Raw genomic sequence first — 56885 nt, 5'->3', positions numbered from 1 at the left:
GGCGGAGTAGCTAGGGCTATAGCAATGATGGGAGCTGGCGCGATGACGGGAGCTGGCGTGATGACAGCAGCAGGAGTAGCTGGAGTTACTGTAGTAGAAGAAGTGGAGGGAAAGGTAGCAGGAGTCACCATAATACTAGGAGTAGCTATAGAGGACAAGGGGGATATAGTCCTGCTAGATAATATAGTAGTAATAGTAGGAACTATAAGAGATATATTAGTAGTAATAGGGGTTACAGGTACTATAGTTAATATAGGTATAGAAGGGTTTACTATAGGAGCCTATAAATAGTTAGTATAATAGACCTGCACTGCTAGAATAAAGGCACCTATAGAAAAAGAAATAATAGTAGCTAAATAAGCTCTTTTCTATAGGGATGTGGCTAGTATAGTACCTAATAAAGGATACTTAGGAAGAGCTATAAGGTCTATAATATAATTAATTATTACTATAATACTTAAGTAATAATAACTTACCTAGAATAATATATTAACCTATTAGAAGAGATCTTTTAGAATATAGATTAGGCTAGAAGATATATATATAAAAGAGTATTCTCTTATAATATTTATATTATAATAATATTTTTACTTATTACTAGTATATCTAATAAACTACCTACTCCTATCTATTATCTTATTTAAAGTAAAATATAATATTATTTATATCCTATTTAATAAAGTATAATTAATAGAGATAGTATTATATATACTATTATTATTTCTAGTATTAAATAAAAAAATAGGTTATATTATACTAACTAGGACTAGCTCCTTCTTAGTAGGGTACTAAGCTAGATCAGGTATAGTATACATAGCATGCGGACGCGCTACTAAGGGAAGGAGAGGTAATTATTATAGTAATTATATAATATATAATTATATGCCAAACTATATACTAAATTACATGCCTAGTAATTAAGGGTAATTAGGAGAATAGTAATATTTGAGTTACTTATACTATACTAGTAACTTAACTAAGCAATATAAATAGTAATATAATAACCCCTAAAGTACTAAGAGGCAAGCACTTCATTTTATTACTTCTAATACCTTCCTACTATCCTTGTACTCCATGTAGCTTTGCTTCCTCTACCAACACTACCCATACCCAAGCGCCTCGCCAGCGAGACGCTTACACTAGAATAGAACCTTATCTAGCCCTAACTGTCAAAGCTTATCCTGTTGTGGTTGCTCTCACCAAATATATCTATATCTATATCTATATATATATACATATGGTTATAATGATCCATATATTGAAAGTCTTGGAGAATAAGTAAGACACTATATATATACCCTTGCTACCTGCAAGTTGACATTTGACCCATGTCTTGCCCCACAGATATAATATCCCGATGTTGGCAGTACACCAGATATACTCCGAATCCCGACAACTGATTTCCGAAGAGAGATCAGGATGCCTGGCTTGCCTTTGGAAAGCTAGTTTAAACTAGCTACCTGGCTAGGGATGCAATGGGTATACGCAAAAGCATACCCGCAACCAAAATGATGTCCCAGTATACTCTTCCACCCAGTCTGAGAAAGAACGCAGAAATCGACGGGGGCCGCCTCGCGAATGAATCTTCGGTTTTTGAACATATCGAACAGGGCTATCGCCGGAATCCACATAGTCTGGCGGTCATCAGCACCCATCAACCAGCAGGGCACCTCGCATCTGTCGTGCCGCGAGACGACAAGGTCGACGATCAGCACGTCACCCGTTACAGCTGCCTCGGATGGACGTATTCCCAGCTTCATCGCACCTCTCTACAGCTCCTCGGAGGCATGTTGGCAAACGGCACACAGCCCAACAGCACGATTCTCATGCTGATCCCCAACGGCGGAGAATACGCCCTGCTCCTCTGGACGTCGGTGCTGCTCCGTCTGACATACGCCTGCGTGGACCCGTCCCTGCTCGAGCCATCCAAGAACCAAGAGCTCCAAGCCATCCTGGACCTGGTGAACCCGTCGCTCGTCGTCGTGCGGGATTCCGCCGGCGCCCTCGCCCTCGACGCGCTCCTGGCAAAGACAACCCCCAACAACCAACGCCAGCATCCAGTCCTCCAGATCACGCTCGAGGAAACCGCGCGCCCCGGCTGGATATCCCTGTGCACGCTGGCGGCCTGTTCCGGATTATCGCCCGAACAGGCCGACGGCCATCTTGCCGCCGCGCGAGCCGACTCCCCGGCCCGCACCCATTCCATCCTCTTTACGTCTGGGACCTCCAGCAACCCCAAGGGCTGTCCGCTGCGCGTGTCGGGAATGTCGCACGCCCTGCAGTCGCAGTCCTGGCTTGTAAACGCCGAGAACGGTGCGCGGGCCTTGCAGCAGGGCCACAACTCCCGGGGCATCGCACCCGCGCAGACGCTGCAGACGTGGCGCGCAGGCGGCGCGGTTGTGATGACTGGGGGCGGGTTTGACGCGAGCGATCTCGTCGACGCCGTGGTGGACTACCGCGCGACGTTTATTGTTCTGACGCCGGCAATGGTCCGTGCCGTGGGCCAGGAGATCGAGTCGCGGGAGCGGCAGACGCAGGAACGGGTCGATGTGGATTCGGTGACGTCCGTGCAGGTTGGAGGCGACGCCGTTACCAAGGACGTGCTTGACAGATGCGGCCGGCTGTTTGTGCGCGCGAAGGTCTGTGTGAACCACGGCATGACGGAGGGAATGGGCGCGTTTTACTGGCCGTTTTCTGAGATGACGGTGCCGGACATTCCATTCTACGGGGAGATGGCCCCGATCGGGGCTGTGGCGCCCGGTACGGTTGTGAGAATCTGGGACAGCGAGGGCGAGAGTGTGGCCGGGCGAGGGGAGTTGGGAGAGTTGCATATGTCTTGCGGGGGCACAATCCCGGGGTATCTGGGTGGGGTCGCAGAGGACTCGTTTTACCATGACTCCAAGGGGATCCGATGGTTTAATACCGGAGATGTGGCGATGATTGATGGCGACGGAGTGGTTTTTATCCTCGGAAGGAAGAAGGATATGATTCGAAAAAGCGGGACGGTGATTATGCCTGCTGCGCTGGAGAGCTGCATCGAAAAGTTGACATCGAAGGAAGTACGTTTCTTTCTTTCTTTCTTTCTTCCTTTCTTTCTTTCTTCCTTTCTTTCTTTTCCCCCAAACTGATATCTGGCTAGGTCTGCGTGGTGTCAATCGCCCATCCCGAGTTAGGGCACGAGCCCTTCGCCGTCCTGGCGAGTCTCAACGGCAAAACAGAAGCCCAGATTAAACAGCATGTCATACGAAGCTTCGGTCAAAAGTACGCGTTAGGAGGCGTGTCGACGTTAGAGCAGCTTGGACTGCGCGAGTTCCCGGTAAATGCAACGCACAAGTTGATCAAGACGGATGTTCAAAGCGCAGTCGCAAAGTATTTTACTAGATAGTATGGTCTACGTTGGAGGGACTTGGAAAGATCCAAGCATACAGACGGCATAGATTGACGTAGGAATAAAAGAGATTGCAGCTACTGCTTGGGAACCGGCGCCCAAGCGTCATTCATACCAGCCATCACCACCCAACTGGTCTGCGGCGTCGTGTTTTGCGTACTGTCGTAGGCCATGCGAGCAATCTTCAGCCACATATCGCCCTGGACCATAAAATCGTCGTCGTCTTCAAACTCCCTGCACACCTCCTCTCCGTTTTTCAGGGCTCGGACGAATTTAGCGACATGTCCATCATCGTGTTGTTCATTGACCAAGGCGAAGAGCTCCATCCACCCGGCTGCTGCTCCGCTGGTCGTCCCCGTGTAGTTCTCAACGGCATGGATATCTAGCTCCGGCAGCCCACAGATTACATACCAGATCAAATCCAGTCTTCCCTTCCACTCCACCACGCGGGCTCTGTCTTCTAGACGGATCCAGTCCTGGCGCGTAAGCACACTGAGGAAGATGGAGCTGGTCACGCAATGCATGAAGAAAAAGTCGATCTTCCGCGCATATCCGGTCCGCTGTGCGGAACCCGCCATGTACGCACCCAGGTTGATCACTTCCGCGGTGCGCTTCTCCAGCGTCTCCGGTGTGACGCGAAACCGTGCCGCAATGTCGATGATATCCTCTCCGGCATCCGGGAGGACCGCACGCTTCATCTTCATAGTGCCAATAAGCCCCTGGGCACGGCCGACACTGACGAGGGAGGGCGTGTTTGAGATGTCATGGAGGAGCTCAGCTAGCGGCATACTACCGGTTTCGTGCACGGTGGCACGCTCTTCCGCCGACGAGAAGTAGTGGGCTGTGCCGAAGGAATCGTGGGCTGCGGCCTGGGCGAGAGCTTCCGCAATGATGCTGGGCTGCTCGAATTCAATACCGAGACCGAGGTGGATAATCGGGTGGTAGGCGCCTTCGTACATGAGTGCCAGCAGCGCTTCGGCGATCCGAGACCGGGAGAAGAGGTACTCATTTACCACGGCCTTCCAGCCTCTCCGGCTGATTTGCTTCTGGAAGAAGAAGAGGAAGTTGGTATAGTGGTTGATTTTGGAGATGCGTTCGTAAAAGTAGCTTTCATTCGAGAGCCTCTGCACGACCTCCTCGTCGAGTGGCGGCATAGCACGCTGTGTGGGCAGGTCATCGTCAAAGGCAACCTGGATCTGGGCCGGGGTGGCTCCAAGCACCAGGCGCGTCAACAGATTGTGCACGAGATGGTTATGGCCGTTCAGGTCGCGGAAGAAGATATGAAGCTCGTCGTGGTTTCTTTGTAGAAGACGATTCGTGAGCTCTATCGCTTCTTGTGGAGGATTGACGTAGAGATTTTCTCCTAGTTTGTCGCCCTGAAGGCGTATTTGCGAGGCGCCCATGATCGTTTCAGACATGGGGTCGATTCTAGCATATACCCCTGGGGAGTAGATTGATGCCGTTGGGATAGCAGATTTGCCAACGTCCTGTGCGGTTTATAAATCCCCAATCCTACTGCGCCCTGACTCGGTCTTCATCGAAGCCCGATTGGCGATTATTACCCCGAAGGTCTCGAGTAGTACAGACTCGGAGCTATTGAAGGCATTAAATTGTCTATGTATAAACACTCTTACAACGCTGTGTGATCATGCCGGTGTCAGCCCCGTCAACCAATTCGCAACCCCCCAGTCAGCACAAACAAAAGGCGAGTAAGCCAATCCAGATCATGAAGGCCCAGTCGAAGGCAAGTACCCATGTAGACGCGGAAAGAAGTGTCTCAAAAGCCCAACAATAATGCACTTGGGCGTCCCCGGGGGGAACTTGGCTGACCCTCCCGTATTGACCACCCCTACATTTTTCATATCGTACTTTCCATTCGGGTCATTTGCGGCCTCCAACATTGCCGCAGCCAGGTCCAAGTAGGAGATGAAAGACTCCTGCTCATCGAAATCCAGTTTATGTCCGCGCTGGATGTCCACAGAGAGCCCACCGGGCTTGATAAAGATGCTCTGGAGCCAGTCTTGCTGCTCACGCATCATGTTTTCCGCTTCAATCAGGTCGTTGTAGACGTTCGACGCGGCCATTTTCATAACCGGCTTGAACCATCCAGGCATCCGTCGGCTCAGGTGCAGGTCAATGGTGGCAGAGGAGAGTAATACGAGCTTTGGGATGGGGATGTCGGAGTCAGATTCATCACGGATCGTCTTCAAGGCGTCAATGACCGTCTGGACAGAGTCCTGCGAGATGCGACACCCGGGAACGTTATCGTTTGTAGTGGCCACCAGGAAGACCGCACGGGTTCCGCGAACACATTTGACCATGAGATCTAAGTCTGTAATGTTTCCTTCGAAGACATCGACGCTCTTGTTCTCCGCGATTTCCGGCACAAGTCGCAGGAGTTTGGCCTTGTTGCGGCAGTAGGCATGGACGCGGTTGGTAGGAACACGGAGAATGTTTTCAATCAAAGCAGTGCCCGTGTTCCCTGTAGATCCGAGAACGGCGTAGCTGGCCATTTCTGTTACTCTTTTCGCTTTTTGGATACAGTGGCCGTGTGGTTGAAGAAGGTCAGGGAAGTAAGGCAGGGCGTAAGAAGAAATTTGACCACGAGTGCAGAATTTGAGGCCTGAATGAATATTGGAGAGGCAACCCCTTTAGAATATTAGATTCCCAGGATATCTAATTGCACAGTGTGTAATTCCATGCGATGTGGTCTATAAATCTCCATTCTGGCCTAATTATCGATGTAAATACCCCTGCTGTCAGACTACTACATTCGGGCCCCGATAGATCGGGCGTTGAGGACACTGGCAGGACAGAATAAGTGTGAAAGAGAATCAGGATATTTAGTTTACCCAAATCTCATTTCTCAATGGTTATATGTGTGTGTTTGTTGTTCAAATACAGTTCACTATTGAGGATTCCCCTGGGATCCTACTTGATGCTCCAAGTTTGCCAAAGATGGGGATTCCCTGAGTGCAGCCTGAATAGACAATGCGCATTTATTGATAAATATTGGGAATATGGACTATGGCCAAACAATTTGAATTTCGTCTGGTATAAGTCCCGGTCAAGTCAGCACCGTCAGTCTGCCAACAAACATCGGGTCATTCTACACAAACCCGAGCCGATTTCAGGATTCCACATTAGTCGAGGAAAAAGAACATGGAAATAGCATAAAACTATATCCCAGGGGTTGCCTCATGAGCTGTAGACGATCAATGAATCCATCGCCTGGGTAGGAGAACCCGGCTTCACGATGGTATTCGGTACCCTCTATACCCATAGCGTACGAACATGCTCAGGTTGTTCCCCGATGAAATCCATTAACTGACGATCTTCTCAGCCAAATCCTCGGTCCGCCACAATCCTTGCCTTGGCCAAAGCTAATGGTCTTGAGCTGGATATTGTATATGCGGAGAAGAAAAACAACGACGGATATGAGCAGCTGTGCCGATACAACTCCTTAGGGCAGGTGCCCACCTTCGTGAGAGCCGATGGCTACATTCTTTCTGAATGCATTCCCCTCACTCTCTACTGTACATTGCCATATTCCCCGTCTTTTATTCAGTGCAGGAGACTAAGACAATCGTGAAATAGTCGCATCCAAAGACGAATCCAGCACTCTCCTCGGTTCGAGTACCCGTGACTACTACGATATTCTGAAATGGATGTCCTTTGCCAACTCCGACCTCTTCTTAGCGGTTGGAGGCGTTTTTCTTCCTCTCATTGGCCAGCGCCAGATCATTCGACAAGATGCCGATGACTCTCTCCGCTTCATGCTTCATCGCTGCCAACACTTGGAGCACCGTCTGCAGAGTTGGCAGTATCTGGTGGGGGAACGGATTACGGTAGCGGATTTTTTCACAGCAAGCATGCTTATGGGGGCATACGCAGCTTTCCGAGGCGAGATGGAGGAGAGATTTCCAGCTGTGACCCGGTGGTATGACGAAGTCTTTAGTGTGCCTTGGTTTAAGGAAGCTGTTGATGGACTTCCGAATCTAGGGTTGTCGTTACCAGACGTAGAAGCAAATGGAGAGTAGATGGGATCTGTGTACATATATGGAGTCCGGTTGTTCGTACATCCAAAGGGCTAGTTGAACTCAATGTGACAGCTCATCTCGGGCTACATTTTGTATAATTGTTGGAGTTGAAGTCGAAGTATTCTTGTAGGTAGTTAATACCACGCATTATTAATATTTCCACGACCATTTCCCGCCGATGCCGTGACATTAGGATGTGGCATTACGGTTCCAACCCGAAGCCACTCCAGTAGTAAAATAGATTCCAGTTTCTCGTTTCTCTCAATTTTAAGAGAATCAAAATACGAATCAATCCAGTTTCTCTTATTATATTCGAAGACATGAAAACTTTCCGTGCCGACAATGTTCTGGTCAGAATATGCGGTTCGACATTCTTCCGTTCCGAATCCTCACCACCTGAAAAAAGAATCGCAAAGAAAAAGCCCTACGAATGCGCCCTACCCCTAAGCCCTCATTTCTGCTCTTGGAAGTCATCATCATCCCAGCCATCGGGAATCGCCCCTACGATGGCCAGTACGCAAGACTCAGGCCCATTAATTGATGGTCTTGACTCGTCAGAACTCCCTGTGTCTCCCCTGCCAAAGGAAGAGGGTCACCATGGTTAGTTGCCTGCGTCGTGCCAGATCCTTCACTTACCTGTCCTTCACTCGACCGGCAGTAACACAGCCTCTCCCTTTTTTTTTTTCTTCCCATTTTTATCTCGATTCGCTCTGTTTACCGTCCCCTGGGATTAATATGCAGTTGCTGACCGAGTGAAACACTAGAATCTCCCAAACTATCGCACCCGCTCGAGCAGGCGGACGGTTCCGAGTCGCCCCGTGCATCCAAGAAGCGCCGCCTCGAGACCGAATCCGACGACTTGATCCATTCCCAGCCACTACATCAGCAGCAACAACCCATTCAGCACCCGCTAGAGCAAGGTGCTGGAGACCAGATTGAAGAAGAGCTGGTGTCGGCGCTGGGCGGAGGTGTTGTTGTGCACTCTGTGGAACATCCGGAGGAAAACAAGCATGGTCAGATCGAGGGTCCTGGAGACAGCGCGGTGGCATCCGAATCAAATCCTAACATTGACCCGGATGTGGCTACAGTGATCTCCAACATTATGAATCATTCCGAAAGAGTGGAGGAACAGGTCGTCATTGGTCAGCAGCAGTTGGCGGATACCTCGAGTCAAGACGCCCCCAAAGGCATGGTGTTTGTCAAGGCGAATTCGCATCTGAAGATTCAGAGTTTGCCGATTCTTGACAACTTGGTAGGCCGCGACCTCCCATTGGAATTAATCCGAGCTTGTGCTGACTGCACAGTCCACCCAAATCCTATCCTTGCTAGCCAAATCTACCTACCAAGACATCACTTCCTTCGTGTCTGAGCCAGATTCTGAGAACGGCCAGGCGTATGCCACGATGCGCTCGCTCTTTGATCACACAAAAAAGGTCTACTCGTCGAAAAAATCGTTTCTTTCTCCCATGGAACTGGAGCTCACGGAGCCATCTCAAGTCGATATTATTCGAAAGGCCAACCTTGCGTCGTTTGTGTCAAGTATCTTTGGCACCCAGGAGATTGGATTCTCCGAGTTAAACGAGAATTTGCTGGACGTGTTTGTTCCAGAGGGGGGGCGTCTCCTAAAGCAGCAAGGCGCCCTGTTCCTTGAGCTCAAGACCCAGGCGTTCATCGCATCGATGAACAATACCGAACGCACACGGACAGAGCTCCTGTACGACCTGTTCCCAGATACTCTAGAGCAGCAGCTACTGGATAGACGACCCGGCACTCGTCAGCTGGCTCCCAGTGAAACGGACTTTGTGAAGCGGGCCGGGTCGCGCCGTGACATCCTCCTTAGCGATGTCAATAACGAGGAGGCGATGAAGGCTTTACCAGATAAGTACCACTGGGAAGACTTTCTCCGCGACCTGAGCTCCTACATCACAAAGAACTTCGATACTATCAACAATCAACAGGTTAGACTAACCCTGGTTTCATATCTTGGATTATCCAGACTACTAATGCAGATTAGTCGAAGAAGATCACGAAAGGACGCCAGCCATCTTCATCCAATGGCGAATCTCAAGAACCCCCTAGTGCCCCTCTCCAAAGCCAGTTCCCTGTTGCGTCCCAAACGCCCGAAGTTCCTGTGGACAAGAACATGCATGGCGATCTGGTTGCTCGGGCAGCTCGTGCGGCGCAAATTGCTTTGCAAGGCCACGGACTGAGGCGCTCCCAGCAGCAGTCCCAGCAGCAGCAGCAGCAACAACAACAACAACAACAGCAGCAGCAACAACAACAACAACAACAACAACAACAGGCACAGCCGCAAATGCATCAAATGCAGCAAACGCAACCACAGCAACAGACTTCCCATCCGGGACAGCAGCATGGTGTGCAAATCCTTCAGGGATATACCCCCGCACAACCAAGTACCCAACCGCAACACCAACAGATCCCCCAACATCAACCGTATCAGCATAGCCCGGCTCCTTCGGGATACCAGCAGTCCCCCGGAACCTATACTTTCCAGCAAAGCCCCATGCAAGCCAATTTCCAGCAGTACACCCATGCCTCTCCCGTGCCTATGCCACCACGACCTGGCCCGGGCGCTTCCAACCATGGCTACATGCCTGGCATCCCCCACTATTCACAGTCCCAGCCGACCCAGGTTCTTTACGAGCGTGCGCGCATGGCAGCATCGGCCAAGTCATCTCCCAGCAGTCGTAAATCGGGTCTGCCTAGCCAGCGCCGACCCTGGACCACGGAGGAAGAGAATGCTCTGATGGCCGGTCTGGACCGGGTCAAGGGCCCTCACTGGAGCCAGATCCTCGCCATGTTTGGTCCTGGCGGGACTATCAGCGAGGCACTGAAGGATCGCAACCAAGTCCAATTAAAGGATAAGGCGCGAAACCTGAAGCTGTTCTTCCTCAAAAGCGGCATCGAAGTGCCCTACTACCTGAAATTTGTCACGGGAGAACTCAAAACGCGAGCCCCTGCTCAGGCTGCTAAGCGCGAAGCCCGGGAACGTCAAAAGAAACAGGGAGAAGAAGACAAGGCGCATGTGGAAGGCATCAAGGGAATGATGGCTTTGGCTGGGGCCCATGCTCCGCAGGTGGCCCACGGGCACGACAGCATGTCTGCATCACCGCTACCACCCGACCCGACGTTTGATCAGACAGCAGAGCAGAATCTGATGCAGACGCTTGGACAAGAGGTTCATGGAGACCAATTCGGACAGCATCATCATACGGACCCTTCAGCGATGCACCTGGGGCAGTAAAGACGATGGATCCTGTATAAGATTGTTCGGTGTAAAAAAAAAAAAAAAAAAAAACGAGAAGATTTGTAATATTAAGCTTCGACATGTATTTAATAAAACAGAGCATTTGCTATAGAAGAATATATCGACTCCGTCGTCGTCATTTGGAGAGCTCTGCCTCGGCAGCCACTGAAAGTTTTCTCTCCGCCTCTGAATCAAGAACTTCTTCTCCGTCACGGAACCTCCTTGGAAGCTTCCCCGTCGCCCCCTCCCCCATTTGTTCATCGTTCAGGGATTAATCAATGCATGTTCGCAGCTCCCTGGTTTCTTAGCTTCTAGGCCCCCCCCCCCCTGAGTGAATTATCCGATCAGCCACACCCCTCCGTCCACATCATCCCAGGCACATCTCTCTTTCCTCCCTCACCATGGCCGCCGAATCATCATCCTCTGTACCTCCCCCCTCATCGCAACAATCTCCCCCTGTCTCCCAGGATCCCCCGCCGTCGTCAATAGACAGGCAGCCGCCATCTGCCGCCGAAGCGACCGTGGTCCCGAAGCTCGAGCCCGAAAGCTCCCACTCCACCGCGCTGGACGCCTCCATCGAGCAGGACATCGACCTCAACCCAGCCAAAGCTCCAGCCATGTCAAATCACCCCGTCGCCACCAATCCCGCCAACAGCGGCGATCCAGAGATAGGCAATCCTGTGCAAGCCGTTGCGTTGGACTCGACAGCGCCGTCGAAGAAGGAGACCAGTCTCCGCGAGTTTCTTGGAAAGATGGATGAATTTGCTCCTATTGTACCTCTCCCTCCTCTTATAAGAATGGATTTTGCATTTTTGGATTCTACTACTAATGGCAATATATAGATCCCGGATGCCGTCACCGCACACTACCTCACCCTCGCCGGCCTCCCGCCTCCAGGAAACGGGCCCAACCAGACCCCTCCGCACCTTGCGCGCCTCCTCGCGCTGGCGACCCAAAAGTTCATCTCAGATATCGCAGCAGACTCGTACCAGTATGCGCGCATCCGGGCCTCCAATAGCTCCTCCGCCAGCAACCCCATGGGCAGTCTCAACGCCGCGTCCGGCTTGAATATGCCCACTGGCGCTGGTGGCGCTGGATCAGCCGGTGCGGCGACCGGCGCGGCGGGCGGTGACGCAGCGAAGGGAAAGGCAAATACACATTTGGGTATTCAGAGGCCCGGGTTTGGGGGCGGTGGGTCCGGCGGCTCAGGACAGGGACGAACAGTGCTGACCATGGAGGATTTGGGAATGGCCGTTTCAGAGTATGGGGTCAGCGTTAAGAGGGGGGAGTTTTACCGATGAGTTTTCTGCGCTTCTTTGCTAGCGGTTATTGGGAATAGTTGGGTTGGGTATGTCTCTAGGTATTCTGGCTTCGTGGTGGTGTGGGTGTGTGTATAAGAATGCACCACCCCGGCTTCGACAGATTCCCCTTCCCTCTCCACCCTTTTTTTTTTTTATCTGTCTATGGACTATGGCGTCTTTATTGGGAGAGAAGGGATATCCTGCGTTGGGCTATAAAATTATTACAGTGCTAGATTTGCAGTGGCGTTTAGGTGGTGAGATAAGTTAGTTAGGAAACATATTGGGGCTTTTGACTATGATTCCAATCCTTCGAGATATAACTATTTCTGCTTCTTTGGATGACGAGAGACGAAACCAATGTCCTCTATTCCAAAGAAGTAACGAGTGAACCTTAGTCTCCATTGCGTTTTGCTTTAGTCTGTCTATCAGCGCTAATCTATAAATATGTTGGGGCTCCGAGGCGAACACGCTACTATACAACTATCAATAGGTGCAAGAAGGAAAAACACCACCCTAATTTTACGAGGAGACGAGGCTCTTCGTTTGATATAAGCGCCAGGAATCAAGCACTTCCCTAGATAGCAGCGATGGTGTCTATAAATTGGCCGGTGTTCGCGAGCATAGTTGGAATCGAACATACATATTTACTTTCCTTCTCAGAGACAATATACCCTTACTTCGAACAATCTACCTACCTACCTACCTACCTACCTATATATATACCTTGGGATGATAGTAACTATGGCTGTGACACCCAGAACAAACTTCACCCGGGAACACTACACGATCGGATGGATCTGTATGTTAGAAGTCGAGTTCATAGCTGCCCTGAGCATGCTGGACGAACAACACGGGCCTTTACCAGTCAGCACCAATGACCGCACCGACTACGTTCCCGGCCGGATTGGCCCTCACAATGTCGTTATTGTGCCTTTGCAGGGTGCCGGAAATGCCCTCGCAGCCGGGGCCATGGCAAAGATGCGAATGACATTCCCGAACATTACGAGCGTGCTTTTAGTCGGAATTGGAGGCGGCGTGCCGGTCGAGACCGATGCTGGGATGATCAGGCTGGGCGACGTGGTTGTGGGCGAGCCGTCCGGGAGATATCCCGGCGTGGTCCAATACGATCATGGCAAGCTCGAAGCTGGAGAGTTCCAGCACACCGGGTTTCTGGCGCCGCCTCCGGAGAGGCTTCTTGTCGCGGCCAGGGAGCTGGATGCGAGACGAGCGACGATGCCAACCGACCCGATACTTGAACATCTCAGACGCATGGTGGACAGCACAGTCGACGGCCCGAGCATGTTGTCCAGGTACCCGGGCTTGGAAAAGGACCATCTGTATAGCCCGGGGTATGTCCACCAGGGAGCCAGGGTTCCCTGCGACCAGTCTGGGTGTAGTCCGTTGCAAAGGGTGCAGCGCCCGACAGATGCTGCAGGGGACCGCGAGCGATCTCCAGTTGTTCATCGAGGAAACATCGCCTCTGCTGAGAGAGTGATGAAAAGCGGGCTGAGGAGGGACCAGATCGCCGAGCAGTACGACATCATTTGCTTTGAAATGGAGGCCGCCGGCGTGTTGGCCGACTGGCCCTGTCTTGTTATTCGTGGCATCTCCGACTATTCCGATTCGCACAAGAACGACGACTGGCAGCCCTATGCTGCCGCCACAGCAGCTGCGTATGCGAGGCAACTTTGCTTCCATATCCCATCAACATATCCTGTTGTTGTTGAGCAACAAACAACAATACTGTATCAGGGCGAAATGGTTGTCTAGGCACCTTTTTAGCTGAACGGGTACAGTTGACATATCCTGTTGGAGTGCACTGAATCTTGTCATTGGAGTAATTTCCTTTTTATGTCGGGTCATTTCAGGAGAAGGGGTAGGGTGTCCGCAGTCAGAAAGATAGATGTGGGTGTTTTGTAGGTAGCTTGGTATATATCAATCACTCAAGATTCCCAACATTCTAACGGAACAAGTTCCTGTTGTCTCATGTAGATGCAGATGATATTGACATCTTCCAAGCGAACCTGAAACGGCAGCATCTATCAGGTTGTAGAACTGGCGCTGAATCCCAACCAAAGCCACCCATTCTGTATAATTATTAGGACGTTCGATAATTCCAATATTAGGGTCCGTCCGTCTTATCAAAATGCCGCGTTGGCGCGTTGCGGATTACTCCAGCTGTAATATAGACATCGCTGATAATGAAATCAACCATAATAACCAGGTGTATTGATACAAAAACGAACAAATAAATATACACACCCATGAGAGGCCAGAAAACGCTCAAAACCCCAGAACCAGATGAGAAATCCAGATCCCAATATGTCGATGTCCGCTGGGGGAACAAGAAGCAACACAACATCCACCAACCCCTACCCCTGAAAACCGCGCACGACTATTTGTTCTTCGACTGCTTGTACGTGAACCTCTTCCGAGTGCTATGCAAAACAAGTCAGCTTCCTTCCTCAACCCAGCACGCAAGGGGCAACGGGCAAGCGGAAAATCAAGACAACCACATACGGCACATATTCGCCCAGTTTCCTCCCGACCATTTCCTCTGTGATCAAGACATCCTGGTACGTCTTCCCGTTGTGCACTGAGAACCGCAGCCCGACGAAATTCGGGAGAATGGTAGCAGCGCGCTTCTGCGTGCGGATAGGCGGGGTATTCGGGGGAGGAGGTAATTGTCTCGGGAGTGGAAGACTAAACACGGAAACAAGGAGAGTTAATGAGGAATTCCATTCGGTGGCTTTTTTTTTGTTTTCCCTGGGTGTTCTTGGGTGGTTCTTTTCGGGGTTGCGGAATCAAGGTTAGCTAGGTAGGTAGGGACGTACGGGACAATGTTGGGGCCTGTGGTTCGAGTTAGTTAGTAGGCTGGACGTGATGAGAATCAAGTAGCTTACCCTTCCACACTGAGCGCTTGAATAGCACACGCGTGAGTTGCATTTTGACTGGGGTGGTGCAGGTGTTTTATCGGACTTGGTTTTGGGATGCGATAAAAAAGTTGCGGAGTTGCGGATTATGTAATCTTTACGGTGCTGCCTTGGGTTTGAGGCAGTACATAAGTATGTTGGAGATTATGAGATGAGATGAAAAGTGAGCTTCTACACAGGACCAAACGAATACGCAACTTAAATGATGTAGTCATGTCATGTCATCTCTAATGTTATTGATCATTCTAATGCATAGGTGATAATAAATCGGCCAAAACCAAGCACCTAGCCAGTCTTCTGGAGCTTTACTTTCCAGGCTGCTGGAGTTACTGCGGAAGGAGATCCATCTTCTGATGTGATATCAAAAACAAAGAATGGCAGGGCAATATTGTTGTAAGTTACCGAGTCGAGTAGAACCCACTGGTTTATGCTGTAGAAATCAGCAAACAGGCCCGAAACCTGGGCGTTCTCATGGACCGAATTCTGAGGGACCATAGCAGCTCGGAACGCGATCTGGCCAGTTTCCCCGGGGGTGGCGATGGTAGGACGAAGCCGGTAGTTTTCGCTCTGCATGATTACGGGCACCAAAGGCATAAGATCGGTCCCGTTGCTGACCCACGAGGTCACTTTCAGGCCGGGTGGCCCGTGTTTGCTGGCACTGAAAGTGATGGAGGAGTTCAATCCGTCCGCTGGAGCCGCGTAAGTTCCAGCGTAGTTTTGCTCCAGCTCAGCCGCGGCTTGATCGAACAGTGCTGGCACGATGGTGTCCACAATTTGTTCGATGAGGTTGAGAGCCAGGATGCTGCGTGAGTCTTGGGAGCTAGCTTCCAGGACGGTGAACCCGGCGTTAAATTCAGGAAGAAAGGCCATGATACTCCCGTAATAGCCGGAGTCGCCAAGTTTCGTGTAGATATCGGTGACAACACCAGTGGCTGGGTGGGTATAGCGGTATATTTCCCATGGTCGGCCGACAGAGTAATGCAAATCCGAGGTGTGGGTAACAGGCTTCATCCACTTCCGGGTCTCGTGGGCTGGAAGCAAGGTGGAGTTGAGGATGCTAACTCCAAACTTTGCGAGGTCGTTTAACGTGGAAAAGATGCCCCCGGACGGTGTGGAGAGCCCGCCCGCAATGGCCCAGTTGTTGGCAGGGTTTCCCGCGATCACGCTGCGATTTGTTTCGGACTGCGGCGGTACCTGTGAAGAGGACGAGGCCATGTTGAGAGGGCCGAAGATGCTCTCCTTCCATATCTGCTCTACTGGTTTCCCAGTGAGGTTGGCAATCGCAAGGCCCAGCAAGACAAACCCATTGTTGGCGTATGCTGGACTAGTCCAGGGAAGGAAAATGGGGGGATTCGCGGCCACTCCCTCGGTGTATGGAATCGCTGAGCAGGTCACATTGGGTCGCAGACATGGAGTTGTAACAGAAGGATCGTTGAGGTCGACAGGCGGGAGAGCGTAGGTATCTGGATCATCCAGGGGGCTCGAAATATTCTGGGCTTGGTCGAGAAGGTGTAAGGCTAGGAGATCAACAAACCAAGGTGCCCCGCTGTGAGAGACACCGGCAATTTGAGCAGCCAAAGCACTGGGCGTGATCTGGTCCCATTGAGCATCATACACGGGACTGTGTTTCTTGGAAAGCTCGTCATCGAGGAAATCCACAAGGGGTGGGAAAATTTCAGAGAGAGGGCGATCCCAGTCACTGCTTTCCATTTCAAGTAGTCCCGCAAGAACAGTAAACAGTTTTGTCAGGCTGGCGACGCGGTAGATGCTGTCTGCATCAACGGTGTTTGTGCCCACAGGCGAATGAGCGACCTCGGGGGACGTATGGTGGAATTGCAAGGTTTCTGCGCCGCTGTCATGGGTCGAGAACATTCCAATCGAGAAGGTCATGTTCCCTAAACCTGACAGGGCAGGCGATGTTTTGTTTGAGCTGCCATTGAGAGTGGCTTCGAGCGTCGCAGTCAGGGTTCTCCATCCAGCAGCAACAAGACTATTCCGGCTGCTGAGGTCTCTAGGGGCCGGATAGACTGGCCCAAGAAAGTTGGAAAGAGCCCCGCTAATGCATATAGGGAGGAGAACAAAAGAACTTTGTACCCTCATCTCGGTGGTGTGAATCGAACAATAGCAGAAATAGTGTGCTTTGGTGATGCCAGGCCTGTCCTTGCTCTCAATCTTGTTGATGTTCTGCAAACATAGCGTTCAAGGGAGGCTTCTTTTATATCTTTTTAAACGCGGCAGTGACATTGTCACCAACTCAAAGCCCATGGAGGAGCGAGCCAAATGACAGCAAGGTTGTCGATGAATCTCCTGAATCGTTATGGTTGCTCGGGGCTGAACATGAGGCTATTCCTAAACCAGAAATGACGTTCATCCCCATACTAAACCTGATCTGGTTCGATGCAGCGCTCTTTGGGCTGTGAAGGCATCAACCTGCTGCAGTCCACGTCAATGGCTGCTTCTGCTGACGATGTTAGAAATTTCGAGTGGAAGAACTGATGGTATTTTCAACATCCTCAGCCACATTGTAGTTAAACACCTCCTGGACCGATTTCGTCAGCATACTTGGGAAAAACCCTATACTTGTTAGTGAGATATGTATGACCCTAGACAGCCCCAGCCCCAGCATTTCATACCGGCGATCCACATCATACAGTACATCGCATACTCTGCAAGGACTCCCATATTTCGCTTACTGTTCTGCATTTGCTGTGCAGATTCCAGTATCCTCTGAATCCGTGGCTGGCGCATTTCCATGTACTGCTTTGCGGCTGTTGTGATAATGTTCTTGTAGGCCATGGTATCAGGGGAGTGGCTGTGATCCACTTCGCGGAGATGATGGCTGAGCAGCAGAATGAATGCCTCGACATCTTCCAGAGCTTGAGACGAGCCTTGTCCCGAGGTAGAAGGAAGAGCGTGAGCTGCATCTCCCACAAGGACAACCCCGTCACTTTGCCACGTTGGAAGTTGGGGGGAGGTCCAGGTAGGGTACATGTTGCTGACGTGAAGAGAACGCAGAATCGTTCGAATGACAGGGTCCTTCCAGTTTTCATGCCGCTCTCTTAATTGCCGCGAGACCGCTCCCATATCCAAGCTTTTGGGATCCGGACACTCGTCTACTGCATATGTCGACCACCATCCCAGAGACCCCCCCGGTGCTGAAACATGGTATGGAGAGTCACGGTCAGGTGCAGATGGCGAGCTCTCCATGAAGAAGTACCCGAAAAATCCATTTCCACCAAAAACCAAATTCATCGTGCCGGCTTGGACAAGATCTTGGGTCTCTTCGACGGGGAGAAACCCACCGACCCCTACAAGTCCCCTGTGATTACTTAGTACTTGTTCGTCGTCAGAAGATACCGGAATTGCAGCAGTGTACTTACTGATATTGAGGTGCGTAGAGATCTTCTTTATATTGGGGAAACAGGGCGTGTTTGGTGACGCCTTTGATTCCATCTGCACCAATTACCAAATCCGCCTCAACCGACGGACTACCGTTTTCGAAATGAACTACGTTTCGCCCATTTGGACGGGCAACCACCTTTGATACTCGCTTGGTCATGATATCGCTATTGGGGATACGCAGACGCAGGTTCTTCCACAAGGAGTGGCGACTTGTCCCGAGAAGATGCATGCGATTACCATCGGCATCAGGGTTTCCCGTGGAGTCAATGCTCATAAGAAGAACCCCATTTTTGGCCCGGAGATCCTGGTGCGCGATGGCATATCCTCCACGAACGATATCCCGCAGGAGATTCTCGTCCAGGCGCTTCAGAACTCCGAGTCCATTTGGCGCGACACCCAATCCACCACCGACGACCAATGTGGAGGAATGCGTGGATCCATCACGGTCTTCAGGAGTAGTGTCGATACTAGTATCATAGGCCTCGTAGATGGTGATCTCGTGTTGCTTGTCGGGCTGGGGAGGTTTAGGCAGATGTTTTCTCAATTCCAGATACGCCGCACATCCAGAGATGCCCCCGCCAATGATAACAATCTTCATGGCAGCTGTATATAATTGACAGTTTGCAGAGAATGTTTAAAGAGAATCGTGAAGGAAAGCAAAGGGAGTGATGAAATCAAGGGCCATTTCGCTGTACCATGGGTCGCCCATGGCCGCATTTGTTGAATGCTCGTATTCCGAAGTATATTTTGTGAAGACTGCAGTGGACTTCAAGAGAATTTAAACTGGATAGATTGCTTAGTACAGCACTAGATTCACTTGTAAAAGTATTCCTCTACCTTACTATGCCTAGGTATGCTACAGAATATGCCTTCTTTATCCCATCCTCATTCTCCAACTACTTATATCTTTCGGTGCATGAGAGCAAGGCTTCTATAATAGATGTCTCTGTAAGGCCATATCTGACAATGATTTATCTGCTTTCCCAGTTTTGCCCGATATTACCCTGAGACATTGGCTATCTTCATCATCCATGCAGCCATTAAGGGTCAGTTACTTGACTGCGAGTATCAGGAGATGGCCTTTAAAACCTCAATTCTCCACATTTCAATCCTAGGGCTCGTCCTATTCCCGAGAGTAACCCAGTACCTCCCTTGTCAATATTGATAAGACATGTCTAGGTCAGTAAGACCTTTAGAGCTAAATCTGCGTCTAGGAATGATTCCACCCTGTTGTTGGCTGTCTGAGTCTTCACTAGTGCAGAGAGGGTTACATAGCATTCGGGCCCATTGCCTAATGATCATCTTTATCTCTTAATACTCGGTACATATTGCTATAGAGTCATTAGGGTCTTGCATGGCGACTAGTTGGGCTCCCTTGGGATATAATTGGGTTGTTACCAATTCATAACCTGGAAGAACTTCTCGCCCAAGTGGCGTTGAGATTCTTGTTACATACTTTGTCTGCGTAAGGATCAAGAAGCTTACTTGGTTAGGCTCTCTCTCTCTCTCTCTCTCTACTTACGCCCCCGCCGTGTGATTTCCCTTAGTCTCGGCCTGTTACTGGGGTTCGAAGGACCGCTCGTAAGCTTGATACTGTCCCCGGCACTACTTCCACTCTAACGCCACTAGATGCTGTGATCCATGGGGGGTAGACAGGATATGGGATTGCACGGATACAGATATATTTCCCCAATCTTTCTCTAGTGATAGCAGCAGAAGCATTCAGAATTGATTATGAGTTGCCTATTAATTCTACTTGGCCGAGGGAGGAAAGAGGGTAAGGAAGTTACATAATTGCTAGATTACGAGGTAGGGCTAGAGAAAAAGGCAGGAGAGCGGCCCCTGCTGTCCAAGCTTAGCGTGTACCCGCACGGCTGCAGCAAAGCGCTTCTTTCACTGGGGTCATTCATATTCTAGGAGGAGGAGGAGGAGGAGGAGGAGGAGGAGGAGGAGGCGGAGATATGGAGAAGTGGAGTTTATGTTGGAGTAATGGCTCATTTGCGTGCTCTATGGTATCATGAGTCTTCCACTGGTCAGTGTCATATCGCTCTCTAAATAACCCTATAAGAAGTGCGCAAGGCGAAGGAACAATCATTGTCGACTACTTAGGTAGTCCTTTAGGTATATCACGTACCCCTGGAAAGGCGTACTCTGACCGGATATGTCACCGATCCCTTCCGACTTGCCCATAGAGGGCAACGACTCCCCGGTCTCCAGCCGTGAGGTGGTCGATGAGAAGATCGTCGTCACGGCAGTAGATGGCAAAGATGATCTGAAAGTTGGTACTGGGCTGTGCACCTCATCTGCGGAGGACATCGACGAGAGTAACAGCAACAGTGACGACGTTATCATCATCACTGGCTCTGATGCGGCTACTCACCTTCTACCCATGCGGGATGATGGCGAAAGTGCTGTCAGCTTTCGGAGTCTTCTTTTGGCATCGATTCTCTCATGTTTCCAGGCTGTCATGTACCAGATTTACAATGTCAGTGAATGCTCATGCTGCTTGGCTCTTCATGTCTCAAGGCTGCTGACATGGATTCGCAGTTCAAACCCACCGTGATTTCCATTCAAGGGACCTTTATCGTCCTGATATCCTACTTTCTCGGCAAAGGCTGGGCCGCTTTCCTGCCCCGTGGTGATATGTCTGAAGCTCGATGGAGGGAAAACGGCGGCCAGGGGAAACTTCCTCTGTCGATTACGGTCTTGAAGTTCCTCAATTCTGGGCCCTGGAGCCTGAAGGAGCACGCGATATGTTCTATCACGGCCACGTCGGCCTCCAACGCTGCTGCGAGCACGATGGTATTTGCCGCACAAGATCTCTTCTACGATCTTCCATTGAGCGCGACGACTGTCATCTTGAGTACTATCTCTATTGGCCTGTTTGGCTACGGCATCTGTGGGATCTTGCGGCCGATAACCGTCTGGCATGTCGATGCTGTGTACTGGAGTAATTTACCCACGGTCAAGACTCTCCAGGGACTTCATTGGCAGCAGCTGAAGAATTCCAAGCCGCTGAGATACTTCTGGTACAGCTTCACTGGCATGTTTCTCTACGAGAGCTTCCCAGCTTATATCTTCCCATGGTTGAACTCCATCTCGATCCCGGTATATAGCATCCCCCCGAAACCGATCTGCGTTGATATGAGTCACTAACGTGCAATAATGAAGTGCCTGGCTTCAATGAGAGCGACTGGTGACACGGCCGCTACTCTCACCAATGTCTTCGGTGGTGCCACCAACAACGAAGGAATGGGCCTCTTCAGTATATCTCTTGACTGGCAATACGTAAGAGAAATCTCCCCGTGTGGACCAAGGAAAGCAAGCAACCTGACAGATGGCGGTAGATCACTTCGTTCCAAACTTCCCTTCCTCTTGTGCTCCAGGCCCATGCAGTTCTAGGGTTTGGTGTCTGTTTCATTGCGATGGCAGGCATCTACTACGCCAATGCCTGGAACGCACAATCGCTTCCCTTCATGTCGACGAGGCTTCTATTAGCCAATGGCACACCATACCCCATCGATCAAGTCTTCGCTGGTGGTGTGCTCGACGAAGCCGCCTTGAACGTGTACGGCCCACCTAAATTGGCCGGAACATTTGTCTTCGCGATGCTCATGGCGAACGCTGCAGTAAGGACCAACCCCTGACCTCTTCCCGACCCCACGCTCATATTGTTCTAGATCGGTGCCCTTGTCGTTCATTGCTTCCTCTTCTGGGGCAAGGATATCCTGAAAGCATATCAAAGTGCGAGACAAGGTCGATACGACGATCGGCACCATGAGCACATGGTCAGGCATTACAAGGAAGCCCCCTGGTGGTGGTACATTGCCGTGCTTGTGGGCAGCTTCATTCTCGGTCTGGTTGTGGTCACCAAAGAGGACATTACCCTCCCGGCGTGGGCGTACGTCGTCTCGCTGGTAGTAGGAATGTTCTTTGCCCCTCTGGTAAGCCATCATTGCGAGTGCAGTTTCGGTAAAGAGAATAACTCTGACATCCAATATCTGTCTGTAGAGTACCATTCTCTTTTCTCGCTACGGCAACGGTATTGCCACCAACAACTTGTCAAAAATGCTGGCAGGACTGCTGCTTCCTGGCCATCCCGTGGGCAACATGTACTTCGCTGCATGGTCTCACAATGTCATCGCGAACACCATCAGCCTTTCCGGTGATTTGAAGATGGGCGAATACCGTTCGTATCCTCTTTTTCGAGCCCACAAAGCGGAGCTAACTCCCATGCAGTCAAGGTTCCTCCCCGTGTGATGTTCCTTTCCCAAATATACGGCACCGTTCTGGGCGGATTCATTAATTACGCCGTGATGACCTCCATCGTGGGCGGGAATCGCAATCTCCTCGCAAACGGCAACGGCAACTCCTCCTGGAGCGGTGCAACGATGCAATCATACAACACCAATGCCGCCTCCTGGGCACTGGCCGGGTATCTTTACAAATCCGGTCGGGAGTATCAAATGGTGCCGATAGGTCTAGCTATTGGCGCGGGTGTTGTGGCACTTCACCGGATCGTTTATTACGTAGGCTACCTCCCGGCCCTAACTACCTTTGCCTACCCTACCTTCCTTACTGACCCTTGATCAGTTCGTTCCTAACATCAAAGGCTTCGACCTCGCCGATATCAACATGCCCCAGCTCATTCAATATGCCGGGTACATCCCCTACAACCAAAGCCAGACCTGCGTCATCTTCAGTTGGATCCTCGCCGGGTTCTTCGTGCAGTTCTACCTCCGGAACCACCGCCCCCGCATCTTCAAGAACTACTCGTATCTGATCACTGGTGCCTTCGACGGTGCTAGTCTGACTGCCCTCTTTATTCTGTCTTTTGCCGTCTTCGGGGCCGGAGGACCTGCTCATCCTTTCCCGGCATGGTGGGGGAACAATCAGAATGGACACTACGATCTCTGTCCTGTAGCGCATGAAGCCTAAAACATCGTACCGGAAGTATAGTTACTAGCTACTAGTTAGCCAGAGCTTTAATTAGGGTTAGGGTGATATAGTATGTACAATACAATACATACATGGACACTATTGGAAAAGGAAAGCAGCAGGGTTGCTCCAAAAACAGTTACACTACTCTTTGCAGACCACAAAACAACAAGTCGTAGTAGATCGAGGCCCAAAACAGCAGCATCAAGAAGAACCACTTTGGCTCAAGACTGGCTTTCCTTCAACCGTTTCTCCTCCCGCTCGCTAAACCGATCACCGAAAAGGTCTCGGTGCGGCTGCATCAAGATGGTATATTTGACAAATTCCTCCATGCAATCCACCAGTCGGTCTCTGTTACTACTAGGGTTGAGCCGTTGGCCGCCTGGCCCGTCTTCCTCCGGGAAATGGGTATACGCCTGAGGAATGGAGGACTGGTTCGGGATGGTGAACATGCGCATCCAGCGGCCTAGGATCCGGAGCGAGTTGACGGCATTGAACGACTGCGACCCGCCGCATACCTGGGCAACGGCTAGCGTTCGGCCTTGCGTTGGCCGGATGCTCCCAGTGCTGAGAGGGATCCAGTCGATTTGGTTTTTGAAGACTGCAGTCTAGTCATCGTCCCCCCCCCGCCGCGCGCGCGCGCAAAGAAGCAGTAACTCAGTATAGTACTCCGTAAATAACTAGTCAAGAGGGGGGGGGGGGGGAGTGGTCTACTATAGCTAGGTATGTATGTATGTACCTACCAGGTTTCCGTGTTGTTCGGGAGAGACCCAGATATGCCCATCACTCCATTCACTGAGCGATCGGAGTTCCTGCACTTTCGCATGGCCGTGGTCGATATCGTTCTTCACGGGTAGCCCGTCGGGATTGAACACACGGACATCACAGCCCAGCCGGAAGAGGATCCGACAGGCTTCAAACGCCACAAGTCGCGAGTACGACCGTTTGCGCAGACTGCCGTAGAGCACGAGGACCCTCGCGCGTCTGTTTGTGTCCCGGAGGTGCTTCGCGGCCAGGTTCAGGACCGTGGTCAATTCCAGCTTACTGACCCAGTCGGCGTCGGCGTCTTCGTCTAGAAGGAATGGGCGGTACTTTTTGCGGATTTCGATGTCGTCTTCATTCTCTGGCAATGCTAGGGACTGGTAGCCAGACACCGTCTGCGATAAGTCTTTGTTGAACTCGCGCGGTCCTGTCGGTCCCGCTTGGGTATTTGGATCAGCCAGCATTGCCGTATGTATGTATCGCGATGCGGAGAGTTGGGACTCGGTGAGGAGGTTGTGCTTCGGTATCGTTTTTCTGAGACAAGCCCACATTAGGAGGAGGGGCCTGAAATACGGCGGAAGCTCTTTCGAATCGAGAGGGAAAAGGAGTACAAAGCAGAGTAAAAGGTGAATATTTGCATACTATAGAGGAAGCATGGCATGTGGGTTCGGGAAGGATAACCAGGCATGTCACTAAGAAGTGATGATTGGGTGAAATTTCCTCCTTCCGATTCTTTGCCAATATGTACTCCGTACCAGGTCAATAAGGATTACTCCATGGTGCCCCATATTAAGCGCCATGACGGATGCTATTGAAATTTCTTGTTTATACTCATCCAATCAGTGTGGGTGAGTGACAGTCCCAACTCTACCGCGTATAGAAAACCCCTACTCTGCATTGATGAAAGTGGGAGTTATGGTAATTCGCCCGCAATAATGCTAATTTAACTGACAGGAGAGAGGAGTAGAGTATAACTAGGCTTGTATAGCGGAGGACCCGTCTGCAAACAGATCACTTGTCTCTCTATAGCCAATCCAAAACAGTAAAGCCAACAACTCTTAGATTCAGAAACCACCATTCCCACGCTTTCCGCCGTTTTGTTGTTTCTTTCCGGGGGGGCATGAAGACAGGCCTGCTGGAGCTGCAGCTGGAATGCAATAATTGGCAGGATAGGGTGGATTGTATGTGCCCTAATCAACTAATGCTGAAGTTCAAGTATAAGGGTTTCAACCAAGTGTCGAATTTCGTCACGAATAGGCCGTATAGCAGCAATGCCCTGTCCGGCAGGGTCCTCCAGTTGCCAGTTCAGATAGCGCTTGCCGGGAAAGACTGGACAGCTATCACCGCAGCCCATAGTGATCACGACATCGCTGGCGTGCAGGGCGTCGTGGGTAAGGATCTTGGGCTTCTGACCCGTCAAGTCGATGCCTTCTTCCCGCATAGCTTCGATGACCATCGGGTTGATGGACTCTGTCGGGGCAGATCCTGCAGATCGGACCTCAATCGCGTTGCCTGCTAGGTGGGCGAGATACCCAGCGGCCATCTGGGAGCGGCCAGCATTATGGATGCAGACGAACAGGACACTCGGCTTTCTGGGCATACTGACTGACTCGAGCAGCACGTAAGATCGACGGAGGTATCAGAACTGTATAGCTGCTATGTCTCGAGAGGGTTACAGGAGTCCCGGCGGTATTTAACTGTTGGGATCCAACCTGGTCGAATGGACCGGACTGTGAAAGCCATACATACTCCATAGTGGAACTGGGCAATAAACACCTTCTTCGGTAAGTTTGGACAGCGGCACATAGTTAGTGTTTGGGTGACGAAAATTTAAGCTGGCCAATGAAAGCCGTTGAGTGACATCGAAGTGCTATACTCCGGTATATCACAGAAGGATGCCTTCGGCTATGTATCTTGACATTACTCTGACAAGATTCAGAATTTCTACAATATGGGTTCTACAGCTCGAGCTCAATCTACACCCGGGCACGACGACATGGAAAAACAGGACCACGCCGCAGACTCAGATGTGCCTGGAGACAAGCAATCCGCATTCAAGAACCTGGGAATCATCGATCGATTCCTGGCGATATGGATTTTCCTTGCTATGGCGATTGGTATCATTCTAGGGAACTTCGTGCCTAGCACCGGTCCTGCTTTGCAACGGGGAAAGTTGGTAGGCGTATCCGTACCAATCGGTCAGTCTGCCTTTGTTTTCATATCATTATTAACTACCTACCGAGGTAGGTATGTAACGGCACTTGAGGATCCTAGCTAATATACATATATGCCTTCAAAGCCGTTGGTCTCCTGGTTATGATGTACCCCATTCTCTGCAAGGTTCGATACGAAAGTCTGCACCAGGTCTTCCGAACACGCCAGATTTGGATCCAAATTGGCTTTAGCATCTTTTGCAATTGGATAATTGCGCCGTTCTTCATGGTATGTTGGGTGGGCTTGCCACCAGTCTTCCGGCCTCCACGAATTCACTAATGCTGGGGGGTTGTTGCAGTTGGCATTGGCCTGGGCTTTCTTGCCGGATGAGCCAGAGTTACGCCAGGGACTTATTCTAGTTGGGCTCGCAAGATGTATTGCCATGGTAAGCGAACAGCGATAAAAAAAAAAACTGGATTCATTCACCACACTAACCACCTTCCAAGGTCCTGATATGGACCGGACTAGCAGGCGGCGATGAAGAATACTGCGCTATCCTAGTAGCCGTCAACTCACTGCTTCAGATGGCGCTGTTCGCGCCGCTCGGAGTCTTCTTCATCCAAGTGATCAGCGGAGACTCCGTCGACTTCGAGTACGCCACGGCCGCAAAGAGCGTCGCAGTCTTTCTCGGGATCCCCCTAGGCGCCGCGGTCCTGACCCGGGTTACGCTCCGAAAGGTGACAAGCCCGCAATGGTTCGACCGTGTGTTCCTCAAATGGGCCAGCCCATGGTCGTTGATCGGGCTGCTATTTACCATTCTCGTCCTGTTTGCATCCCAGGGTCGCCAGGTGGTTCACCAGATCGTCTCTGTTGTCCGGGTCGCCGCGCCCCTGGTTGTCTATTTCGCCGTTATCTTTTTTTCGACCCTGTGTGTCGCATACAAACTAGGCTTCGGCTACCGGCTGGCAGCGACGCAGAGCTTCACTGCCGCAAGCAATAATTTCGAGCTGGCGATCGCGGTGGCCGTTGCCATGTTTGGCGCCGATAGTAACCAGGCCCTCGCAGCCACCGTGGGACCTCTGATTGAGGTTCCGGTCTTGTTGGGGCTTGTTTACGCTGTGAAGTTACTGGCAAGAAGACTGAGGTGGCAAGACTAATGATTCTATGGGACTTGTTATTAAAATATTAGTAGTATTGGCAGGTTGTCTTGATTTTTCTATAACTCTGGTACTTTGGACCCTGGTGGACCTCACCTCACACACACATGCTCTCTCTCTCTCTCTCTCTCTCTCTCTCTCCTCCGTAGGGTTTTGTATTTCAAACAGTATGTATATTCGAGACGATTCCCATGCCCTGGATAGCTCTGTAATGGGCCGAGGTTCAGGGAGAACATAGTCCTTGTCTTATTCGTTGAGTATAATAACTTTTTTTTCTCGCTGTGGATCGTCTGTCTTGTATAGGTGCGATACATTGAATACCGGCAGAGTAAGCTTGAGCAACACTTTGGGGAGATGATCAAATGATAAATCGTGATTTCAAATCTAAATTAGGGCTAACACGAGAGAGAGAGAGAGAGAGAGAGAGAGAGAGAGTACTATATGTCAAATGCAACAAGGAAAACATCACATTCAAAGCCGCCAGCGACAATAGAATGGAAATAGCAAATACTTCATGCCAATGGTGGTGGTCCATTTAGTCCTGCGCAAGTTCGTCAAAAATGCGAACTAGGTTCCGAATACCCGTCAGAACATTCTCGTCCGGCCCCTGGCCAGGAGTCCAACTGGCATGGGCGAAATCGATCAGACGAAGGTCGTGCACCTTAGGTCCCTCTTCTTCATCTTCTTCTTCGTCCTCCAGCCCCCCCAGTTGGGCCGTTTCCGGGTCGATGTTGATATTGATGGTCTGGTTAGCCTCGCCGATCTCCCCGACTGGCATATCGATCACCTCAAATGACCCGCCGCCCTCTTGAAGCTCAAATTCATCGGAACTACCTTCCTCCTCTTCGTCCGCCTCCTGTGGGCCGGCTTCCTGGATTCGCTTTTCTTCCTCCAGAGCATGCTCCATCGCTTCCTGGTCTCCTTCGTAGATGATCAGGACGCTAGAGGAGTACATTCGACTCTCTTCGGATTCCAAGACTTCCTGCACTTGCTTCAACTCATCGGCTAATCGCCTGGCGACAAGCCTGGAGCGGTCGACCGCACCAGTCTTTGCGCCAGCAAGATATGTCTCCAGGCCTTCCTGGACATTTTTATCTGTAAAAGACCGGCCGTACCACTTGTCATACCGCTTGTAGCCATGGATTTCCGTCACCTCGCCCTTTGCGCCCCGCGACTCCTGGTATCTAGTAATGTAGGGATTGGTTTTGCTTCCTTCGTCAGCCTCGCCGTTCACCCCCGTCCACACCTTCATTCCTGCAATCCGGAATCCCAGAGAAGAGCTAGTCGTCTCCTGCGACACAATATCCAATTTGACTCGCTTCGCAGGCAGAGCATCGTCAGCCCAGAGTCTAGCTCCCAGCTTAACATCCAAAACGTTGGGTCTCTTGAACCCAGAAGCAACATTCTCCAGCACGATGGACAACCCGGTTTCTAACTTTTTCCCAGCAGACGGTGTCCATGTTGCCTCTTGTGGAGCATCAGCCGCGGCCGGGTCGCCCGAGGTGCTGGCTGGGGCAGCGATCGGGGTTTCCGAGGTAGACGTGTAATCCGAGCTCACGGCACCGGGCTGTGTGGGGGCAGAAGCAGAAGCAGAAGCAGCAGCAGCAGCAGCAGCAGCAGCAGCGAGAGCCAGAGGCGGTTGATGCTGGTCGGCGGAAGTTAAAGTCCCGATATATGTAGGAATATATTCTCTAAACGCAGGATGAAGGGCCGTAGATTCGTAGAAGGCGATTTCTTGCGCCGTACAGGGCTTCGCGATAAAGGAACCGGAGAGGGTACAGCGGACGCCATCACTATTACAGAGGAGGCAGAAAAAAGTATGAGTCAACCTTCACAGGCACACCGGATCGCAAAACAGGGGGATTCAGGGGGATGACTGCTGCTCAACGGTTTCACCGCAGACAGGGCCAGTGGCAGGAAGGCGGGGATATAAGCAAGCACTTACTGTCCAGCCGCGGCATGGTCAAAGGCAACGAAGCTATCATGGTCAAGATTTTGGGGTTTAAAACTATCTGGCCTCGAGGAGGAAGGCATCATCATCCAAGGAGACAAAATCGACGAGCAAAAAGGTGATGCAGCGTTTGTATGCAAGGATTGAAAGAGGTCGTATCCCGCATAAGTCGCTGAGCAAGAATGACGATCGCGGACGAGAACCCGAAACGCAAGAGGAAAGGAGAGGAAGAGGGTTGAAAACGCAAAATGAAAAGGTGAAAACAGAAGAAGAGAGAGGAATGAGGGAGGAGGAGGAGAGAAAGGAAGGTAAATATTTGGAGAAATCGACAAGTCAAGGGGAAGAAGAATTGAGAAACCAAAGAGAGAGAGAGAGAGAGAGAGAGAGAGCTGAGACTTTTGGGTCGGGATGAAGCCCAATCGGCCACCTTTTGGTTATGCCCCTGGTCTCTACCACTAACTACAACTATTCCTCCTGAGATACTATATTATTATCTATAATCTATATGATTCTATGATATTGCATTAAATCATGCCAGATAATTCTGATGTTGGTTGGTGTTCTGGCTGACTTTGCATAACATGAAGCATTTGAACCACATACAAGACATATTTTTTCAGACTTTCTTGGTGGTTGGATCTAGAGGCCAAATAAACAGGATATTATTTATTTAAGCCTCTCAATGGGTTGAATGAAGATGAATGAGTATTTATGACTGGTTTGTTAATTTCCCTTATTCTTTCTCTCTCTCTCTCCTATACTTCACCTCTTTCCCAACTCTCCTTAATTCCCTTTCACCTCCATCTTCACCCACCCTTTTATTTCTTTAGTTCTTCTAATTCTCAGTCCTAAACTATTCATTTCAGGTTTCTGATCCTTATCCATACCAAACTTCTCTCGTGCTGTTACAGAACTCCCAAGTGAAGAATCGGTACTCTTTCAAGTTCCAGGATGGAGACGCAAGCAGAACCCATCCTAGCCCCTGAACAGCTACTGGAGCCCGAGAAGAAGAAACGAAAAAGAAGCAAGAAGTCCAAAAGTAAACGTGGGAGGGTATGGCCATCCGTTCCAGAATATAGCATTTCTTATCCCACGGGCTCACAGCTCGCCTGCACAGAATAAGCCAACCGGGTTCGAAGAGTACTATGTTGATGCGCCCATGACCGTGGAGGAATATGACACTGAAAAGGAACTCTTCGATGTGTGAGTGAGCATTGCTCTCGAGATGTTGATCGTTTATCTGATGCCTTAGTGTTTTGGTTAGGTCTCGTCCGATCATCCAGTAAGATATGACGGGGGAAAAAAAAAGCGACGATAAAGCAACTGCTAATTTCATCTAGTCGCATGGAAGATGCATTTTTGCGATTTCAGAAGAAGCGTCGAATTGAAAATGATAGACTGGAGGTCTTTCAAAAGTACCTAGCGTACGGAGGTGTGGACGTTGGCCCAAAAATGTTTGTCGGATCCGATGATCGTGACTTCAAGAACATGGACAGCGAACAGATTCTTCTTGCGAGAGGACAAACCTCCATCAAGGATGATCACTCAAAGCTTCCCGTTGATTTCAATGCTGTGGTAAAGGGCTACCTGTCAGTTATTGCACACTCTGCCGCTATTCGCTGTATTCTCACCCTTCGTTTGATAGGACCTCGTACTTCCCCTACTACTTCAATCCGGAAAATGAAGAAATGATAAAGCTTGCCACGGTTACGATCAGAAATTACCTCTCATACCTCCTCTACCACAACGTTTGCCCGGAACATAGAGAGAATATCGACGAGGCGAGGAAATCGTGTGACCTCGCCGAGAAAGAACTATGGAAAAACCAGCAGTTTACAGCAGCAGGACCCGGCGAATTTAACAATGGGTGCTCCATCCTTTTCGGAGGATTCCAGCATGACCTCTACGTCGAGAACAATCAGTGGAGCAACCCCAAGGATAATTCCACGCTGATGACCAAAGAGGTAGCTCGAAAGGTAGTGAAATTTGGGTTGGCTGGCTCTGGTTCAGATGAACTTGCGGTTTTGTTTAACCAGCTATCCTTAGACGGGGAGCTGCAGGCGAAACGTGTGGAAGATATCGACGGTTTCGAAGTTATTGGGCTGGTGCCTCCGGACGTTGTCACAACCGAGTTTTATGAGAAGCATGCCCCCGACTTGAATTCCGTCGGAATACTGCGCGGAAGAGCCTATCACGATCCCGCAAGACCTAGGTACGACATGACTGCGGAAGAACGCAATGAATGGGAGAAAGAGAACCCTATAATGCCAGAGTTTGAATTCTTTTTGGAAGAAAGCTTGCTGGAGCACTGCTATGTGGGCATGAAGGTGATCACTTCTGTGTGGGAGCTGAATTGCGGGCTTCACTATTTCGAGGACATTCACACGGCCTACAGTTCCATCTATACGGTTCTTCCTAATGATCTGATGATAGGATGGAAGAAGCCAAGAGATCTGACCGGAAACGATGAAGATGATGGAAGTGACGTGGATTGAACAGAAATTTGGTCAAGGAAAAGCGTCAGCGTAGGGTTCAAGAGGCCATTCAAAAAATCCTTAATTATTTTTTTTTTTTTTCCCACGCATAGATATACCAAAAAGAAGACCGGCTGCTGTCTATCCCAATTTGTTTTGATTATAAACATGACCTTGGCCCCTATGGCTTCAAAAGCAGCTTTCCAGTAGTCTTTCGGCCCTCCAGATCGATGTGAGCTTGAGCAACCTCCTCCAGAGGATAAATCTTGTGGATCTTGACTTTCAGCTGGCCGGTTCTGAGGAGGGTAAACAGCTCGTTCACGTAGAACTCGAACTCTTCGCGAGTTTCAATGTAGCCGAAAAGGGTAGGCCGGGCGACCTTCACGCACTTGGGGCTGAGTTTACTGTTCCCCAAGTTAGCCTCGCCGTCATTAAGATGACGGTCTCGAACGAGGGTACTACTACTTACTTTAGAGGCAGAGGAGGGACTGGTCCACTGGCATTTCCGAACCAAACGACAGTCCCCTTCCTCTTGACGACATCCAAACTGCCCTCCCATGTATCCTTGCCTACGGAATCATAGACAACATCCACACCCCGACCATTAGTAATTTCCTTGACCTTCTTCGCCCAGTCCTTGCCTTCCTCGCTGCGATAATCAATCACATAGTCCGCCCCCAGGCTCTTGACGAGAGCAAGCTTCTCCGGGCCCCCAGCAGTCCCAATAACATGAGCCCCAATTGACTTCAGAATCTGGGTCATAAGGAAACCAGCCCCACCAGCAGCGGCATGCAACAGCACCCAATCGCCCTTCTGCACGGGGTACGTCTCCTTCACGAAAGACAAAACGGTCAGCCCACTCAAGAACGAGGCCATGGCGTCCTCATCAGAGACCCCATCGGGAATCTTCACGGTCTTCGCCTGCGGGGCGACCGAGTACTCCGCATATCCGGTAGAGGACAGCCAGGCGACGCGATCGCCAACCTGGAAGTTATAGGGATTCGCACCGGGGCCCACAGCGACAACGGTCCCGGCAGCTTCGCGACCAAGGATTTCGGGCTTTGCGGAGGGATACAGGCCTGTGCGGAAATAGGTATCGATGTAGTTGACGCCGCAGATGTTGTTCTTCACGAGCAATTGGCCCTCTTGCGGGGTAGGAACGGGGTGATTGGTTCGGAACTCGAGAACCTCGGGGCCTCCGACCTTCTCAACAACGACGGCTTTCATTGTCGATGGGACAGACATTGTGGATAGGCTTCGATATGTAGGTTGGAATCGTGAGGGGGAGCGCGAGATCAGGTATGGAGCCGGGTGAAGGTGAAATTGCAGGGCAGAAAGGCGGGCAGCAGCTTGTCGCAAATACATTTGATGGAGAATAACGGAGGGCTTAAGTAGCAGAGAAACATTTAGTTTATATTAGTTAACTAACTTCATGTCGTTGGATTTGTCATCGAGGCCTTCTAGTTAGGTTTCCCGCCTGTCCTGGCCTGTCTGTCCTTTCGTCATCTCATTCATGTCTTTCTTGTTCGATGCTTTCCCCGGGCCGCCGTTCAAGGTACCATCCCGACCTGCTTCACCATCCCAAATTGTCCCCAGATATGTGCCGGACTCCCCTTCGGCCGACGGCTACCTGTTTCTCAATAGATTCGTCCTTTGAAATCCATCCAGATATGTTGCAATTGAGCTAGACGGCTTGGGATCTCGTACACAAAGTGGTCCCTGGGTCTCTTCCGTCGGATGGCAGCAGCGGAACGCTTCCGATTATGTGGTGAGGTCTATTCCGCGGGCTAACACTTTGGGTCAATTTATCCAGCTGAGTCATTTATACTACTTATGCAAGTGCATAAGTCAGTGACAGCCCTAGTCCCAGACAGGTAGTTGGTCGTGATGCCCAAAAAAGTCCCACAAGATTGCAATCCGAGTTTCATCCATCATACCACCCACGATCAATCACCGAGATCATCCTCGATCCTCCTCTTGGCCGCATCTTCACATGTGGGGATGTGAGTCAATGGCCGCCATTATTTCAGTTTCAACCAGACAACTCACCATCCGCATCACCCCTGAGTGCATATCATCCCAATGAAATCACACGCATGTAGACTCGAGGGCGCCCAATACGGACGCGAAGGGCCAGGAACGAAGGCTGAGTGGCTGCGATATACTTGAGACCGCTCTGGCATTGGTGTCTTTTACTTCGTGGCAGTGACCGTGTCATTGCTCCGCCGATCTAGGGTTGGTAGTTGGACGAACAAGTTCGCTGTTGTGACATACAACGTCAGGGCAATAGTTCATTTCTTGTGGCTATGCATGAAGTGCATACAATCAGTTTCAGAAATGCTCCTCATTGTTGATATTTGTCCAGTCCCAACCCTCCCAAAACCCACCACCCCGCCACGGTCGCTGTTTTTCAGTACCTTTCGGACTGATTCGTCGCCGTTAACGCCCAATCTGCCGGCTGGGGCTCCCATAGGGCCAAAATCTCAAGCTGAGGCGCTGCCCGACAAGTTCCACCAGAGCTTTATATACTCCTCCTTTCCTATCCCCCTCCTCCTGCTTTCTTTTTTAAGTTTTTTGTGTACCAGATACCTTGTATTACTACTTTCTTTAATACTTAATAATTTTAAGACGATTTGGAGTTGATCGCTTACTTGCTGTTCTTCATTGGTTTAACTCTTCATCTTTGCAGCTTTCTCTCTGGTGCTTCCTTGCTCTATTTTTGGCCCCGCGGCGTTTCTACGACTGATTTCAATCTGCTTCGATAAAATTACCATGCTCATTGCCGGGAAACTGACTTCAATATACCGTGTGACTATAACTGGATAGCTGTTCTTTGTTGCCAAACCAAGGACGGTACTCAATTTCCTTGATTGATTCCCAAGGTTTTTTTTTTTTTGTTTTTTTTTTTTGTCTGTATATCTACTTGACCTGCCTCAAGATGTCCTTGCGCTGGCGCAAGCGGTCTCAATGGCCCCCCTCCCCATCAGTTGAGGATGAACTTGATTCCCTATCCAGGGAATTATATGGATTAGCTTACCTTGGAGAACTACCCGGGATTGAAGGGGTCCACGCCCGTGGAACCATCGATCAATGCCCGCTCATTTTAGACGTTGAAATTCTCATTGTCTCCCAAGTCTTTTCTAATGTGGAAGAGAAAACTGCCCCTGGACCCAAGGCACCTAATGTTGGTGCCCGACCACAATCTCCCAAAAAGGATTCCAGAAAGGACCGAACACATAAACCGTTGTACCCTGGGGAGAACCAGATTCCAGGACCAGGAAGGAACCTCCCATTACGGAACCCTCGCAGACCCCAGGATGCACTCCCCCAGCAACCTAGAATGGTACCCAAACAGGTACCAGAGGATCGAAAGGCTCCTGCCACAAGCAGCAGGCCTCTTCCCCCTGGTCCTCCCCCCCTTCCTATTCGGCCAGATCTACCTGTTCGGGACTATGGCATTCGCAAGGGTACGCTTCAACCGAAGCCAATGCCAGCTGTGCCACCACCTGCCCAAAAGGCTCCACCACCTGCTCCTCTAGCCTCGCGGGAGATGCAGCGCAAGGCTTCTTCGTCAATGCCGAAGCGGTCTGAAAGCGTGAAATACACACGTACGCTGAAGTCCATCTCAGTTGACCCCCGCTCCTCAAGCCCGGGTTACCTCTCTGATTCAGGCGCCATCCGGCACAAACAAGGTAGCGATGTCTCTAACCGAAGCCCTCCGCCTGACGATAGAAAACCACCTCTATCGCCAGCACTCAGTGTTGCTGAAAGGCTGGAAGAAAAAATCAAGCGCCGCCGCGAGGAACGTGAGTCTGGAAGTATTCCTCCACATGTCACCACCCAGGGAAATTCCAGTATTCAGCCCAAGATTTCTGATACTACCGCACGTAGTGAGCAGAGGGTGATGGAAATGCCTGGAGCTTTTCCAGACCTCTCTGATCCGCAGATATCTGCCCCGCTGCCACAGATACAGGCTGTATCGGTTCCTAAATCATCATCGCCCGAGATTCCTTCGTTGTCTGCTACCCATCAGGCGGCCCATCCCACACAGCCGCAAGAACTTACGGCGCCCAAAAAGCCAGCTGTCCGATCTATCTCGCTGGATCGGGAAAAACCAATTCCCGCCCATCAGAATCGCAGGCGAGCTGTATCTTTTGCAGAAAAGCCAGTGGAGCAGCCTACCCAGATACTAGTTGTTGTCGAGCAGGAAACCACCTTGACGCAGTTGCAACCACCCCGGCAAGAAGGCTCTGCAAATTCAAGCCGCTCAACCTCGCCTAGTGGTAGCCTGAGTCTTTCTCCCTGTCCTAGGTCCCTTCCAGTAGCCGGATATCAAGACTGGCACACGATTCAAGGGTTGAACCACCTCGATATTTGCCCCTCCTGCACCAAACAAATGCGCAAGTCAAAGTTCCGCGACCGCTTCGTTCTAAGCGCCCCCAAACCGCGGACTGAGCTAGTTCGTTGTTCTATGAGCGAACCCTGGACTCGTTTAGCATGGGTGCAGACACTCAAGAAAAAGCTCGACCATCTTGACCTCCTTTTTCAAATCACACGGCCGCCACCAGGAAGCAAACCATGCACGGGGCGTATCATTAACGACCAACACTGGTATCGCGTCGTCGATAACGAGACCGGTCTTTTCCTCCCTCAATTCAATGTCTGTTCCGCGTGTGTTCGAAACGTCCGTCTCCTGATGCCAGAACACCGCGAAACATTCGCGCGAAGCAGCATAATCCTGGATCGCGTATGCGACTTTGTCACAGATAGCCCCCGGTTCATCCGCTACATCGACGGGCTGGACCTGTCGGCGAATCGCGCAGAACAGAAGGATGCTCCTCCGGATCTAAGCGAGTTCTTAGCCTACGCGCGACGCAAGGTGGTCCTCCGAGATTGCCGACGGAGCCGGCTGGTTCTCAACACGTGGCACTACATGCCACAGCGGCCGGAGTTCACGGTTTGCGAGGACTGCTACGATGATATCGTGTGGCCCCTGGCAAAAGGACGGTTCCCCATCGCACGGCAATTCTCCACGGTGATGCGGCTTCTTCCGGGGGAAACAGGGCCATCAAGCACGCGCGAGGCAAGCTGCCAGCTTTACTCGCCTCGGTTGCGGGCGAAATTCAACGATGCGGTGCGCCGAAACGATATGCCGTACCTGAATTGGGTGGCGCTGAAACGGTACGAAGCGGAGCAACGGTTTCGGGATCGTCAGGAGGAATTGCACGAGGATGAGCGACGGGGTTATGACTGTTCGATTGAATTACGGAAAAACTTCGAGGAATGGAAGCGATGGGAATGATTTTTTTTTCTTTTCTTTTCTTTTTCTTTATTGGAAAATGTCCCAGCATTTTGCCTTTTTTGTGTTTATTTTATCAGTCTGTTTGGGTATTGGTCAACCAACCCCTGTATCGTACACTCAAACACCAATTCTCTATATGCATAGACAGAGGACCCTGTACCAACAATGAAACTTTGGAAAAGGATATAAAAAAAAAAAACCACCGAACTCGGAGACTCAAGTAGAAATACCTTCCTTCAGTAAATCTGTTACAGTGCCCACACGGTATCCTCTGCGCTTCAACTCCGGTAACACTTTAGCCAGCATCGGCACAGTCCAGGGTCTCCGATCATGAACGACAATAATACTGCCCGGCTTGACCATACTCAAAACATGCGCTGCATTGATCCAGGGTACATTAATCTGCGCATCATGGGGGTAAACACTCCCCAGCACAAGCTGGAAGCCTTCCTTGCGAACCAGGGCACGCATTCTATCCGTGAAGAACCCGGAGCCAGGACGAAAGTAGCGACCAGGCGTTAGCTCCGTCAGGACTTCTTCTTCTTCTTGTTCTTGTTCTCCACTTGGATTTCCTCCACGGCTCCCCCTGTTAGCATTATGATTATTATGATTATTACTGTTGTTGTTGTTGTTGTTGTTGTTGTTGTTATTACCGTCATCAGTTTGATTCGTAGACGATTGCGGATCGGGTTGTCCGTCCCCCCCCTCCTCGTCGCCCCGATTAACGTTATGTTGCGCTGAAGAAGTCTCGGTCTCGGTCTCGGTCGAGCCCAAAGCTAACGCCCCCACCCGATTCACCCGCAACCCCTGAATATGCACCTCGTCATGGGCCTCGGCCGTCCTCCCCACGGCAGCATAGATCCGCTGGATCCTCGACTGCACGGCCTGGATCTGGGCCGCGAGCTCATCGTCGCTGAGATCGCGCGAGGGCTGGTCGAACATGGCGTGGTTGGCGAGCTCGTTGCCCGCGCCGACGACATCGCGGAGCGTCTGTTCCCGGCCCAGGATATGGTCGCCGATAACGAAGAAGGTGGCCCTGGCGTCGTGTTCGCGGAGCAGGCTGAGGATTTCCGGGGTGTAGTCGGAGGGGGCGTCGTCGAAGGTCAGCGCCACGAGGGGCTGTGAGGAGGAGGAGGAGGAGGAGGAGGAGGAGGCGCGGAGCTGGACTTGCCATAGGACGTCGGGCCAGCGGCGTTGGAAGTAGCGGATGAGAAGGCTCGGGGGCTTGTAGATTATGTAGAAGGGGAGGAGGACGAGCAGGAGAGTCAGGAGGGGGAGCAGCATGGTTGTCAGGAGGCGCTTTCGACGACGGTGGCGGTAGGAGCGGTAGAGGAACATTTTCTTCTTCTTCTTCTTCTTCTTCTTTTCTTGCTGGAATTCAAAGGAGGAAGAGGTATCCTAGGGAGAGTGAAGGAGATGAAGGAAGGAAAAGAAAAGAAAGGGACAGCATTTAGATTATCTTCGACCCATACCATGTGTGGATCGTTGGGTTTGCGGGCGATCCGCGACACACTCCTTGACACTCCTTTATTATTATTAGGATTATGGCGTGAAATCATGGGTTCCTGAAACTACTATCTACTAGTGGCCTGTACTACCGGGAGCTGGCTGGGTTCCCTGGCAGGATTTCATTGTTCGAGGTACAGAGTATGATGATGTCGACTGGATGTGAATGAAGCTTTAAATAGGTTTCTTATTTCGCTGGGTAAATTTAGACGCTCGCTTCGTAATTAATTACGTATAGAGTTGGTAGTTAGTCGCTCTTCCCCTTAAAAAAGGGCCAAAAATTCGCCAACCAAAGGAGGGAGATCGGGATATCTTCATTCATACTTGAAACTCGTCACTTCATCCAACCAGTCCCACCACTTCCGCAGGCCATTTCTTGCCCCAAACAATCGCCCGTGAAGGTACTCGTCCTCCTACCGGCGCGAGCACACGGATCTTGCCTCGTTCGCTATCCACATCTGCCACATACAGGAACCCCATGATACTAGCGTCGCGGATCTCCGCCGAAGTGCCCGTTGGAGCACAGTGTGTGATGGCCAGGAGACCGTTAGCCAGCGCGGTCGGCACGGGAGCCGTAATCTTCTTCAATGGAATCAGTGCGTTGCTGACCACAGCCGAGGATGTGCTTTCATGCGTTGCGGAGATGATTCCAGGGAGAGACGACGATGTGCTTTCGTGCTGCCGCGACGCAGTCCAGTCTGTTTCGTTGCCCCCCGGCAGGAAGGAGTCCCCGGTTCCAAGCTGGGCCGGGTCGTAGTCGTCATCGTCAGGGTTTTGGTCCTCTTCAGCGGAGATAGTAGTGTAATTGTAGAGCGCCAGAGTGTTGAAGTCGAGCTGCTGGGCGTGAGGCGATAGTGTGACGTTGGTGGTTGACGATGCCGACAGCGAGAGTGCTGAAGATGCCGTCGAAGGAACTGGGTTGCCAAAGAAATAGGTTCGGATCTGAGACTCACAAACCGCCTTCATGAACGCAGCATCACGGTCGACGCAGCCTCCGGATTTGGAGAGCTTCACGACCGAGATACGCTCATCCGAGGCCGCTGCAGACGCACTCGATGAAGGCTTGTTGTCATAATTCTTCATCATCAAACTGTACAACCGCTCCGATCCAATAACCAGAATCGTAGTAACTACGCAGCGGTCAGCATTCATTCCACGCGCACTGTGTTCACTCCAGAAGAAAAGGGCAATTCGTACTTGAGAACTCCGTCACAATATGGTTAATCATCTCCAAACTCCCCGCCTTGCTCTGGCTCAAGATTCCTGGCGTGTCAACAATAATACCCGTCTCCCTCGCATCCTCATCCTCCGCCATCCTCCCCATCACTGAGAGAGCCAGCCTCGACACAATCGGCCTATAGACCGACCCTTCCGCCTCTAACGGATTGACGCTTGGGTAAAAGTACACCAGCGGCAGCTTCACCGGCACCGCACTAGGCCCAGACATAGGACTACTCCCCCATCCCTCTTCCACATCCAACATCGCCCTGAAAGCCGTGGCCGTAAGCGTCCCGGGCACACTCAGCATGCCCTCCGTCGGATCCAAATTCACCACGATCGGCTGCCTCCCAACCTTGGTCGCATAGGCCGTAAGAACCTTCGTCAAGCTAGTCTTGCCCGCATCCTCAGGTCCCAAGATCAAGACCCTCGGACCGTCCTTCCCTGTGGCCTTGGCTTCCTGTCGGAGGGTCTCTAGCGCAAAATGCACGTTCGCATATTCCACCATTGGCGTTTCCTCAGCTACGTACTCGCTCTGACACCCGCCGGCGCCTAGTCCGCCACGAGTCGTCGAAGCCAGCCCGTCGAGTCCGGTGACTGCTTCGCCAGCACTCACTTCCAGTGTACATCCATGCCATGTGTATATCGCTGCCTTTGTCCCGGAGAATGTGTATGTCTGTGAGGGGGCGAGTTCGGTTCCGAAGAGCTCTGCTGCACCAGAGAGGAGCTAGAAATCATCACACCACTCTCGATATTAGCCGGGGCCCAGATTCCAGAATACTGTTTTATTTCTTTTCCTTTTTCTTTTCTTTTTCTGGGTATTGCAAACTCACCTTTACTCGAACGGTTGTCCCAAATGCAACCTCGAACCTCCACTCCGAGCCCTGTGACAGATTGATCTGGGATGGTGGTGCGGGGACAAACTCCCTCTCCTCGGAAGGCTGCGTGAGCTCTAAACCAGGGAGAGACATTGCATAGCTTCAGTTGGGGAATAAAAAATTGCGGGAAATAGATGTAAAGAGTGAATTGGCTATTTCACAGAAATGGTAAAGCTATGGGAAAGATGTTATGCTGGAAGTAGCTCTGAAGCTCTGGGATCCGAGGTGTTTGGCGCAACTGACAATTTGTGATGACGGAAGTTTGCATGTTTGCAGCAGCGATCCACCATTTCAAGTAACTACAATAATACTTACTTACTTACTACTAGTTAAGTAACTACTACACAGTCAGCGTGATAATAAAGGAGACCAGTGTGGCTTAATGTATTTGTATTTGTATTGAATCTTAAATAACCTAACAATAAAATCTCACCCCGCGTGGTACGAGCGTCGTGGATAAATGGTGAAACGGGGCAACGGGAAAATAAAACATGAAAAGAAAATTATGGAAATGTATATTGGACATCCAGCAGGCAATCAGAGACCGTACATGGGAAAGGAATAAAGAGGATGCAGTGCTGCTCCTTCGATCTCCAGGGCCACCAACTCGGACTGTGATTGCTCCTCTGTGAGGGCGCAACTCTTGCCAACCAACCGGGGGAAGTATTATAAAAGAGATAAGCAATCCATCAATACGATACATCAGATCTCACCAGGGTACAGTACGTTATCAAAAACAAGCATTGGATGACCTTGACCAAGCTTCAATCGGACATAAATCGGGGAGGGGAGTAGGTCATAAGGGAGACCGCACGGGCCGACCAAGGCAAAAATGGGAATCCAGAACCATAATGGCCAAGTGCAGACGAGGATATGAGGGAATCAGGAAAGGGGGATGGGGATGGGGAGGCATAGTGAAGAAAAGGGTCTGATGTATTCTGGGATAAATTTTGCCGGATAACGATATGGCTCCGGGATCCCTGGAACGATACAAACGGTGGGAATCTAAAAGAAATAGGGAATTGAGGCTCTGCAAGTGGAAAATATGTTAGATGCGACTCTGATCCCCAGTAGAGGTATGAAATGGAAAACTCACGCTAGGGCAAATGCCGCAGTGACACCAACCAGGGCACGGTTTCGCACTCGCTCACGCTTCAGCTTCTCCTCAAGGACCTTGGCCCTCTTAATGCGCAAAGCCTTAGTCTCCTCATCTTCCTCGTCTTCACTAAGCTCTGCTTCTTCTGTCTTGCGCTTCTTGGCAGCTACTGACGATTCTGCAGATTCGCTCTGAAGCTTGACGGCCTCCTTAACCATCGCCTTCGCCTTGGCAATCATCTCTTCAGTCTCTGCAGCAGATGGAGCCTCTGGTAGGGTAATCGGCATCTCGACGGAAATGGTGGTCTGCGTGGTTTGGGTTCCAGTACCCTCAGTAGCACTCGACTTGAAATCAAACTTGACCGTATCTTCAGTTTCTTCGGCGGAGGGCGCGTGTTTCTTCGACTTTGGTTGCTTGGAGGGTGTGGGTTCTGGCTCCTCGGTAGATTCTTCCACACTGGGCAGCACATGTCCATTGATGGGTTCGGCATCTGCCGTCGAGGCCGTGTCATCCAAGGAGCTCTGAAGGGAAGCATTTGCTGCATTCGTGGCAGCTGCAGAAGCCTCTTTCTGTGCTCTGGTTTGCCTAGATTTGCGGGGAGAAGCCAACCTCTTGCTAGGCGACGCAGAGCGGCCCCTTCTCAGTCGTGTCGAAGGGACAAGGGCAGCAGGAGGTTCAATGGGGGGCAGATCAAACTTAGGCGGGGGTGTAATCTGCTTCTTCGCGCTAGAGGGGCTCTGGAGAATATCTTGAGGGTCAAGCAGGGCCCGAACCCAGTCATACATTTTATACTCGATTGCCAATTCAAGTGCTGGCGAATGCGGGTTAGAGCCACCGACTTCGCGTCGTAATCCAGAGAAGGGGCTAAAATATCCGTACCTAGTAAAGGAGAAATCCAGACGTTTCCGGCAATCTCATCTTCGCTCGTCTCATTGCGCGACTTCAAATATTCACGCTCCGATCGCTCTTCCTCCAATTTTGCCCAAGGGAAAGCGATTTTAAACATCCCAGTCGCGCTCACATAGCCATCTTTGCTTCGTCGCTATCGCAGAAAAACCCACACATGACATGGTTAGTGCCTGACCCAAAAGTGCCTCGGGTCGGTGAAATCGACTTACCATCAGGAAGTAAGTTTCCGGATGCTGCTGGGGAGTATGTGACGGGAAAATTTCAGATCCCTTCAAGTCCTTGGGGAGAGGCGCACGCAGATGGGCGTATTCAAATGGTCCAAGGTTCTCTGGCTTGGTCGCATTCGAGGTGCCAACCTGGTTCTGCTTCACGACCAGATTGGTCTTCCCCAGTCGGCGGCGCGCCAGCAGTTCCTCGTCTAATAAAACACCGGGGACATCCAGTCAGTTGGCGTGAACGAAAACAGGCAGACGGCAGAGCCGTGACGGGGTTCGACTAGCCGAGCCGCGCGCTCCGCGACGGGAAGGTAGGACTTACAAACAGGAGCCGCATCCTCGAGGATGAGGGGGTTGTTTTTCTTTGGCAGAGAGCGCGGCATGATGGCTCGAATGATGGAAGAGAGCGAGGGGTGGAACTCGCGGGGCAGAAAGGGATCGCTCTAGAGGAGATTCAAGTCAGAATGCGACGTCAAATCAGCGGCCACGTTGCAGGCGCGTCCTGTGCGAAAAGGTTTTGAGGGATGGATGGGATAAAGACGTCACCAACCAGAGGCAGCAAATGCGCAGAGATGCAAAGAGCGCGATTGCCTTTGGACAGGAGACAAGATCTGGAGAGCACAAAACTGCTAGGCGGACAAACCACAACAACAACAACTCGAGCAACGACTCGAAATTGATAGCAGCAGGTTTTTTTGATAAGTTAGGGAGAAAATCAATCAGTTAATCCCTAAAGAGTTGAAATGGGCGAGTGATTTGCTTTTGCTCCCCGTGCATTGTTACCATACCTACCTTTTCGCCTGCTGCGTATTGCGCTAATCCCAACGATCAATGCTGTAGACCAATCACATTGCTCAGAAGGAGCAAACTGCGGTTCTGAAACGGAAGGGATGCACCAACGCGGATCCATCCCCCGGTATCCGGTTTTACCACGCTGCGGTATTAATGCCTTGCAGCCTGGTGAATCTGGCAGCCACAAATGGGCCCCGTGACCGCCGATCATATCCTGTTTGGGAATCTATATAAAACACCCTTTGACCGCCAATTTGGCCAGGCTGAAATTTTAAGGATGAGATGTTTAATACTCCATATCTTCTTCACCATGGCTAGTTTAAACCTGTTAATTAATTGCCTAGACTTATATAACCTGTACAGTACTGGCAAATGCCTGGACATCGACCCATCCCAGAAACGACACACTAAGCCACATCAGGAGGTCCCCTCACCATTGAGCCCGCAATAATAAATCCACCGCTACATCAACAAACTACTAGTTACGCTCCTTCATTAGGAGACCATTATTTCAACCTTCTCTTCCTTCTCGACATTCTTCCTCTTTTCTTATTTCTGCTGTTTGCCTGTCATTCTTCAACTCCCTTCTCTCCCTCTTCCCCCATCTCCGACCAAGTTCATCTCTCTATCTATCTCTCTATACTCTCCAATCCCTCCTCTCCGCCCCCCCCAAAATTGTCAGTGACGATTACCCCGCCAAATAAATCAAGAAAAACAAAAAGCACCATCACAATGGCCGACAATACGGATGATCTCGTTGCTTCCAAGACCGAGGGATTCAGGATCGGAGAAAAAAAGACTATTTCTGAATATACGCAACTTGGTATGTGGGGATTTCTTTTACAACACGCCAATGTATTATCATCGATCTGCCCCCTGCAAGGACCTTCAGCTCGTGGGGGGCGGGTTGGTCCCCCTCTTCCAACACTCATCTTCCTCAATACTTGACTCATTAAATTCTCTTCCCCCATCATCTATTTACCCTGTACAATTGTCTTATCTTTCGACCCGATTCCGAAACTAACCATTGACTACGTTAATCCCCACAGACGCAAACGATGAGTCCCTGAACCGCTGGAAGGCCTCCCTGGGTCTCAACGCCGGCGAACCCATCGGAGACCCCAGTGATCCCAGAAAGTGCATCATCAAGTCTCTGACGCTCCAGGTCGAAGGGCGCTCCGATGTTGTAGTCGACCTCTCCGGAGCAGGTGCAGTCGAGCATCTGAAGGAGAAGCCATTCACAATCAAGGAGGGCGCTACTTTCCGGATCAAGGTTGCGTTCGAAGTCCACCACGAGGTCCTGAGTGGCCTGAAGTATCTGCAGGTCGTCAGGCGTAAGGGTATCCGTGTTAGCAAAGATGAGGAGATGTTGGTCAGTTTACCTTGGAACTGTCTACCTGATGATGACTGAACTAACCCCGTACAGGGAAGCTATGCTCCAAATACCACTGAGAAGCGGTTATATGAGAAGCAATGTAGGTTTTTTTTTTTTTTTTTTTTTCGTTGATTCATTTTCTTCTTAAGATTGGTCTCCCAAACTAACCCGTTTGTCTTCATCGCTACCAGTCCATCCCGAAGAAGCTCCCTCCGGAATGCTTGCCCGTGGCAGTTACAATGCGGTTTCCAAGTTCATCGATGACGATGACCATACCCATCTCATGTTCGAATGGTCGTTTGTCATTGCAAAGGATTGGTAAATTTGAACGGCTTCTGAACAAGAATGAACATTTAACGACCAGCATATATTCTCCAAATCTATAAGCGTTAAACAAGTACCTTTCTTGGAATTCCCTTGTTTTTTTTTTTTTTTGTTGGGCCGGTTCCAAAATTGGTCCCAGTATAATCGATTGCAGTTAAGGAATCTGGCGATGATTTGCTTTATGAAAGCAATCCCGGCCATCCATGGATTTAATTCACCCCATCCTTCTTTATTTATTCTTCATTCACTCAATACTATCTATAAATCGTCTGTCATTTGCCAAACTCCCAAAAGGTTGCACTCAAATCGGATAAAAAGCGCCTAGGCTTGTAAACTCGGGTAATAAGGTAAACAAGGGGGAAAGGGGGAAAAAAAAAAAAAGGAAAGAAAGAAAACAGGGTATCACAGAAAGTAGTCGATGACAGGGTTTTGGCCGTCTTTGCTCTGTTGCGCTTGTTGTTCCCCGCGATGGATATCGTTTTCGGGAGCCGCATCAAATATATTGAAATACCTCTCACCGGTGTCGCTAACCTCCAGGACACTGGCAAGATTCCCGCATCGGTAGCAGTAGTTGGGTGCGCTCCAAACAGTACTCAGTCGGTCATCGTAGAGGACCTGGTAGCCCTCTTGACACAACTGGTGCGCTCGCAGGATATGAGACATGCTATTCACCTCGAGGAATTTTCGAACGACCTGCGCTCCAAATGTATATCCGGCCCCCCTAGGAGAAAGGGAAAACTCATCCCGTTCCGTATCCGGATCCGACCAGACCAAATCCGCCATAGGGCCCTCATGTGGGATTTCGCGGAACCGGTCGATGATTTTGATCTGGTCTATCGAATGGATCGATGGCGAAAGACCGCCATGCACGCAAAATATTTGATCGTTAATCACCACACTCAGGGTGAGGAAATCGAACATATCGGTGAAGTAGTGCCAGACATTCGCATTCCCGTATTTTCGTGCGCATTCGGTATAAAAGCCGTACGACTGCGTGACGCCACGCGATTCGTGATTCCCGCGAATGAGGTGGACTCGTTGGGGGTATCTCAGTTTCAAACAGACAAGAAGGGAGATCGTCTCCACGCTGAATAGACCGCGGTCCACGTAGTCGCCTGGATAACACAAGGGGTCGATTAACACCAAAGGGAAAACATCCATCGACACCACCAGCAGGAATAAAGCCACTCACCCAGAAATAAGTAATTTGTATTCGGACAGAACCCTCCAATTTTGAATATCTCAATCATGTCAAAGAACTGCCCATGGATATCCCCAACTACTGTGACGGGAGCCGCAATGTGAACCACATTACTCTCCTTCATCAACAGTTCTTTCGCCTTTGCGCATATCGCCTCAATCACCGAGTCCGCTAACAATTCCTTTCTGTACAGCCTCTCAATACACTCGTCGAGATCGATACTAGCTGCCAAGATATAAGCATTAGTATAGAAAAAGACAAAAAAACAAAGAAAAAAGAACCTTAAACTTCAAAAGATCAAAAGAAGTGGCATGACATAAACTCACCCGGTAGGCCAGGCATTATTGCTGCGGTGTGTAAAATCCAAAACCCGCCCCCGGAAAGCCCTAGTAGTAGCAGTAGTAGTACTCCGTAGTACCCTTAAACAATGGCAAAAGACAAAGTCCCCCAATAATTAAAAGCAGAGAAGACCGCCAGAACACGTGTCCCAAAAATAGGTTGTTTGTTTGTTTTTTTTTTCACCAAGAGACGCGAAGATATAGGAATTCGAAAAAAAAAAAATAAACGCTATGCAGATGGCCTGGAGAAGGGATATCTGTCTGTCTGAAAAGTTCCTGCAGTAGCTCTCATCATGACCGATCGACGAGCGAGGCCGAACAGCGGGGGGTTGGTTGGTGAGTAAGCGCGGCGGACCGAACTTTAGGCACGAGGAAGAAGGCCAAATTAGGATGAGGAGACACAAGTTGCAAGATAGTGGAGTTTCGTGTTCATCGACTCGACTACTTTTGATGTTTGGCTTGGGTTTTAGTCCATGCTGGGACGAGGACAAGGGGGAGAGGTTAACGGTAACTCCCCCGGAGAGACCGATTGATAGTTAGTTGGGGGATGCATTATTTCCCCATTATGCCGGTGTTTACCGCCTTGGGGTTCTCCTGGAATATACTCCGTACCCAAAGTGGTAATGGGGCAGCTGCTTGTGCGAGTCTCGCGCAGGAGATCAGAATATTAAATGGGGTTACATAAATAGGGTAATGTATCTATCAAATTTTGATTCATTTCAATTCTAAGCTCATAATCTAGTATAGAGGTGACGTAATACCGCAGAATTGGCAAAGGTACGTCCCATATTTGCCTAGAGAGATCTAGGTCAACAGCTGTCGGGCTTGTTCCCGGTCATCGGAGTCGGTCTCCTCTTCAGATTCTTCCTCGTCCGTTTCATATTCCGTAGATCCTTCTTCTTCCTCGGAGTCTGTCACTTCCTCTTCAGAATCCGTCTCCTCTTCCGTTTCTGTTTCGGGTTCGTCCAGCCATTCGTCAAGAGTCTTCTTGCTCTTCGGTGCAACAGCGGATGGCGTCTTCATGTATCCGGGTCGACCCTGACTTGACACTGATATGTTCCTTTCATGTTCCCTCAGAGCTCTGTCCAGTCGCTCGCCCGCAGTTTTGGGGCCTGATTCAGTCAGGTCTGGCTTCACCTCGGACTCACGAAGCTTGGGATCAGGCTCCTGTCCAGATCCAACCCAATCTGGGAGATTTTCATAACCTCGCAAGCCATGGACACCGGCTTCAGGCCCCAAAACAAGAGTAGACGAGCCTATGAGCAAGTCCTTTCTAGTTTCAGATGGACTGGGGGCGTGCGGCACCGGTTTCGGGGCAAGAAGCAGCAAATTTGCAATTTGTGTCGAGGATGGTGAGCCGAGGAGTGCTTTGTACAGTCGGGCACGATCACGGAGATCGTAAGATGTATCATACCTAGCAAGCAGAAGGATATACTTCCAAAGAAGAGTGATCGTGTCCTCTTCTTCCTCCACTCCATTCTGCTTTTCCTCGAAATTGTTCGTCTCATTTTCCGGGTTGTCCTGGCCATCAGCCCAGTCATTTTTGACTTGCTGCTGGACTTCGGGTTCCGACTGAGGCTTTTCCTTGGGGGGGTGGCGCAGAAGATGATGAAGATATACTTTAGCGCCAAGGAGAATTATTTGCTGCTTGACAGATTCTGATTCATCTGCAAAGTTCTGCACCATGATTCGGAGGACGTCAGCAGCGATGTTCCTCTCTGGTGCAACACCGGCAAACTCTCCAACTAGCCACACAATAGTTGACCTAGCATCGGGGTTAGTTGTCAGACCCAGATGCTTCACCAGCTGCACGACCGTTCGCTCATGAGAAGCTGGATCTTGTTGAATCAGATGTCGGATGACCGTTAACGATTCGGACACCAGATTCTCGTCAAGACTTGTTATCTGGCGCAGTAAAATACGCAGACACTGACTGGAGGTATTAGGGTCACTCTGCGCGCAACGCCCGAGCGCACGCACACTCTCGCGTACCAACTCCGGGTCGGCACCCTGTGAAAAATGTTCAAGTTCGCTAATGATCACCCCCTTCAGATGAAGGCCACAATGTGGGAATAGTATTGTAAGAACTTCAAGCTTGAGACGCCAAATATGTGCCGGGTCAGAAGCATGTACTAAGAAGTGAGAAATGTACTTCGTAAACGGCTTGGGGTATCGTAAAGCAACAGCAACAATGTTATAAAGCGCGATAAGCTGCATGTCCTGGGGGCTCCGAAGAAGCGCAACAAGCGGGCCTACGGCAGCAGCGAGATAGTCCGGAGAAGCAAGGTAGAGATAACAGCGGACAACGGCAATGATAACGGCGGAATTGCGGCTTTGCAAAAGGAGCTTGCACGATCCTAGGAAAAGTTCAAGATCCGAATCCAAGACGGGAACATCATAGGTATCTTCATCGCCTTTGGTGCCCACATCTTCTATGTCGTCATCGTAAAACCCTTTGGTTTTCGTTTGGCTTATCTTCACCTTCCTGGTCTTAAGGGGAAAGCACTTCCTGGAGTAGAATGTCAGAAGTCGTATAGTTGCAAGCTGGCCCCACTCATCCATGTCCACAAGCTTCTTCACCAAACCCCGATAGTGCTTATGAATCAGATCGATTCTCTCAGGACAGACATCCAGAAAGGCAGACACGGCTGGCCCGGCAACAAAGTATTGGGTATCGCCTAGAAGTGTCGCAATATACCCAGTGAGCTGTGTTTGTGTGCTCGGATCGAGTCTATAGCACTTAGGGATCGCTAATGCGGCTGCCTTGCGAACATGGGGGCTCATATCCCCACAACCACGTTTGATAGCAAGAGACACTATCTGACTTATAACTGGCACCCTTATTCCCGACATTGTGCGGAGTGCCATGGCCCGCACCTGTGGGTTTTGGTCCGTGAGCGACTTCTGGATCGTATTGATGGACAAGAGGGCCAGGTCGGGCTCCGTTTCCGCATGGTGAACGAGATAAATATAGACTAGCTTCTTCACTTCGAGATTTGCGCTTGCGACGTTTTTCACGACTGCGGAGAAGAAAGGAAGGGACGGTTCGGAGCGATACATCAACTAAATAACCATAGGTCAAAACAACGATATGAGCCGGTCGGTTTGAATTATTCCGTACCGTTATGACCCGTCGCATTCCATCCAACACCTCTCGGTCATTGCGTGAGTCTAAAAGCTTCTTGATATGAGACACACTTAGATTACGAGGTGATCCGCCAAGCCCAGTCCCTCTCGATAAAGCCGCCGATTGAGCTGCTTCGAGGGTAAGCTCCCGAGCTGTTGGTCCGCCCGCATCGTCAGTCTGACTGAGTTCTCAAGAGGGATTCTTGGGGGGAAGCAATACCTGTTTCCAGCATCGAGGAGATCCTGGAGATTGTCTCCATTTCAGCTGTCCCCCAAGCCCTTCGCAAGGGCAATTCGTAGACCAGAATTAGGTATGGGGGAGGATTGTTCTGAACAGGAGGGGCGCGTGGTGGGTGGAAGAGGGTAAGTGGGCAAAGGCAGGTGACGAAAAGCTTCCACTTGTTTCAGTCCGCCGGAGTATTGCATCCCCCGATCACCAACGTCCAGCCTGCCAATGAATCGATCGAATTTGTCGTCAACAAAGTATGCGGAAGGATGTTAATATCCAGTCAATAATCTGTCAGGGTTTCGATTCCACTCTCAGCAAACATTAGCAGAGCAAATTATTGCCCCGATGGGCCCCGTGCGGCGTATTGTGTTTGCTCGGTGGGTGACGGACTTCCTTCAATATATCCTGGACCAAGACACGGCGCCAACCCTACTCATTGTCTGTTCCACACGGGATTTTTTCCTGGAACAACTTGTTGCTGCCGTTCATGTCCAATCAATGAAGACCGTCGACCGGCATAAACTGCTTACCAAAACCCTCGGATTGCTCTCCAAATCCAGCAAGACCCAGGTGGTTTTCTGCCCGACAGTAGAGCATCTCCGAGCATATATATCGACGAGTTTCTACCAGCAAACATCAATCTTCAAGGAAGAGAAGGTTTCCAGGTCCCTGATGGCGATTCTGAACCCTATAAGTCTGCATTTTCCGACCTTGGAGTTTTCTGCTCAGGGACTATCGAGGACACTCGCAAATGCAGTCGAGGCTGCTTCCAGGAACGGTGTGGACCTTGTTCTTTGCGAATGCCGAGATGCTCTAGACCCAACTAGTGACGAACGTGGAGAGGCGCTATGGTACATAGATGTGCCATTGCTCAGTAATTCTCTACGCAAAGCGACTGAAGGAAGTAATTGGACAGGGCGAATGGTGCCACTGAAGAGAGTTGTGGAGCGATGGTTCCAATTTACAGGCATAGATCAAACTGGAAATGCTACGGCTATGGCAACCTCTTTCATGGAATTATGAAAAACGGAAGAATTGCTTTGGTTCACTAAATGTGTATATATATATGTATATGCAATAATAACTCCTGAATTCATCAAAACAACCGGGTATCCTCAACTTGACCCTGAAACTCCAGCGCGATAGCTAATCAATCCTTACGTTATAAACATTTCTCCATTTCTGTGATGTAGAGCTTTATGTGCGACTCCAGTTTGAGATATTCGTCGTGGGCGCTTTGGATCTCGTTTTCAATATTCTCCTTCAAGTCCACCATCTGAGGAGATGTTAGCAACACAAGTTCCAATGAAGACAAAAGACATGGACACTAACCTTCTTCTCTGTTTGCTCAATCCTAATTCTCCTTCTCTCCATGTCGCGTTGCTTTTCTGCTCGCTCTTCACGAAGCTCTTTCTGAACTTCGCGTAACTCTTCCATTCGTTTCTGGGCTACTTCTGCCTTTTCACGTGCATTATTTCGTAAAGCCTCAATCCTTTCCTGCCATCGTGCTAGTTGCCTCTGTAGCAACTTCTCCGTCTGCTCCACTTCTCTGACATTGTTACCCCTCTCAGAAATCGCCTCCTTGTTTCTAGAAGCCCGAGACTCCTCATCATCTTCTTTTTGCAGCTCCACCGAAATATCTTCAAGAAGCTTCACGCAAGCCTGGACATCGTTGCTTACGACCGTGAAGGTATCTGAAGATGTTTGCAATGCTCTCGCCCTCTTCTCCATTGCATCGATCTGGGCCTTCTCTCTCATCAAACTCTCCGATAATTCTGTAAGTGATGATTGCAGGCTAGCGGGGCTTTCCATTACGTATGGACGCAGCTTATCCACCTCTTGTCGAGTTCGCACAGATTTCTCCATTTTCTCTTTTAGTTGGTTCTGCCGCCGTGCCTTGTCTGCTTTGACGCGTTCTAGGGTCTCCGCAACACGCTCCTGACTGCGTCCTAGTTCTCGCAGGCGGGCCTTAAGATCATCGTTCCTTCTGAGTTTCTCCTTTACTTCGCCCTCGTTTGCCTTGAGACTGCGGCGCATTTCTTCGAGGCGTTGGTCCATCTCTTGGTTTTCCGCGTATAGGGCATCGATGCGCTGTTTGGTCTTTTCCGCCTTGTTGAAATGTTCATCGATAACAGGGGTTTGGGACTCGCGGAATCTCACAAAGTTAATGAGATATGAGAAAATCTTTACTAGTCTATCGTGTGTGGGTTTCGTCAAATCGGTGAAGGTGAAATCGTTGACACCGCACTATTAAAGAAGACATATTAGTAACTTTCGAAGCTTTTTGATCAAACAGTTTAAGGCCCAAAGGAGATCATACTTCCAACATCAGTCCTTTCAGCCTAACAAAGAAACCCATCAGGTTACGTGTATCCGTAGGCACAATATCTGGGTAGTCGCCACATAAATCATCGGCCGCTGCGCGCATTGCTGGTTCCACAGTATCTCGCGTCACGTTCATAAGAAGCTCTGCAAACCATTCCAATACCATTTGGATTTGTTGAGGGTTCGGTTTAATCAAGTCTGCGGCGGTAAAGGGGATACCGATATCATTAATGCATCCCGCAATCTCTTTATCAGGCTATACACCGGCATTAGCACTATGTAAGAAATATGGGAGGATACTTTAGGAACTCACCAGGCGCATTAAAGCGTCATTTTCATCCTCTTTCTTACGGCCCCGGCCATGCTGTTGGGAGGAGCCATGGAATTGCTGGCTCATCCGATGATTGTACGACATGGCGTCACTCGAGCGATTAAAAAAACTATGAGTCCCTGATATTGGAAAAAGGGGGACAGAGGGGACGTAATGTCGTTGGAGAGTGGGATGCGATGGCCTAGGTGGGCGGTGAAATGATTGTTTATATGATGATCTCTTACATGGCAACCGAAAAGGACTAGTGACCGGCAGGAGGGGTTTATATGCAAACAATGCAAACACCGGCTCATGGTCTTTTTGATGACTCTTTCGGATGCACGAATTTCAAGGAGGAGCTACCTATTGCGCAACGACAGCTACCGCAGCCGAGGAAGACTTTTTTGGAAATAACTGGAGCTACCTGGGCGCTGTGAGACACAATGGCGGCTGCCACCTCCCAGACACCGAACGTTTCTGAGCCATTTGAGTAAGTTCTCTGATTTCACCGTGACTGTTCGTCTACTAATGTTGTGCGATCAGCATTGTCGCGACGTACAATGGCTTGCTTCGTTCAGACCCAGATCTGACCATGCCAATCGCGGCTATTGAAGCTCTGGTGTTGCTTCTTACACACTCCCCTTCCTCGACAATATCAGAGACCCTCGACCTACTAGAAAAGTCCACCGCACACTTGAAGAAGTCTATCCCGAACCCTATCGGTCTTTCCGCAGGAACCGATCTCTTCCAGCGATACTTAATCACAACCTTGCAAAGACCGGGTCAACTAGGGCCAGCGGGTGATTTTAATGCTATTCGTGCACATCTTCTCTCCAACAGTCGGTTGTTCATTCGGCGTGCAAAGGAAAGCCGAGATAAAATTTCAGCATTTGGAAGGGGATTCGTACGAGATGGAAGCACAGTTCTGACAAACGGTGGATCGCGAGTTGTCGCTTCGTTGTTGCAGCAGGCTGCTGACGAAAAGGGCGGACCTTCCGCTGTGCGGTTTAAGGTGATCTACGTTCTGTCGTCGGCAAAGAAGAACATCGAGAAGTCTTCGGCTGAGCCCGAGGGAATGGAGACAGTGCGAGCCCTCCGGGCAAAGGGAGTTCCCGTGGCTACAATCCCGGAATCCGCCGTTGCGTATTCAATGGGGAAAGCCGATGTCGTCATTGTGGGTGCGGAGGGTGTGGTGGAAAATGGAGGCATCGTATCGCGGATGGGCACGTATCAAATCGGACTTCTAGCAAAGGCTATGGGGAAGCCGTTTTACGTGGTGGCCGAGAGCCACAAGTTTGTTCGAATCTACCCGCTTGGCCAATATGACCTCCCAATCGAGCAGCACGTTATCGACTTCAAGACTGAGGAAGACGTTGATGCTGCCAAGCAACAACCGACAGCTCCCAAAGACACATCAGATCTGTCTTCGGAGTACTGTGCCGAGGTGGTGGATTACACACCGCCTCATTTAATATCCGCCCTGATCACAGATAGTGGTGTTCTAACACCGAGTGCCGTCAGCGAAGAACTGATCAAGATCTGGTTTTAGCCGCCTCGCCAACAGTTGAACGATAAAACTTCGGTAGTATGGTCATGGCTGAAGACGAGTGAGGGTGGCTGGCGTTCAAGGTAGACAGTATGTTTGCACGGCGTTTTGGGGCTATAAACGCACGGTCTTTGGGCGATGGGAGACTCCACAAAACCAAGCTGCAGGATTTCATTGCCTCTTTCTCTGCGGCCTCTTCTGCCTAACAGAAGCCGATACCGATATGGCTCTTGTGACCATTCATCCTGAACTTGCTTTGGTCATATCACGTGCAGCTATCAAAGCTTCCGTCGTCTTCCCTCTGGCAAGGCAACCCAAAACCACGAGGATGACGGAGGACAAGAATTCAATTTACCACACACCAACTCGGAGTGTATGAGCTATGATTCCATGTATGGGCCTAAAACAGGAAAACAATAAAAGCACGTATAACGAAATCCATTTCAATAACTCTCCCTGGGTCAATGGTAGCCATAACTTGGAATTCTTTTTCTTATCGTTCCTCATATCATAGATCTGCGCAGCAAATCTTCTCAGCAAATGGTATCATAAATCATAGCTCATTCCACTATGTATTTCTTTGCCCCCCTTCATACTTCATTTCATAAAGTCGTGATGTCTGTCCCATAACTCCGTAACATAAAAACCTAAACCCAACCCCAACCCCAACAATTGTCCATAGTAATATAACCGCCTTGCATCTCAAACGACGCACCGTGACTCCGTCCCTCAATCTAATCCAAGCGATTGAACAACGCACGCAGCAGCGACGTACGGGTCTGGTAGAGAGCCTCAATCTGTATTATACACCCCCTATCTAGCCCGGATAAGACCGACTTTCCTTCGGTAGCAGGCCACGCTACCATTACTAATTACCTGGGTAGGGGACGAGGCGCCCAGCACCACTTAAGACGACATTTATCGAACCGAGTGCAGGGTGAATTTGTGCCTTGCCTTGCCTTGCCTTTAGTTTTCGAGTCGGTTCCTTTTTGTTCCCATTATTCGTGTGTCTTCGGTAATTTGAAGGTGGAATTTGAGCGAGATTCAATTTGCGATGCGTTGGAGGAGGAGGAGGAGGAGGAGGAGATGTTGAGGGTCTAGTCTAGGCTTTGTAGTAAGGCAGGCGAATGCCAGAGAGATGCCATGGATGAGGCAGATGTACCTGATTCAATTCGAATTCTGTATTGAGTGGGGGAGGGGGGGGGGTTCGCAGGTAGCAAGGGCAGCAACTTGTTCTGTGCAACAAACTTTCTCGCAAACGAAGACTGTCGGACGATTGGGTTGAAACGATTCGGGGGATCTGGAACTCGTCCAATCGGAGGGACTTTGATTTTTTTTTTTTTTTTTTCTACTTCTAGATGGTTGCTAGAATGGGTATGCTGTCACGCTTTGGTCACTTCTCATCGTTTGAAGGGGTTCTGTTGATTCTGATTCAAGAAGTGTCTGAAGTATGGAATACAGACTTACCTAGGTATGATTGACTTGTCATTTGAGAAGGAGACTGAACTGTTCACCAATTCTACGTCTTCCTCGCCATGTGTAACTGCAATGTAGCGGTGTAGTCTCTTATCAGATCTAAAGAGTACGGTCATCTTTTCTCATTGTCAGTATGCCTCTGCCGGCTACAAAATGCCGTATAGAACAATAGAACTTGGAACCAAACGCTGACATATCCCGGCTCGTTCCAGTTCGTCGAAGCCAGTGGAACAAATGTTGACTCCATCAAAGCCCCTCCGCACCTGATATCATCCTCTCCACCATTGCTCTGAAGATGAGTAGAGGACTAGAATTGTCTAGATCTCATCTCCGTCTCCATCATCCACACGTGATCTCTCGCGTGGCCCAATCAAGCCAAATAGATGCCATTCGGTTTGTTCTCCCCTTCCGACCCGTCCTGATGACTGATGACGCTCTAAAGAAAATCACTGACCAGTGACCAGTAGTGTGTACTGTGCTGTGGACCCGTATCTCACTCCGTCAGTGAATTGTGGCGATATGCCTCTCGTTCTTGAGTACGGAGTAGTCACCAAGCCTAGATAGCAGATACGGCCATACACTTGAGCTGGATTGCGAGTGTAGCGCAGTATATAAGAGACAGTATAATCGTATCTGTCGATCCCTCGAAGGTTTCTAGTATCCCTACACCGAAACCTAGGTCTTCTTACATAAAGTGGTGCACTCACGCAAGCAACCCCGCTCACTCTTGGTTCAGTTCTCCCGGTTCCAGTTCACGGGTTATAATTTCCAATACGGAGGATACAACACCAAGCCATTCATTCAGTCTCTACTTGGAGATCGATTTTCGGGTGTTTTCTTTCTTTCTTTTTCTGTCTTTTAGGTTTACAGAGTGTCGTCGTACCAAAGGATCTTGTCGAGGATAAAGCCAAAACATCCTCCTCCTCCTCCTCGGGTGAATCCTTGCCTTCG

At 50.3% G+C, this 56885-nt stretch overlaps 26 protein-coding genes across 26 annotated transcripts; 12 read left to right on the top strand and 14 right to left on the bottom strand.

Annotated features, from left to right (window-relative positions):
- Positions 1–1508: 1508 nt before the first annotated feature.
- P175DRAFT_0506885 (class I adenylate-forming enzyme family protein) lies at positions 1509–3385 on the top strand (the record flags this gene model as incomplete). The annotated part of the gene is made up of 2 exons (XM_040898228.1): positions 1509–3005; positions 3140–3385. The coding sequence occupies 2 exons, from the start codon at positions 1509–1511 to the stop codon at positions 3383–3385; spliced, it is 1743 nt and encodes a 580-aa protein (XP_040756817.1).
- Positions 3386–3465: 80 nt separating this feature from the next.
- On the bottom strand, positions 3466–5901 carry tpcI (questin oxygenase tpcI; the record flags this gene model as incomplete). Its single annotated transcript, XM_040893259.1, has 2 exons — positions 3466–4816; positions 5258–5901. The coding sequence occupies 2 exons, from the start codon at positions 5899–5901 to the stop codon at positions 3466–3468; spliced, it is 1995 nt and encodes a 664-aa protein (XP_040756816.1).
- Positions 5902–6644: 743 nt separating this feature from the next.
- P175DRAFT_0429094 (uncharacterized protein) lies at positions 6645–7428 on the top strand (the record flags this gene model as incomplete). The annotated part of the gene is made up of 3 exons (XM_040893342.1): positions 6645–6674; positions 6732–6943; positions 7026–7428. 3 exons carry the CDS (start codon positions 6645–6647, stop codon positions 7426–7428), a joined length of 645 nt encoding a protein of 214 aa, XP_040756815.1.
- A 444-nt stretch (positions 7429–7872) lies between these two features.
- Positions 7873–10747, top strand: P175DRAFT_0498535 (putative MYB DNA binding protein (Tbf1)). Its single transcript, XM_040896528.1, has 4 exons — positions 7873–8028; positions 8193–8680; positions 8733–9386; positions 9443–10747. Exons 1-4 carry the CDS (start codon positions 7935–7937, stop codon positions 10691–10693), a joined length of 2487 nt encoding a protein of 828 aa, XP_040756814.1. The 5' UTR covers positions 7873–7934; the 3' UTR covers positions 10694–10747.
- A 199-nt stretch (positions 10748–10946) lies between these two features.
- On the top strand, positions 10947–12279 carry P175DRAFT_0498534 (putative TFIID and and SAGA complex TAF10 subunit). Its single transcript, XM_040896527.1, has 2 exons — positions 10947–11469; positions 11539–12279. The coding sequence occupies exons 1-2, from the start codon at positions 11098–11100 to the stop codon at positions 11995–11997; spliced, it is 831 nt and encodes a 276-aa protein (XP_040756813.1). The 5' UTR covers positions 10947–11097; the 3' UTR covers positions 11998–12279.
- Positions 12280–12613: 334 nt separating this feature from the next.
- P175DRAFT_0498533 (uncharacterized protein) lies at positions 12614–13973 on the top strand. The gene has a single exon (XM_040896526.1). It carries the CDS (start codon positions 12739–12741, stop codon positions 13765–13767), a length of 1029 nt encoding a protein of 342 aa, XP_040756812.1. The 5' UTR covers positions 12614–12738; the 3' UTR covers positions 13768–13973.
- A 300-nt stretch (positions 13974–14273) lies between these two features.
- Positions 14274–14943, bottom strand: P175DRAFT_0472714 (mitochondrial 37S ribosomal protein uS19m; the record flags this gene model as incomplete). Its single annotated transcript, XM_040895138.1, is given in 5 exon segments — positions 14274–14435; positions 14447–14457; positions 14514–14700; positions 14832–14847; positions 14901–14943. The coding sequence occupies 5 exon segments, from the start codon at positions 14941–14943 to the stop codon at positions 14393–14395; spliced, it is 300 nt and encodes a 99-aa protein (XP_040756811.1). The 3' UTR covers positions 14274–14392.
- On the bottom strand, positions 14917–17195 carry P175DRAFT_0554657 (serine hydrolase domain-containing protein; the record flags this gene model as incomplete). The annotated part of the gene is made up of 2 exons (XM_040900572.1): positions 14917–17114; positions 17181–17195. The coding sequence occupies 2 exons, from the start codon at positions 17193–17195 to the stop codon at positions 15216–15218; spliced, it is 1914 nt and encodes a 637-aa protein (XP_040756810.1). The 3' UTR covers positions 14917–15215.
- A 205-nt stretch (positions 17196–17400) lies between these two features.
- Positions 17401–18930, bottom strand: P175DRAFT_0426716 (FAD-dependent oxidoreductase; the record flags this gene model as incomplete). Its single annotated transcript, XM_040893192.1, has 3 exons — positions 17401–17504; positions 17564–18249; positions 18311–18930. The coding sequence occupies 3 exons, from the start codon at positions 18928–18930 to the stop codon at positions 17401–17403; spliced, it is 1410 nt and encodes a 469-aa protein (XP_040756809.1).
- Positions 18931–20493: 1563 nt separating this feature from the next.
- Positions 20494–23270, top strand: P175DRAFT_0528964 (OPT family oligopeptide transporter; the record flags this gene model as incomplete). Its single annotated transcript, XM_040899655.1, has 8 exons — positions 20494–20817; positions 20880–21440; positions 21504–21620; positions 21680–21961; positions 22013–22276; positions 22344–22521; positions 22572–22861; positions 22926–23270. 8 exons carry the CDS (start codon positions 20494–20496, stop codon positions 23268–23270), a joined length of 2361 nt encoding a protein of 786 aa, XP_040756808.1.
- On the bottom strand, positions 23202–24663 carry P175DRAFT_0498531 (uncharacterized protein). The gene is made up of 3 exons (XM_040896525.1): positions 24014–24663; positions 23363–23878; positions 23202–23294 (listed from the first exon to the last, which is right to left on the bottom strand). The coding sequence occupies exons 1-2, from the start codon at positions 24494–24496 to the stop codon at positions 23495–23497; spliced, it is 867 nt and encodes a 288-aa protein (XP_040756807.1). The 5' UTR covers positions 24497–24663; the 3' UTR covers positions 23202–23294; positions 23363–23494.
- Positions 24664–24990: 327 nt separating this feature from the next.
- P175DRAFT_0498529 (arsenate reductase ArsC) lies at positions 24991–25770 on the bottom strand. Its single transcript, XM_040896524.1, has one exon. It carries the CDS (start codon positions 25630–25632, stop codon positions 25231–25233), a length of 402 nt encoding a protein of 133 aa, XP_040756806.1. The 5' UTR covers positions 25633–25770; the 3' UTR covers positions 24991–25230.
- A 258-nt stretch (positions 25771–26028) lies between these two features.
- On the top strand, positions 26029–27343 carry P175DRAFT_0506872 (arsenic resistance protein; the record flags this gene model as incomplete). The annotated part of the gene is made up of 4 exons (XM_040898227.1): positions 26029–26230; positions 26332–26474; positions 26545–26631; positions 26693–27343. The coding sequence occupies 4 exons, from the start codon at positions 26029–26031 to the stop codon at positions 27341–27343; spliced, it is 1083 nt and encodes a 360-aa protein (XP_040756805.1).
- Positions 27344–27417: 74 nt separating this feature from the next.
- P175DRAFT_0498527 (inositol polyphosphate multikinase) lies at positions 27418–29661 on the bottom strand. Its single transcript, XM_040896523.1, has 2 exons — positions 29289–29661; positions 27418–29136 (listed from the first exon to the last, which is right to left on the bottom strand). The coding sequence occupies exons 1-2, from the start codon at positions 29375–29377 to the stop codon at positions 27879–27881; spliced, it is 1347 nt and encodes a 448-aa protein (XP_040756804.1). The 5' UTR covers positions 29378–29661; the 3' UTR covers positions 27418–27878.
- A 473-nt stretch (positions 29662–30134) lies between these two features.
- Positions 30135–31789, top strand: P175DRAFT_0514140 (uncharacterized protein; the record flags this gene model as incomplete). The annotated part of the gene is made up of 4 exons (XM_040898791.1): positions 30135–30325; positions 30399–30497; positions 30635–30883; positions 30940–31789. Exons 1-4 carry the CDS (start codon positions 30246–30248, stop codon positions 31787–31789), a joined length of 1278 nt encoding a protein of 425 aa, XP_040756803.1. The 5' UTR covers positions 30135–30245.
- Positions 31790–31949: 160 nt separating this feature from the next.
- On the bottom strand, positions 31950–33013 carry P175DRAFT_0429586 (quinone oxidoreductase family protein; the record flags this gene model as incomplete). Its single annotated transcript, XM_040893373.1, has 2 exons — positions 31950–32172; positions 32238–33013. 2 exons carry the CDS (start codon positions 33011–33013, stop codon positions 31950–31952), a joined length of 999 nt encoding a protein of 332 aa, XP_040756802.1.
- Positions 33014–34706: 1693 nt separating this feature from the next.
- On the top strand, positions 34707–37273 carry P175DRAFT_0472692 (uncharacterized protein; the record flags this gene model as incomplete). Its single annotated transcript, XM_040895136.1, has 2 exons — positions 34707–35586; positions 35698–37273. The coding sequence occupies 2 exons, from the start codon at positions 34707–34709 to the stop codon at positions 37068–37070; spliced, it is 2253 nt and encodes a 750-aa protein (XP_040756801.1). The 3' UTR covers positions 37071–37273.
- A 22-nt stretch (positions 37274–37295) lies between these two features.
- P175DRAFT_0415441 (chitin deacetylase CDA4) lies at positions 37296–38381 on the bottom strand (the record flags this gene model as incomplete). The annotated part of the gene is made up of 2 exons (XM_040893071.1): positions 37296–37592; positions 37890–38381. Coding segments are annotated over 2 exons (789 nt in total), but the record flags the coding sequence as incomplete, so codon positions are not given.
- Positions 38382–38915: 534 nt separating this feature from the next.
- Positions 38916–40765, bottom strand: P175DRAFT_0490442 (cleavage polyadenylation factor subunit CLP1; the record flags this gene model as incomplete). Its single annotated transcript, XM_040895797.1, has 3 exons — positions 38916–39706; positions 39774–40521; positions 40628–40765. The coding sequence occupies 3 exons, from the start codon at positions 40763–40765 to the stop codon at positions 38916–38918; spliced, it is 1677 nt and encodes a 558-aa protein (XP_040756799.1).
- A 912-nt stretch (positions 40766–41677) lies between these two features.
- P175DRAFT_0427477 (KilA-N domain-containing protein) lies at positions 41678–43275 on the bottom strand (the record flags this gene model as incomplete). Its single annotated transcript, XM_040893242.1, has 5 exons — positions 41678–41702; positions 41769–42579; positions 42648–42810; positions 42887–43095; positions 43164–43275. 5 exons carry the CDS (start codon positions 43273–43275, stop codon positions 41678–41680), a joined length of 1320 nt encoding a protein of 439 aa, XP_040756798.1.
- A 654-nt stretch (positions 43276–43929) lies between these two features.
- On the top strand, positions 43930–45669 carry P175DRAFT_0498520 (rho GDP-dissociation inhibitor). The gene is made up of 4 exons (XM_040896522.1): positions 43930–44507; positions 44734–45056; positions 45111–45159; positions 45251–45669. Exons 1-4 carry the CDS (start codon positions 44417–44419, stop codon positions 45379–45381), a joined length of 594 nt encoding a protein of 197 aa, XP_040756797.1. The 5' UTR covers positions 43930–44416; the 3' UTR covers positions 45382–45669.
- A 116-nt stretch (positions 45670–45785) lies between these two features.
- On the bottom strand, positions 45786–46926 carry P175DRAFT_0514133 (serine/threonine-protein phosphatase; the record flags this gene model as incomplete). The annotated part of the gene is made up of 3 exons (XM_040898790.1): positions 45786–46498; positions 46576–46809; positions 46911–46926. The coding sequence occupies 3 exons, from the start codon at positions 46924–46926 to the stop codon at positions 45786–45788; spliced, it is 963 nt and encodes a 320-aa protein (XP_040756796.1).
- Positions 46927–47619: 693 nt separating this feature from the next.
- On the bottom strand, positions 47620–50183 carry P175DRAFT_0521169 (AP-3 complex subunit beta). Its single transcript, XM_040899183.1, has 2 exons — positions 50044–50183; positions 47620–49985 (listed from the first exon to the last, which is right to left on the bottom strand). The coding sequence occupies exons 1-2, from the start codon at positions 50059–50061 to the stop codon at positions 47727–47729; spliced, it is 2277 nt and encodes a 758-aa protein (XP_040756795.1). The 5' UTR covers positions 50062–50183; the 3' UTR covers positions 47620–47726.
- A 311-nt stretch (positions 50184–50494) lies between these two features.
- On the top strand, positions 50495–51710 carry P175DRAFT_0498518 (uncharacterized protein). The gene is made up of 2 exons (XM_040896521.1): positions 50495–51553; positions 51610–51710. Exon 1 carries the CDS (start codon positions 50623–50625, stop codon positions 51298–51300), a length of 678 nt encoding a protein of 225 aa, XP_040756794.1. The 5' UTR covers positions 50495–50622; the 3' UTR covers positions 51301–51553; positions 51610–51710.
- On the bottom strand, positions 51440–53017 carry nuf2 (kinetochore-associated Ndc80 complex subunit NUF2; the record flags this gene model as incomplete). Its single annotated transcript, XM_040899654.1, has 4 exons — positions 51440–51553; positions 51610–52524; positions 52598–52858; positions 52916–53017. 4 exons carry the CDS (start codon positions 53015–53017, stop codon positions 51440–51442), a joined length of 1392 nt encoding a protein of 463 aa, XP_040756793.1.
- Positions 53018–53355: 338 nt separating this feature from the next.
- Positions 53356–54461, top strand: P175DRAFT_0528945 (translation initiation factor eIF2B subunit alpha; the record flags this gene model as incomplete). The annotated part of the gene is made up of 2 exons (XM_040899653.1): positions 53356–53402; positions 53456–54461. The coding sequence occupies 2 exons, from the start codon at positions 53356–53358 to the stop codon at positions 54459–54461; spliced, it is 1053 nt and encodes a 350-aa protein (XP_040756792.1).
- Positions 54462–56885: the final 2424 nt, after the last annotated feature.

Source organism: Aspergillus ochraceoroseus, assembly GCF_002846915.1.
Source record: "Aspergillus ochraceoroseus IBT 24754 chromosome Unknown P175scaffold_1, whole genome shotgun sequence".
NCBI lineage: Eukaryota > Fungi > Ascomycota > Eurotiomycetes > Eurotiales > Aspergillaceae > Aspergillus > Aspergillus ochraceoroseus.
The sequence above is the reverse complement of the archived record's forward strand: the minus strand, read 5'-3'. Positions and strand labels throughout refer to the sequence as shown.

Bases quoted from the DNA above. Each gene is read 5' to 3' on its own strand.
- P175DRAFT_0498529 (XM_040896524.1), bottom strand. From the start codon at position 25,632: ATGCCCAGAAAGCCGAGTGTCCTGTTCGTCTGCATCCATAATGCTGGC.
- P175DRAFT_0498533 (XM_040896526.1), top strand. From the start codon at position 12,739: ATGGCTGTGACACCCAGAACAAACTTCACCCGGGAACACTACACGATC.
- P175DRAFT_0498518 (XM_040896521.1), top strand. From the start codon at position 50,623: ATGGGCCCCGTGCGGCGTATTGTGTTTGCTCGGTGGGTGACGGACTTC.
- P175DRAFT_0498534 (XM_040896527.1), top strand. From the start codon at position 11,098: ATGGCCGCCGAATCATCATCCTCTGTACCTCCCCCCTCATCGCAACAA. The intron at 11,470-11,538 runs GTACCTCTCCCT...GGCAATATATAG, and splicing joins TGGATGAATTTGCTCCTATT to ATCCCGGATGCCGTCACCGC.
- P175DRAFT_0498527 (XM_040896523.1), bottom strand. From the start codon at position 29,377: ATGCCTTCCTCCTCGAGGCCAGATAGTTTTAAACCCCAAAATCTTGAC. The intron at 29,137-29,288 runs GTAAGTGCTTGC...CCTCTGTAATAG, and splicing joins GACCATGCCGCGGCTGGACA to TGATGGCGTCCGCTGTACCC.
- P175DRAFT_0498531 (XM_040896525.1), bottom strand. From the start codon at position 24,496: ATGCTGGCTGATCCAAATACCCAAGCGGGACCGACAGGACCGCGCGAG. The intron at 23,879-24,013 runs GTAGGTACATAC...GACGATGACTAG, and splicing joins CCGAACAACACGGAAACCTG to ACTGCAGTCTTCAAAAACCA.
- P175DRAFT_0498535 (XM_040896528.1), top strand. From the start codon at position 7,935: ATGGCCAGTACGCAAGACTCAGGCCCATTAATTGATGGTCTTGACTCG. The intron at 8,029-8,192 runs GTTAGTTGCCTG...GTGAAACACTAG, and splicing joins AAAGGAAGAGGGTCACCATG to AATCTCCCAAACTATCGCAC. The intron at 9,387-9,442 runs GTTAGACTAACC...AATGCAGATTAG, and splicing joins ATACTATCAACAATCAACAG to TCGAAGAAGATCACGAAAGG.
- P175DRAFT_0498520 (XM_040896522.1), top strand. From the start codon at position 44,417: ATGGCCGACAATACGGATGATCTCGTTGCTTCCAAGACCGAGGGATTC. The intron at 44,508-44,733 runs GTATGTGGGGAT...TAATCCCCACAG, and splicing joins TTCTGAATATACGCAACTTG to ACGCAAACGATGAGTCCCTG. The intron at 45,057-45,110 runs GTCAGTTTACCT...AACCCCGTACAG, and splicing joins GCAAAGATGAGGAGATGTTG to GGAAGCTATGCTCCAAATAC.